The sequence below is a fragment of the Pseudorasbora parva genome, chromosome 16 (assembly GCF_024679245.1).
Source record: "Pseudorasbora parva isolate DD20220531a chromosome 16, ASM2467924v1, whole genome shotgun sequence".
NCBI lineage: Eukaryota > Metazoa > Chordata > Actinopteri > Cypriniformes > Gobionidae > Pseudorasbora > Pseudorasbora parva.
Genome location: NC_090187.1, coordinates 17,290,671 through 17,358,167, shown reverse-complemented (window position 1 = coordinate 17,358,167; position 67,497 = coordinate 17,290,671). Strand labels below are relative to the sequence as shown.

The window sequence follows — 67,497 nt, the reverse complement described above, 5'->3', positions numbered from 1 at the left end:
AGCTTTTTTTGTATTTTAATAACATAAATGCAGCCTTGGTGAGCAGAAGAGACTTCTTTAAACACATTTTAAAAACCACGCCATTCTCAAACTTTTGTTTGAGTAGTGCAGGGGCCGGGAACCTTTTTTGACTAAAGAGCCATTTTTTTATTTTTGGTTAATGCATTTTTTCAAAAGAGCCACAGTAAAAAAAAGTAATATAATATTATTATTAAAAAACTTGTTTTTTCCCCAATAAAATGTTCAACAGTAGGCTAGTAGCAAACAAATATGCAGCAAACAATAACTAAGTTGCAATATTAGAGAGAGAGAGAGAGAGAGAGAGAGAGAGAGAGAGAGAGAGAGAGAGAGAGAGAGAGAGAGAGAGAGAGAGAGAGAGAGAGAAAACACAGTGCTTACATCTACTGTGTTTATGTGAATACTCGACTTGGCATTTTGATATATTTCTGTGTTTATTTAGACGTGCAGCCGAAGACAGGCTACTGCTTATCCGTGTTGCATGTTGCGTTGGAGCGCGCGCACATCCTTTCAATAGAATTCAGTTATCTTTCGCAACCTATCGCACTTTTCATATAAATATTTAATATAATTCAATATAAAGCACATACTGCTCTTTTCTTTCTCATTCATCCATTCATGTTTCATTATTAATAACTTTATCTGCGCAGATTATCATAGGGCTGGCTGGCAAAAGCGAAAGTAAACTACCAGTGGCTGTTTGGAAATGTATTTTTGCAGAGCAAAGCACCAGTTTCAATAAAAGCAAGGATATTAAAGTTTAGATAGCCTACTTTTACATTTTCGCTGCTGTTCTAAAAATGTTTTTTCCATTACCTTAAACAGCTGCTTGAATCCCAGTGCAGGAGCTGTTACCACAGAAACGTGAGTGGTTGCTGTCACGTCTGTTGACACTTACTCGCGAACAGCGCATGAACACGCGCGTCCTGTACAATTTGAATATTATTATCATAAACATTTCATTTACTTCGGAAGGATGTACAACAAGGAATTTGTAATTGGTTGCCTTTCTGTAGAGAGCGGATCTCCGTTGATGTGTGTCTCTTTCTTTATCGATATTTTTTCGGTAAAGGGTGAGAGACCTTGCGAGCCATATGATTTTTGTCAAAGAGCCAGATCTGGCTTGCGAGCCATAGGTTCCCGACCCCTGGAGTAGTGTATATATAATTAAATGGCTGAAAACGATTTTGGATCACTATAGGTTGACCTGTATGTTTGGTCTAATAGGGGGCCCAACCTCATATTTTTTCAAAGGGCCCAAAATTGCTAGCGACACCCCTAGTTTTTGAAGCATCGAAAATACATTTTGGTCCAAAAATAACAAAAACTATGACTTTATTCAGCATTGACTTGTCTTCGTTGTTTGTGTTCAATCCTCAAATAAAGATTCAAACAGTTATGAAACAGTGAATCAATCAATGATTCGGATCGCCAGTGTCACATGATTTCAGCAGTCTTGGCGGAATGTCGTTGCCTATTATTGGGCTTCAAATATTTGCCCTATACTGCACTGGCTCTATGAAGATCATGGGGCTGAAGCCCTGTTATGGGTAGCCATTGAGTCTGCCTTATACTTGCCTTCCTCCCATGCCTGATGATTTTTATTTATGGAATCACTTCTAAATCATATAATTTTACAATCCGGTTTTATGGCTTTTATCATGTTCTTAGCCAAATGATTAGTTGATTTGAGATATCCTCATTTTCTTAAAGTTAGAAAAAACATCTCAGTTACGTATGTAACGCTGTCACTGCAGTTCCTGCAAGACCCACTCAGAGTGACTATTGGACAACGCTGGGAAAGCGTGCCGTCTCGGAAGATGGAAAGCTGCGGAGACACATCCTCCAATGGAAGGAGAGGTGGCAAAATACACATAAGAACTAACCTAGAAGGGTAGTGCAAAGTATGGCAGTCTCTGGGGTGGTTCCCCAGGAACAACTACATATGGATACCCAGCCTACACTCGTTCCACAAGCATATGGGTGCAGGCCTGGCATCAGACGTTTGACACCGAGGGGTAGCGGAGGAGCTCGACAGAGTTAGCCATTGTGTTCTGGGGAACAAAACTGAAGACAATAGATGCATGTATCTGGCCCAGAGGGTGGGAGGGGCGTTGCAAGCCGACACTAGAATGGGCACTTTGTGCTACTGGCCACTGGGGGTGAGTTCACAGGAAGATACCAGCTCTACACGGAGGCTATAGAATCTAGCAAACATGTTAGGTGTCGCCCAGCCTGCAGCTCTACATATATCTGTCAGCGAGGTGCATTGAGCCAGCGCCCAGGAGAAAGCCACACTCCTAGTCGAGTGTGCTCGCACCCCGAACGGGCAAGGCACATCTTGGGACTGGTACACCAAGACAATAGCATCCACTATCCAGTGGGCCAACCACTGTTTGGAGACAGTCTTTCTGCTGGCCTCCGTAGCAGATGAAGAGCTGTTCTGAGGCCCTAAAGCTTTGAGTTCGGTCCACGTAGGCGCGGAGGGCGCAGAACTGGACAGAGCAAAGCTAGGGCTGGGTCTGCCTCCTCCGAAGGGAGAACTTGCAGGTTCACGACCTGATCCCTGAAAGGAGTGGTGGGAACCTTGGTCACATATTGGCAGGGGTCTCAGGACGACATGGGAATAACCAGGCCTGAATTCTAAGTACTATTCGCTGACCAAAAGTGTGTGCAGGTCCCCTACCCTCTTAATGGAAGCCAATGCAACCAAAAGTACTTTCTTCATGGACAGGATCTTTAACTGAGACTGGCAAAAGCAGCTTCCAAATCCTCAGTGCTCATTCTGCTGGATCTGTCTGCTGCTTTTGACACAGTTAACCACCTGATCCTACAGTCAGTGTTCGTATCGCTGCCTGTCTGACAGACATTTCTGACTGGATGAAAGAGCATCATCTTAAACTCAATCTTGCAAAGACAGAATTACTTGTTTTCTCAACCAACCCAGCACTTCATCAAAATTTCTCCATTCAGCTTGGTTCATCGACCATAACTCCATCAAGGACAGCAAGAAACCTTGGAGTTGTGATTGATGACCAGTTAAACTTCACTGACCACATTACTGCAACAGCCCGGTCCTGCAGATTTGCTTTATACAACATTAGAAAGATTAGACCCTTCCTATCAGAACAGGCTGCACAACTCCTGGTTCAAGCTCTTGTTCTCTCCAGACTGGATTATTGTAATGCTCTTCTGGCTGGGCTTCCAGCATGCACTATCAAACCCTTGCAGCTGATCCAGAATGCAGCGGCGAGAGTGGTCTTTAATGAGCCGAAGAGAGCGCATGTTACGCCTCTCTTCATCAAACTGCACTGGTTGCCAATGGCTGCTCGCATCAAATTCAAGGCACTAGTTATCGCCTACAAAACAACCTCTGGCTCTGCACCAATATACCTAAATTCACTTGCTCAGACTTACACACCCTCCAGAAGCTTGCGTTCTGCGAGCGAGCGGCGCCTCGTGGTTCCATCCCAAAAGGCATGAAATCGCTCTCACGGACATTTTCCTGGACCGTTCCCACCTGGTGGAATGACCTGCCGATCTCAATTCGTGCTGCCGAGTCTGTAGCCATTCTTAAAAAACATCTTAAGACACATCTTTTCCATTTGCACTTGACCAATACAGAATAGCACTTGCTGATCACCACAGCAACGACCAAAAGCGCACACTCCTGGATCATATCTACGTCTCTCATCCGGATTTGTGCCTTCAGGCGGGTATGTTACATAGTTATCATAACTATCAGAATCCAGTGTTCTGTATATTGCGTACGTGAGTTTTTGTTGTAGATGGCTATTGCTGCGCGTTTAGCTAGAATACAAAACCAACCCATTGGGCCACTGAATCTGCATTAACGACAACAGCTGGGGCAACAGCCTTAGTCCTAATGGGTTGTTATCATAGCTATCAAAATCCAGTGTTCGGCACTTTGCGGACGTGAGTTTTTGTTGTAGATGTCTGTCTTTAAAAAAAAAAAAAAAAAAAAAAAAAAATTGTTGTGTATTGTGCTAATTAATTGAGATTTCTTACAGCTTTTACAGGTTTTTGGCCTTGTCTGTTCCGTTGCTTCTATTACTCTCCCCTTTTTTGTAAGTCGCTTTGGATAAAAGCATCTGCTAAATGATTAAATGTAAAATGTAAATGTAACTCAACTGACTGCAAAGGCTCAAAGGGAGGGATGTGGAGTGTTCTGAGCACCAGATCCAAATCCCAAAAGGGTACCTAGTTTGGACGAGGAGGCTTTAGCGTTTAGCTAAGGACTTAACATCAACTACATTGTGATACGGCGCTATCGCTGCAAGGTAAACTTTGAGGGTGGAATGAGACAGCTTTCGCTCCAACCCGTCTTGCAGAAAAGAGAGCACGACATTAACCAAACACCTTCAAGGGTGTTCGCAGCGAGAAGAACACCACTCAACGAACAGGTTCCACTTCAGCACATAGAGGCTGCTCGTAGATGGAGCTCTATCGGAAGTGATGGTGTCTACCACTGCCTGTGATAGCCCACCTAGAACCTCCACGTCCTGTCCAGGGACCATACATGGACTCTCCAGAATTCTCCTCCGGTTTTGCATTTTCGGATTGCATTTTCAATTCCACATTGAATTTTGCTACATTCATTGCGGGATATATAATCTTAAATGGGAGTTTAAATGCAATTTAGAAAAATAACATTTAAATGATCATTTTGCTACAATTTTTGCTTGAACATGTTAAACACATCTAATTATTTCTGTAATACATTTTAATTTTAATTTTGCAACTTATATAAAGTATTACAATATACAATTTATGTTTAAATTATATGTTAAAACTAGTGTAGGAAATTGCAAATGTAAATTATATTATTCAATTTGAATTATCATTTTGTTCCAAATGTTGCACACATGGTATAGAAAATGTAAATTTAAATACGGAAATGCATTGCCATTTTACATATTGCATTGCCATTTTGCATATTGCATTGCAAATTTTATATCGCTACACTTCAGCTTCCATGAATAGGGGTGAGCACGAATATATTCGATCTGTAATTAATGTTCGAAAAATAAAAATAATATTGAAATTTTACTATATTGCTTCGCTGGCCGTAAATGCAGTGAAGCCATTATAAATCCCTCTAAATCTCCCAGTTATAACTAAATCCACTGGGTGGTGCTGTGGAGTGGGTTAATAACTCAACTGTATTTGATCACTAATGTCGCCTGCCTCGTGATGTTTGGAATTACTTAGATGAAAATTATCTTACAAAATGGAGTTACTTTTAATAAATTAATTAATGAAAGTGAGTTTAAAATAAAATCACATCCAAACACCAGTCGAATGAGGACAGCTGTCCATCACCGCATTCACGAGTGCAGGTGAGCACAGATGTTCACTGAGTGAGAGCGCAATAACGTACGATAGCAAAATGCATTTCATGCAAATCATGATTGAGACAAGGCTTCCTTTAAGTTTTGTTGAGGGATTAAGAACAGAAAACACAAAGTGCTGTCAGAAACTTAACTTAACACCGTTATCTTTGTGTCTCTGCGTCTGTCATCGTTGCTTCTAGTTGCCAACTAATGGTACTTCATCGAGCATTTGATTCAATGAGCGAGGCCGTGGCGTGAATCACAGAATGTGACGTTGGAATCAAAATGTAAACGTTCTTGGGTGGAGGGAATATCTATATCTTACCCAGATACAGCAAATCTATTTTATGATTGGCTGTTCGTCTCTATTTTTATTAGATTAACTGGTGCGTGGCAGGGCCATCAGAACTCTATGGGGAACTCGCTTGATTCCTCTAATAGCGCGCAACTTAGTGTGTGTTACTCTGGCGATTTCTCTGCGTGAGAAATACAAGGTGTGGCATGTGAGCGTGTGAACGGGTTGAAATGCGTGTGTCTCACGCACAAAGCGTGAGACTTGAGAGCTCTGTAAAACTGCGATGGTCATGTTCCCGCAGTGGGAACATGAGTCATTCACGAAAGCTGCCTCAGCATGCGTAACGCCCAAACACGTGAGACAACGATCATGACCTAGCCTGACAAGCCAGACCCACATCAAGATGTTTGGTCTGGGAACTCACCATTAAAAGGGCTCAATACGAGAGGTGGCATAAACAGTTGTCTTTCAAACTCCCTCAGCATGCAATTGGAGAGCACTACAACCAACCAGAGCAATGTGAAGCGGAGCTAGTTGATAGATTAAACTTTCGCCGTATCTGGTCGGCAAAACTCCGAACACATCTTGCCTTCTTAAGAATGATTTCAGTCCAGTTCTTTGTTTGTTTTTTTCTCAAATAGTCTTCCAGAGTGGACTTCTTCCAAAAGCTGATTCAAAAGACCTCAGTTCGCCAGCTTCATTGCTTACAAGTAGCACTCAGAGAACGGTCGCAACTTGAGTCTGCCATCATTATGTTAAGCCCGTCCACCGACTCTATATATAATGTGATTGGCCTGACCACAGTTTTTTACGGCTAAAATAATCAATTTAATCCTAATTACAGCCTATAATCCACTCGCAGCCGCCGCTGTAATGTTCTGTAACACCTGCACACAGAAAAGTCCTCTTCAGCTCTTTAAAAAAAAAAAAGCACTCTTCGCAGAAACACTACTGACTGGAAGTAAATGTTTGGCTCCGAAGTAGAAAGCAAGGATGCGGTATTTCACTTCCGTATTTATGACTGCATTGCAGGCGGTTGATAGACTATCAATAGACTATCAATACAGAGTGTTTGCTGGACCAAAATATTAATTGAATGTAATGCAGCTACATCAAGCCAATTAGATTAATGGATCAAAATATGTATAATTAATTATAACAAGTTATGATTAATTATTCATATTTCCCTTTTGAGCTAATTTGTTACAAGGGTTAGGCATTTCATAGAACACTGAATCCTGTTTATATAGCATAACCTCAGTTTATATAGCATAACATCAATGTTGAATTTATGTCTAAGACATTATGTGTAGTTGTTAATGTTTATGTGTCAATATTTTTGTGAATTTAATAAATCAGTAACAGTTTGTATAGTTTGTCTTTAAATAAACAATCCAAGAAACAAAAAAACAAACAAACATTGCAATGCTAATAAAAAAATGTTAGTTTATTTCTCAGCAGGACTTGTTTGTTTTTTCCCCATCATATTTTGCTTTGTATTTTGTTCAGGCTTAAAAAGGATGACATAACATTTAGGTGCAAATATGCATAATAGTAAACTGAAGCTTGAGGCTAAAATGGCAAATATCTCCACAGCTACAGTGAATTTTCCAGGAGAACTTACATAAGCTGGAATAAATGTGATCCATACAGCACAGAAAATGAGCATACTGAATGTGATGAATTTGGCTTCATTGAAGTTATCTGGCAGTGTGCGAGCCAGAAAAGCTAGAATGAAGCACAACACAGCCAGTATGCCAATATAACCCAGCACAGCCCAGAATCCTGTAATAGAACCCAAGCTGCACTCAAGAATGATCTTTTCCTTATAATATTTCATATTTTTGTGAGGAAATGGAGGGGACATTGTTAGCCAAAGCACACATATTAGAATTTGTACAAGTGTAAAGGCAAGAACACTTAGTCGCTGTTGTGAAGGCCCAAACCATTTCATGACATTACTTCCTGGGAGTGTAGCCTTGAAGGCCATTAACACAACTAAAGTTTTCCCCAGAACACAGGAGATACAGAGGACAAAAATGATCCCAAATGCTGTGTGACGCAACATGCAGGACCACTCAGTGGGCTGACCAATGAAAGTAAGTGAACAGAGGAAACACAGAGACAATGAGAAGAGCAGCAAGAAGCTCAGCTCTGAGTTGTTGGCTTTTACTAAGGGGGTGTCCTTCTTGCTGTAAAAAAGGATGGCCACCATTGCAGTTAATCCTACTCCTAACAGTGAGAAAAAGACTAGCACTATACCCATAACTTCTGTGAAGGACAGGAACTCTACAGCCTTTAACACACATTTATTTTTCTCAGCATTAGACCAGTATTCCCCTGGACACTGCTTGCAGTTATTTGAATCTGGAAAAGGAAGGTGTACAGTAATTACTAGTCAGAAAAAAGGTCACTAGTCACTATTATGCATTAATTCATGATTAACTAATGCACAGATAATCATGAGTTAATGTATTACTAATGGTGAACTGACCTATTTATTAATGATTACCGCATCAGCATCTAATGGAGATTCTATATGATTAACAGATTAAGTAATAATTAAATTGTTATAAGTCAAATATGTCATAATGTAGTAATTCCTTAATAACCTATTATATTAACCAAAAACGTGTTAGATACCACAAGGGGTTGAAGCCATGCATTTCAACTTCCAGTTGTCTGCTTTAATTAATCACTAGCTAATGATTTATAAGGGTGTCATTATCTTATGACTTTACTTGTTGGGGCACATGACTATCAAATAATATGTAATTGTGGTTATGTGTTTTGATTTAATTTTGAATTAGTTAATAGTCATGTGCCCCAACAAGTAAAGTCATAACATCATGACACCTTTAGAAATCAGTAGCTAATGATTAATTAAAGCAGACAAATAGAAGTTGAAATGCATTTCTTTGACGCCTTGTGGTAATTAACACATTCATTTACATTTTTAGTTAATATAATATGTTATTAAGGAATTAATACATGATGACACATTTAACTAATAACAATTTGTAAATTATTCATTAGTTACTGATGCAGTAATCATTAATAAATAGGTTAGTTCACCATTAGTAATACATTAACTCATGATTATCTGTGCTTTAATTAAGCATGAATTAATGCATATTAGTGCACCCGTATTGTAAAGTGTTGCCATTTCATTTATGAGCCGTAAAAGAGCAACTAACCAATTTTCTTTGAAGCTGAAGTTGACTAAAGATTACCTGTCTCATTGCTGATTTCTCCTTCTGCACATGGAATACAGTCATAGCAGCAGACAGGTCTACTGTTCTGTGCAGCCTTCCTAGTGCCTGGAGGACAGCTCTCACTGCACACAGACCTTGGCTTCTGCATTAAAAAATTACCTTGATATATTTATACTGAATTTGAAAAAAATATAAATTTATTAGTAATAGTGATTACATAATTTAAATTATGCATTATGATGAGAGCTAATGTGTTGTGAATGATGTGGAAGTGCTATTTTAGAAGATAAACACAATTCAGCATAGGTGTTTGTCAACCTACACTGTAGAAGTTATTTAAACTGACTTTTTTACTCAAATTGTCATGACACATTTTGGATTTTTGAACTCAAGTTTATAAGTTTACTTGAAAAAGTAATCTATTTCCCTGGCTATTTGTGAGTTCAAAGTTATCTTAAATTTAAATTTGACTAATGTGTTTGGGGCTGCAAGTGAACTATAGTTTAAACCAATAGTTTAACTATTGGAAATGTTTTACAGGCCTGGTATCACAGACATGGCTTAGATTAATCCAGGATTAGGCCTTAATTCAATTAGGACATTCAAGTATCTTTTATAATTATTATTTTTGGGGGGGATTATTTTAAGATATGCAGAATGTTTAATCATTTCCATCAGGAATTAATACAATGTTAATTTTCATACCGGCGAAGGTGCATACCTAATGCATGAACTAATGTAAAGCTTATTGTAAAGCAACACTTTACAATAAGCTTTACATTAGTTGATGCATTAGGTATGTACCTTCATTAATACAGTTTTAGCATTTTAAGTTTAGTTCATGTGTATTATGAACAAAAATATATAAACAATAAATTATATTAAAATAATATTTATTTATTATTAGTTGTTTATTTTTCAAGATAGTCTTAACTAATGTTAATGAATTGAAAAATATTGTAAAGTGTTGACTCATAGATGTGACCCATAACATCAAGTTGATGGCATTTTAATGTCAAACCAAATTACAGAACATTTGAATAGATTTGGGTTTGTGGAACCATATTATCTGTCCTAAACTTTGAACAAATACAGAGCTTTGAGAATAGGGTTTTATAATAGATTTACCCATATAAGTATGCATCCTTCATGCCTTTTGTGCTATGGTACTCTAAATAATTTTAGGAGCTCTTCCTCTATTGGGCGGTGCCGGTTTCATATTACAAAATTAATTTTAACTTCTTTATAATCTCTTCTATTCTTGACAAAACATATCCTAAAAGTCTCAAGGTTCACAATTTTTGGACAGAAATGTACTAATTTGTTTTGGATTTGATCTGAATGAGCAATAGAACAATAGAACGGATCAGGTCTGTATAACAATATTAAGTACATTTAATTTACAGTAAATTTTAACTTCCATAACTGTTCCGTTCTTACACACACACACACACACACACACACACACACACACACACACACACACACACACACATATATATATATATATATATATATATATATATATATATATTTTTTTTTTTTTTTATTCAACTACACTCTGCTGAGTGTCTTCTTTTTTAAAAAAAACCCTGTAGGACAAACAGTTTACTTGCATTTACCTCTACCTGTCCTTCAGCCCAGATAATTTTTTCAGTGTTAAGCACAAAGCGCTGGTCAGGGGGCAGCAAGGCATCATAGTATCCCACTGATTTAAACTGTATTGATCCATCTGAGTCCTGCTGCCAATTGACAACTTCATATTGGGCTACTGCGCCACCAGTGCTGTCAAACCATACATTATCTCCTGTCCTTATGGTGAAATTCACCTTTTTCAGAGCCTCAACAAGCTAGCAGAAAAAGGCAATAATTTTATCACTGAGGCATTTTAATATATTGTTCCTTCATTTTCTCAATTTTTATTAAACTATCTTATACTATTTTACCTGATGTGGTTGTATTGTCAGGCCATTTTCACATCCTTCTTGTTCTTTGCATTTAAGTAGACTGTGTAGTGAATGAGCCACTGCATAAACTGCTTTGTAGACGTAGCTTACATATCTTTGTTCAGGTACATCTTCATTGTAATTTTTTAGCGAAAATAGATCTTCATATCTGTTGCAATCTAAGGTATATTGAGAATTATTCCCCTTACTCTGTGAACATGGAACAGCTGTTTTCCAAAATTCTTTTATGACATAATCTGCAAACCCTTTAACATCGATTTGTCTCACTGCAAACCCCAGTGACCCTCCAAGCACACGGAAACTGTTTGGAGTGATCAAACTCTTTACAGTTATCCATGACCTCACACCAATAATTTGGAGGCCTGTTATGTTCTGAATACTTAACTGATCAGCAAGTAAGCCCATCTCAGGAAATGAAGCAAATGCAACAATCACTTTTGCAGTGCTCTTTTTTATTGTGTCTACCACTTTCTGGAGTTTTTCTGTCTCTGTTCTGAAGAATTTTACAGAGTACTCAACACAAATCCCCTCCGCCTGGGCTATTTTCAGAAATATGGCCATTCCATAGTTTCCAAAGTCATTGTCACTGTTCACAGCTCCCACCCAGGACCAGCCTAAGTGCTTGACTATGTATACAAGTGCTGTGCTCTGGTAGAAATCACTAGCCATAGTCCTGAAAAATGAAGGGTAATCTTTCCTGTTACTGAGGCATTCACATGTAGCAGAGTGACTTATCTGAAAAAGAAAGCACAGGAAACAGTGATACAGTCATCTATGATTGAGTTAAACATCTAATGTTATTGTTATTTACCACTGGAATCTTAAAAGGTCCTGTAGTTCTAGAAAGAATTACTGTTGCAGAAGACTCTGATTCGCCTATGATAGCATGTAAAGGAGCCTGTCCATTGCATCTGTGTCCTGGTACAAACTCCTGACCATTCATCAGTCCCAAAATTGCACTCATGGTAGAGAGTCTTGAACCACAGGTATCATATATTCGATAACCAATAGAAACATTTGGGAGCAAATTTCCACTTCTGTTAATCTCCTCGATGGCAAATATCATAATTTGTGCCAGTCGAAAATCTCTCAGATACACACTGTGAAATTAAACATTAAATCATGGAAGAAAAAAGAAAAAAAAACATTATGCTTAAAATGCTATCAATAAGTTGCTTTAATAAAATTAATACAATACATAGATACAATACATTTTAAATGTGTTTTTGCTTTAAATACATTAGCTTATCTAATGTTTCCAATATAACAAACCTGGAGCATGATAGCAGTTGGGGTTTTTTCGTAAATTCAAATGAAGGTAATGTTTCTATGCTGTGGACTGGAAAAAGTGCACCAATGGTTATGTCTCCATCCTTGGAAAACAGTGGATACTGAGGATCTCCCATTAATCGACAAACAGTGTTTCCTGCCTTCGTATGAAGTTCATGCAAGAGCAGAAGTGTGTAAAGAAAGAGAAGCATCCCAAAAATGTAGCTCAACTGTAAATGACAAATACAAATGACCTGATACAGTAGATGCACGTTTATAGACATGAATAGTATGGATGAATGACTGAAAAAAAAATAGCCAATAATATCTCAAGTCGGGAAACAAATCATGTCAAGAAGGGGTGGAACAAAGTCAGGCTAATTAGTCTGATTTTCCCACATAGTCAGATGGTAATATATTATGAATATTAAGATGGTAGAGATTAGAAAATCCTTATATTTAACATCTGTTGCCAGTTAACAAAATAAATAAACTCAATCAATTATTTATATCTGCTCTGTTGTGATATTAAGTGATTTGAAATAAAAAGTTCAATGAATAACAGGTGATATTCACTCAATTTACATAAAACGTAATACTACTCAAGTTTACCACATGGGGTCACTATAACTGTATGAACTCAAAATGAAGATTTCACAAGAATATCTTTACAGAAAATACTAGACTCTTATCAAGTATCAATTTCTCTGAATTTCCAATTGTTACTAGAGTTAGGGCACACTTTCAAGTGAAAAACAATACACTTTAGAAATCACACAAACAAGGTAGTGGCACCCTACACAAAACCACTGTCTGCATTCTCATTATGTGAATTCAAATACTATTTCATGATAGTATGCACATCATTCACATACGTGATGAACATGCACATTACATTTAAAACATTACCAAACTCCTTCACAAACGGTAGTTGCACCCTACTCAATATCACAAAACCCTTATAAGAATTCTCATCATGTGAATGCAAACACTATTTTGCAAAAATTAAATATAACATAGACATATAACATGCACGTCATTTACATGGGACTTAACAGACTCTTTTTTAGAGAATCCTTAATATTTGTCACATGCAATGACAAAATCTCCCAAACCCTACCCATAAAATACACATTATACATACAAAGGATGAAACAAATACAGCCTATTATATGATATTAAATGATGATCATCACATTTAATCACATACAGTGCATCCAGAAAGGATTCACAGTGTGTCACTTTTTCCACAGTTTGTTGTTACAGACTTATTCCAAAAATATTTAATTCAATATATTTCTTTAATTCTACAAACAACACAAATTATGACAATGTGAGAGAAGTTTGCTTGAAATCTTAGCTAATTTATAAAAAATAAAAAATAAATCACATACATTAGTAGGCTACAACTTTTGCTCACTACTTTGTTGAAGCACATTCGGCACCGACTACAGCCTTAAGTATTTTTAAATGTGATGCTACATACTTGGCCTACCTATTTCGGGGCAGTTTATTCTATTCTTCTTTGCAGGACCACTCAAGCTGTCATTCGGTTGGATGGTGAGCGGCAGTACGAAGCCATTTTCAGATCTCTCCAACAATGTTCAATCGTGTTCAAGTCTGGGCTCTGGCTGGGCCATTTAATGACATTCACAGGAGTTGTCCTGTCAACACATTCTCACACCCAACTCGTCACATATGGACGCTTGACCAGGACCCCTTGTTGTCACTTTTCAACGAACTGGGCGTACCTTTATCGTCAAATTGCGACGCCCTGGGTGCTCCATTCATTTCAATGAGAAACCTTTGGCGTCATACACAGACGCAGTGGAAATGGGAATATTATCGTCATGGTGAAATGTATTAATCAGCAAGCATAATTTCATTTACATTTATTTTATTTACGCTATTTAGACACATTTTAACATGTAACCCAACCCCACCCCATCCCTAAACCTACCCATTTGTGTGAACATGATATAAAACATAGGATATAACATACGACTGCATCCACAAGTTATTCAAAAAAGTTAAATAATCCAAGTTTTCCAAGGCCAAACGATTGATTTGCATGAAGAAAATCCCCAAAAGCGATCAGCATCTACATCCGCCGAAGATCATGAACAAACACATCAAATTTCAAATAAAACCGCCCGTACTTCAGATTTCATAGTGAATTGCATTGGCTCTCATATGTCTTGTGACCAATTGCGTCATTACGTCAGCATTGATTGTAAAATGTCATTGGCTCTCGTGTGTCTTGTGACCGATTGCGTCATGTTTAAGAGTCTTTTGAATTTTTCTAATGAGATATGAATGAGTTCGTTCACGGGGCAGCGGGATCATCATTTCAGTGATTAAAACATCAAGATCAACTCTGTTCTTCACATGAAGACATTGTAAGACTTCAGAAGACTTGGAATGCAACATGAGCTAATACTTTTTTACTGTTTTGGTCAGATTTTGCAATAAATACCCGTGACTGTACATTTATTTTCCTGGTATGTGTTTTATACTGTTAAGATGTGGGTAGGTTTAGGGTAGGAGTTGGGTTAGTTGCTCCAAAATATAAAAGTAGCCTTTAAATATTAATAAAATCATGTCTGCTTTTACAAACGCAAATAATTAAATGCATCTGTGTATGACGCCAAAGATTTCTCATTGAAATGAATGGAGCACCCAGCGCGTCGAAAAATGACGATAAAGGTACGCCCAGTTCGTTGAAAAGTGACGACAAGGGGTCCTGGTCAAGCGTCCATATGTGACGAGTTGGGTGTTAGAATGTGTTGGTCCTGTAGCCATTCCTGTGTGCTTAGGGTCATTGTCCTGTTGGAACCTTCACCCCAGTCTGAGGTTCAGAGCACACTGGAGCAGGTTTTCATCAATGATGTCTCTGTACATTGCTGTATTCATCTTTTCCTTGATCCTGACTAGTCTTCCAGTTCCTGGCACGTAAAAAAACATCCCACTGTAGGAATGGTATTGGCCAGGTAATGTGCAGGGATTAGTAATGTGCAGTGCCTGGTGTCCTCCAGACATGATGTTTGCCGTTCAGGCCAAAGAGTTCAATATTGTTTCATCAGACCAGAGTACTTTGTTTCTCATGGTCTGAGTGTCCTTCAAGCGTCCTTTTGGCAAACTCCATGAAGGCTATAATGTGCCTTTTACTGAGGAGTGGCTTCCATATGGCCACTCTACTATACAGGCATGATTGGTGGAGTGCTGCAGAGATGGTTGTTCTTCTGGAAGGTTTGCCTTTCTCCACTGAGAAAGGCATTAGCTGTCAGAGTGACTATTAGGTTCTTGGTCACCTCCCTGACTAATATTAATAATACTACTAATAATAATAACTCCCCATTTGGTAACACTTTATAATTGTTACAAGCATGCCAGGCTCCACCCTCTCCTAGACACAACGCTCACAGTCACCAAAGTACTGATCACACACACATGCACTCCATCAGCATGCCAATCACCACCAGCACTTAAGCCCTGCTCACGCATTCAGTCACTGTCTGGTCTCGTTTGCACATGCTATGCTCACGGACTCACCTGAATACTTACCTGTCTCCTTGTCTCCTAAGTGTCTACACGTCTTGTCTCCTGGCTCCTCGTCTCCATTTCTCCAGCGGTCCAGTGTATGCCATCCCGCCATTCATCTGCAACAAAGACGTATCGTATTACCCAATACATTCTGCCCAGATTCATCTTGCCTGCACTCACCTCTGCTACTCTCATTCTGGTTCAGCTCAATAAACTCTGTGTTTCATTGTTCTCCGTTCTCAGAGTTCTCTCTGTTTTGTAACAGAAGACTGGACCAACACCGCACACCAGGATGAGGATCCCTTCCAAGAGCTCGTCGACGCTGTGAGGTTTCATCACACGCTGTGAGGTTTCATCACACATTTCAAGGAGGTCTTTGGGAAACCATTGTCAGATTCGTCGATCGGTGAGCAGCTTTATCACTTAAAACAAGGTTCTCTGTCTGTCAATGAGTATGCCCTACAGTTCCGTACCCTCGCTGCTGCCAGTGGCTGGAATGAATAATCCATGATAATTACCTACTGACAGGGTCTGGATCCTCGAGTGTGGCTGCATCTTGCTACATACGAGGATTCCATTGGGCTTGATAGGTTCATTAAACTCTCCATCCGTTTTGCCACTTAAATGCAGTCATGTCTCGAAGAACACCAGGGCCAGCCGTCATTCTCTCCCTACCTCCGCTGACCAGATGTTGTCAGCTCTCCAGAACCAACCAACGAGGCCATGCAGCTGGATACATCGAGACTGACAACGGCAGAGGCAGCTGACCCAGGGACTCTGTTTATATTGTGATCTCCCCGGGCATTACATCTCCGAATGCCTCGTCTGCCCTCCACGTCCTATGGGGAGTGCAATCATTCCTTCCCTTCAAAAATGAAACCACTCACTACCACTGTCAACCTTACTGCCGCTGGTGTTTCCCTTCCAGTTACCGCCCTCCTCGACTCTGGGTCAGCCGTCAACTTCATCTCGGGGACCCTCTGCCACCAGCTCAAGCTCCGCACGAGCACAACTCCGACTCTTTACTTGATCCAATCGATAACCGGAAAACCTCTCAGTCCAAGGGAGGTCAGTGTCACCGTCGGCCCCATTGAAGTTGGTATCCTTCACATGGGACAATTACATCTCCTAATTCTTGAGGAGTCCATGGCTGACATCATATTAGAGCCATCCTTATCTACTCCCGCAGCCTGGCCGAACATCGCCACCACGTTGAGGAGGTCCTCCAAAGCCTGAGGGATTTCCACCTGTACCTAAAAGCAGAGAAGTGTAAATTCCACCAGCCCTCAGTGCAGTTCCTTGGGTATAACATCGACCACAGTGGCATCCGGATGGACTAGGGGAAGGTGGAAGCCGTCCGGTCCCGGCCAACTCCATCCACCATGAAAGAAGATTCCTTGGTTTTGCTAACATCTATCGACGATTCATCTACCAGTACAGCACAATTTCCAGTCCACTCACCAGCCTCCTCCATGGTAAGCCCAAGTCTCTGTCCTGGACTCCATCTGTAAGCCAAGCCTTGAAGAACGCCTTCACGACCGCTCCCCTTCTCGTCCACCCCAACCCGGATCTCCCTTTCGTCGTGCCACCACCAGAGTTTGAGCAGTCCTGTCTCAGCAGCAGGGGAATCCCAGTCGCCTCCATCCATGTGCCTTCTTCTCCCGCAATCTCAACCCAGTGGAGACCAATTACGACATCGGCAACCGGGAACTCCTCGCTATCAAGCTGCCGCTGGAGGAGTGGAGGCACTGGCTAGAGGGCGCCAAACATCCATTTCTGGTACTTGCTCATAAGAATAATAAGAATCTGAGCTATCTCCGCGAAGCTAAACGCCTGAATCCCAGGCAAGCACGATGGGCGCTCTTCTTCACCCGGTTCCACTTCAACATCTCATACCGACCGGGCACCAAGAACATTAACGCCTAATGCCCTTTCACATATCCACAGCCCAGAGGAAAACACTGAAGAACCAGAGTCCATCCTTCCTGCACAGCTCTTCGTTGCTCCAATCACCTGGTCTGAAGAGACTCTACCCTCTGCCGGTGCCTCCACCCATGTCCCACCGGGTTGCCCACCTAACCTGCAGTTCATCGCCAGATCCCATTGCATTCCACTCATCCACTCATCACATACCTGTCTGGTAGGGTTGGGCATCGAGAACCGGTTCTAACTTGGAACCATTTTAAAAATAACGATGCCATTGGAATCGTTTAAAAAATTTGTTTTCGGTTCCAAGCGCAAGTTTTGGTTTCCATGGCCACCTGATTTCCGGTGTGTGCACGCCCGCTTGTTCTTTTAGCCATGGGGCACGGTAAGCTGCACTCTAAAGTGTGGATTTATTTCACTTTTAAAAAGCCTGGGTCGGAACAGTGCAACTAGTGTTGTCAAAAATATAGATACTGAAATATCCGAAAAGATATGATAGCCTACTCAGTTTCTACAGTATCGACCCCAGCTGCGCTCTCCTCTCCGACCGACCGACCGTCAGCGAGTTTAGACGCACCGCATATTCTCACTCAGCCTGGTTAACCCTCTGAACACGGCGAACGTGCGTTCTGCTGGACTTTTCCTCATGACAGCGTTTTAGTGTTAGTATTAGTGTGTGATCGGTCTGAATTTTGCACGGGATTGCACATAATTCTACTAATCCCTGCAGATGTCGCGCTCACATCTTAAGCAAACACACACACACCGTTATAAAGCCGCCTCTGACATAAAAGTGCAAACATTTGCTTCTTTTTCCAGCTTCACCACCAGCACTTAAGCCCTGCTCACGCATTCAGTCACTGTCCGGTCTCGTGTGCACATGCTACTGCCTAAGCTCACTATCACAGACTTACCTGAATACTTACCTGTGCCTCCTTGTCTCCCGAGTGTCTACACGTCTTGTCTCCTGGCTCCTCGTCTCCAGCGCTCCAGTCTATCAGTCTGCCATCCCGCCATTCATCTGCAACAAAGACGTATCGTATTACATTTAACATTTACATTTAATTATTTAGCAGACGTTTTTATCCAAAGCGACTTACAACAAGGCCAACAACCTGCAAGAGCTGTAAGAATACTCAGTTAATCAAGCACAGTACACAAACGGTAACACTTTATAATAACATTCAGTTGTAAGCCATTTATAAGTGGTTAGTTAATGATGAACTAATCATTTACAAAACATTCATAAATGATTATCAAGTGATATGCTAACATTTTCTGAATGTTTTGTAAATTCCGATACAAGTCATTTACCAGTGATTAGTAAATGATTAACTAATGATTTATGAAACATGATTAATGATAAATGAGTGATTTGTTAATTATTTTACATTTTACATTTACATTTAATCATTTAGCAGACGTTTTTATCCAAAGCGACTTACAAAAAAGGGTAGAGCAATAGAAGCAACAAAACAAACAAGGCCAACAAGCACAGCACACAATTTTTTTTTAAATTAATTTTTTTTTTTCTTTATAGCCATCTACAATAGCCACCTACAACAAAAACTCACGTACGCAAAATACAGAACACTGGATTTTGATAGCCATGATAACAACCCATTAGGACTAAGGCTGTTGTCCCAACTATTGTCGTTAAGCAGATTCAGTGGCCCAATGGGTTGGTTTTGTATGGCATTCTAGCTAAACGCGCAGCAATAGGCATCTACAACAAAAACTCACGTACGCAAAATACAGTACACCGGATTATGATAGCTATGATAACTATGTAACACACCCGCCTGAAGGCACAAATCCGGATGAGAGACGTAGATATGATCCAAGAGTTTGCGCTTTTTGTTCGTTGCTGTGGTGATCAGTAAGTGCTTTTCTGTATTGGTCAGGTGCAATTGGAAAAGATGTGTCTTAAGATGTTTTTTAAAAATGGCTACAGACTCGGCAGCACGAATTGAGATCGGCAGGTCATTCCACCAGGTGGGAACGGTCCAGGAAAATGTCCGTGAGAGCGATTTCATGCCTCTTTGGGATGGAACCACAAGGCGCCGCTCACTCGCAGAACGCAAGCTTCTGGAGAGTGTGTAAGTCTGAACAAGTGAGTTTAGGTATATTGGTGCAGAGCCAGTGGTTGTTTTGTAGGCGAGAACTAGTGCCTTGAATTTGATGCGAGCAGCCATTGGCAACCAGTGCAGTCTGATGAAGAGAGGCGTAACATGCGCTCTCTTCGGCTCATTAAAGACCACTCTCGTCGCTGCATTCTGGATCAGCTGCAAGGGTTTGATAGTGCATGCTGGAAGCCCAGCCAGAAGAGCATTAAAATAGTCGAGTCTGGAGAGAACAAGGGCTTGAACCAGGAGTTGTGCAGCCTGTTCTGATAGGAAGGGTCTAATCTTTCTAAAGTTGTATAAAGCAAATCTGCAGGACCGGGCTGTTGCAGTAATGTGGTCAGTGAAGTTTAACTGGTCATCAATCACAACTCCAAGGTTCCTGGCTGTCCTGGATGGAGTTATGGTCGATGAACCAAGCTGAATGGAGAAATTTTGATGAAGTGCTGGGTTGGTTGAGAAAACAAGTAATTTTGTCTTTGCAAGATTGAGTTGAAGGTGATGCTCCTTCATCCAGTCAGAAATGTCTGTCAGACAGGCAGCGATACGAACACTGACTGTAGGATCATCTGGTTGAAATGAGAAGTAGAGTTGAGTGTCATCAGCATAGCAGTGATAGGAGAAGCCGTGTTTCTGAATGACAGAACCTAATGATGACATGTAGATGGAGAAGAGAAGTGGTCCAAGCACTGAGCCCTGGGGAACCCCAGTAGCTAGATGATGTGACTTAGATACTTCACCTCTCAAAGACACCCTGTAGGACCTATCAGAGAGGTAAGACCTAAACCACTGGAGAGCAGTTCCTGAGATCCCCGTCTTCTTAAGTGTTGACAGGAGGATCTGGTGGTTAACTGTGTCAAAAGCAGCAGACATATCCAGCAGGATGAGCACTGAGGATTTGGAAGCTGCTTTTGCCAGTCTCAGCGCCTCAGTTACCGAGAGCAAGGCATTCTCAGTCGAATGGCCGCATTTGAAGCCAGATTGGGTGTTGTCTAGGAGGTTGTCTTGTTCAAGAAACATAGAGAGTTGATTGAACACAACTTGCTCAAGGGTCTTTGCAATGAAAGGCAGAAGGGATACCGGTCGGTAGTTTTCTAAAAGTGCTGGATTCAGAGAGGGAAGCAGTGGGGTTACCCGAGCCTGCTTAAATGCTGTGGGAAAGTTTCCCGTGTGAAGAGAAGTGTTGACAATGTGAGAGAGTGCAGGAGTGATTGAAGAAGAAATGGCCTGAAGGAGTTGAGTGGGTATAGGATCAAGTGGACAGGTAGTAGGGTGATTGGAAAAGATGAGTTTAGAGATATCTGCCTCGGAGAGCAGAGAATAGGATGCAAGCGTGTTCGTGTTAGTTGTTGAGATGTGCGTGTCAGTTTGTGGTGAGGAGAACTGGTTGCTGATGAGAGATGTTTTGTTTGTGAAAAATGATGCAAAGTCATCAGCTGTAAGAGTTGATGAAGGAGGGGGAGGAGGAGGACAAAGAAGAGATGAGAATGTTTTAAAGAGTGTGCGAGAATCAGAGCATTTGTTGATTTTGTTGTGGTAGTATGTTGTTTTAGCAGTGGAGGCATTTGTAGAAAAAGAAGAGAGAAGAGACTGATACAAGGTAAGGTCAATATAGTTTTTAGATTTCCGCCATTTCCTCTCAGCCGCCCTGAGTCCAGAGCGATGTTTACGGAGAACATCAGACAGCCAGAGGGCAGATGGGGTGGGGCGGGCTGGTCTGGATGAAAGGGGGCAAAAACTGTCTAAGGAGGATGTTAGAGTGGAGCAAAGAGTGTCAGTAGCACTGTTAGCATCCAGTGCTGAGAACTGAGCAGGTGGAGGGAGTGAAGATGAAACCATAGTGGATAGGCGAGAGGGAAAGAGTGAGCGTAGATTACGCCGAAAGGTAATCTGTGTAGGAGTACGTGTTGTATCAGGAGTCAGTATGAGGTTAAGCGTGATGAGAAAGTGGTCTGAGGTGTGTAATGGAGTAACTAAAGTGTTGTCCGTGGAGCAGTTGCGTGTGTAGACAAGGTCTAATTGGTTACCTGATCTGTGAGTAGCCGTAGTAGATACTAACTTAAGGTCGAATGAAGTCAGTAGAGTGCTGAAGTCTGTGGCTAGGTGTTAATCAAGATGGATGTTGAAGTCGCCAAGCAGAATCAGTGGAGTGCCATCCTCAGGGAAGCTAGAAAGTAACACATCCAACTCCTCCACAAAGTTACCGAGGTGACCTGGAGGAAGATAGACCACTACCACATGGATTTTAACAGGGTGAGTAATAGTGATTGAGTGCGATTCAAATGAACTGGCCAGTAGAGATGGTAAGGGATCGAATTTCCATCATTTGAGATAAGCAAACCAGTACCCCCACCCCTCCCAATAGGCCGAGGAGTGTGTGAAAAAGTTAAATTGGTTGAGAGGGCTGCAGGAGTGGAAGTGTCCTCTGGTTTGATCCAGGTCTCAGTTAGGGCCATGAGGCTTAGCTGAGAATGAGTCCCAATAGATGAAATAAAGTCTGCTTTGTTTACAGCAGACTGGCAATTCCAGAGACCAATTGGAACAGAGAGTAAAGTAGCAGAGGATGTTATGCTATAGCACAAATTATTAGGATTGCGGCGTCTCGTGCGTACAGAGCGTGATTTACGAGTGCTAGTAGTAATAGTTGAGATTTGAAAGCACATGGTGAATACAGATCAGAGATAATGCCAGATAGGAATTAGAAAAGAACCGAACACAAATAATAAAAAGGAAGATGATTGATACTCAAGTGCCTTGCCGGGGTTCTTGCTCGGGAGGAGTTGCACAGGGAAGAGTTTAAGTCTTTACACTCATCGGTCTTGCACAGGGAAGAGTTGAAGTCTTTACACTCGTCGGTCTTGCACAGGGAAGAGTTGAAGTCTTTACACTCGTCGGTCTTGCACAGGGAAGAGTTGAAGTCTTTACACTCGTCGGTCTTCACACAAGGAGGGCTTCACACTGCCGCGGACTATCACGCTATTTATACTCACCTGAGTATCGTTATTGAAAGCAGCTGGGAATGCCCCCAACAAACAATCACTCACAACGTGGCAATGACCAAACAAATGCTAACTCCCACACACACCGCGACAATACACCAAAACTAATAATACACACCACTGCACTACACAGACACACTTATCCAACAACAAATGAACAAACAATCAAATGAGAAAAGTTACAAACACTTACAGAGTAGTTGTCTATCAGTCAATCAATGCTTCACCTCTAGGCAAATGCTACATACACATGAGGCTTTTCAATACCTCGCTGGCCACTCCCCCAATAAACGCTCACTCACAACGTGGCAATGACCAAACAAATGCTAACTCCCACACACACCACGAGAATACACCAAAACTAATAATACACACCACTGCACTACACAGACACACTTATCCAACAACAAATGAACAAACAATCAAATGAGAAAAGTTACAAACACGTACAGAGTAGTTGTTGACTTTGGACTGAAACTTAGTGACTTAAAAATGAAAGGCCTATAAAAAATAGCTTATAAATCACTCATTATATCATATTTTCACCCAATCTTGGATTCAATCTTGTAGCGTCTGTGGTCTCTTACAATGAGGATCAAATATGAACCCAATGTTGATAGTAAAAAGGGGGGGATAGCTTTTAGCCGCATGTAAATTAAGAGCCACGCCACAGAGTCTGGGGAAAGTGACAACTCCGGCAGTTTTACGACCCAGTCCAAATAAAACAGGCCGTGATCGGGTCACACGACTCGAACCCTGTTCCCCCCCCCCCTTTTCATTCCCCAGACAGAAAGGCGCCAAGGCTCCTGTCAATACACACGGACTCACACACACACACACACATTCCTTATGAAGCTTTAATTAAGACTATTCTAGACTGTATACGAGGTAGCTTGGTGTGTATATGCATGCTCCTTGACTCAGGCCTACTCAGTCATGGCGTAGAAAGAATGTAAGTTCATTTTAAATGCTTGTATTTCTGTGTAAAATTGTATCTCTGTTTTAATATCTCCCAGCCATAAGGTGTTTGATATCTAAATATTCCTATTTCTTTGACTTACTCAACGATGCACAAAATGGGATTGTGAAATGTATCATTAATATGTTTAGCCGACTTGGGAGTAAAACCATACAAAATCAACACCCTTTTACGACACCTCAGAAACATGCAAAATAGGTCATAAACTAAGACAAAGAGAACTTTTCCCGCTCAGAATTCACCCTCTGGATTGGGTGAATTACCCAGAAGGGGGCGTGGATTAATTGTCTTAAAAGACCAGTGGAGACCACAATCGTCCTCTTCTGAAAAACTCCTCTTCAAAAAACTCCTTTTCTGGAAATCTCCTCTCTTCCGAAATCTTCTCTTCTACAATCCGGCCTTCAACAACCCCTTGCTCCTCGTTCCATCAACTTACTAGCCCCACGGGCATTCTTCAGGAGGAGGACACGAAGCGCCGCTAAAGAAAAAACTGCTTCCCCTCCCGACCTCGGAGAGAACCACCGGATACGCAGGAATACACGCACACAAGCGAGAAGCCAAAACGAAACCAAAAAGAATGCAAGTATTCTTATTCTTACAAATTCAAACTGCTGTAAAGAGGGTGTGTTATTTTCCCGTTGGGACAAGTTAACTCCGTGAAGGTTGTATTTGATGAACTGAAGGAAAGCTGCTTCTTACCTCTAATGCTTTGTACCATCTCTCTCTCTTTCTCTCTCTCTCTCTTTTATCTCCCTCTAATTTCAGTCTATTCATTATTCTCTTTTATGTATTCTTTCGTTAATATCTATATGTCTACTTTCTTGATGCATAGTTAGTGTGTACTTTCTATGTGAATCGTAGTGTTATTTTTAGTCTGTGTTTATTAAACCTCCAAAAGACATTTTATGAGTTGAGTCTGTTGTTCTCCCACATACACAAAGTCAATGAAACTTCCGATCTAACGTTACCTAACTGCTTATGCTACTATTTTAGTAAAGTAAACTATATGACCATTTGAAATATTGAACTTGTCCTGATCAGTAAAGTTAATGTTTCTTATGCGCTCGTAAAGCAGTAATCCATTATTGAGAATTGATTTGAAAGTCTATAACTAATTTGCAGGACAAACTTAGTAGGGTAATTTCAAGCAATTCCGTAAAGGGTTACTTGTATTTAATTAAACATTTTTCCCTATCGGAAAATCTTAATACGTAATGAACAACTGGCAAATTATATTCATAAATTCATGAATATTGAATATTAAATCCCTTTTGAGTTAATTATTCCCCGAGATATTAAACTCATAGTCATTGTTGTTACAATCTTTTTGTCAACATGTTCTCTTTCAATTAGGACTGGTTTTATATTTCTGTTTGCATCCGAATAATCATAGGCCTCATTTATTTGAGAGTAGGCATTTCATTTTTTGAGTAGTTTTTTTTTTTTTTTTAGTTTTTTTTTAGTTTTTTTTAAATTTTAGAAATATTAAATAAAATCTGAAGAAAATTGGTATTGTTGATCACACTAGTCTACTCTAATGTTTCACCAGGAATTTTGTTTTGAAACTTTTATTTTGTAAAAAATATGGCACATAGTCACACTTGTGGTGTTCCCGGTCAAAAATGACCGGCCTATAAAAAATAGCTTATAAATCACTCATTATACCATATTTTCACACAATCATGGATTCAATATTTTTGTCAACTTGTTCTCTTTCAATTAGGACTGGTTTTATATTTCTGTTTTCTAAACCTAATCATAGAAGCATGGAGCTTTGGAGCAACAAAAAGAAAACAAATATTTAATATAATTTACATATAGGCAATTATGATGGTATAATCGCTGTGCTATGTGAAAACTAGTTAAAATCCTGTCAGTTCCACTCTATCTCCCAACATGCCAAACATAGCCAACATGGCTGGTAGATTTTGAGAGAATAAATCCTTGTATTCCAAAGCGGCTTGCCACCAGTTGGCCGCGGTCCATTAGGCGGAGGCAACCACCAGAGAAAATAATCAGTCAGCCCGTCGTCTAGTCACCTGCGGCATCTCGCAAGAAATGGGAGTAAAGTATTCGGCTGCAAACGTTTCATCAACGCCATCGGGACGCACCTATAGCCGAAAACTTAGGGTCGGCGGCAAAAAGAAGCCCTGCAGATATTTTTTTGCTATCTGGGCAAGCATATTCAAGCAAAAGCCAGCATATATTAGTTCTAGGCTAATGTCCGTAATGTGTGTTGTGTGTATTAATTAATGATGTGCACTGAGTGCTCTCTTCTCACCATCATTAGTAGACGTGCCCCTTTCCTGCTTATTGGCTACAAGTTTGTTATTAGACTCGGTTCAATTGGACTGAGTCGGTTTTGTAAAACAGTTTTGAAATAACACTTACCCCACCTTTAAAGGGTTAGTTCACCCAAAAATTACAATTCTGTCATTAATTACTTACCCTCATGTTGTTCGACACCTGTAGGACCTTTGTTCGTTTATTAAGACGAATTATATTTTTGTTAAAATCGATGACTCAGAAAGACCTCCATTGGCAGCAATTACATTTCCTCTCTCAAGACACATAAAAGGTACTAAAGATGTTGTTATAAATCCATCTCACTACAATCTGGTTACAATCATTTTATAAATTGTAGGGAATCGTTTTTGTGCGCAAAAAAAATAAATAACGACTTTATTCAACTTTACTCGTCTTCCATGTGGGCCTCTAATGTGAACTTGCGAAGCACCACGATGCATGCGTGAGAATATTACGTAGAGCCGGTGGAAGCAAGGAACTTTGTATACAAGCAGAGGAAAATGCGCCCTATCGAAGCTGTTGAATTCGACATTGATAATGCTTTAGGTCTTGGCGTAGTGCTCAAAATTATGCATATCTTGGATGCCAGAACCCCAGCTCTACGTCATATTCTTGCGCATGGGTTGTGGTGCTTCTGTATTGTATCAGTTCATACGTTAATTTTTTTAAATTTAATAAACCAGTAAAAACCTTATATTTTGTCTTTGAATAAACAATTCAAAAATAAACACACACACACACACACAAATAAAACATTGCAATATTAATAAAGACATGTTAGTTTATTACTCATCATATTTTGCTTTGTATTTTGTTCAGGCTTAAACAGGATGACAAAACATTTAGGTGCAAATATGCAGAATAGTAAACCGAAGCTTGAGGCTAAAATAGCAAATATCTCCACAGCTACAGTGAATTTTCCAGGAGAACTTATATAAGCTGGAATAAATGTGATCCATACAGCACAGAAAATGAGCATACTGAATGTGATGAATTTGGCTTCATTGAAGTTATCAGGCAGCGTGCGAGCCAGAAAAGCTAGAATGAAGCACAACACAGCCAGTAGGCCAATATAACCCAGCACAGCCCAGAATCCTATAGTAGAACCCAGGCTGCACTCAAGAATGATATTTTCCTTATAATATTGCCTGTGAGGAAATGGAGGGGACATTGTTAGCCAAATAACACAGATAAGAACCTGTATAAGTGTAAAGGCAAGAACACTGAGTCGCTGTTGTGAAGGCCCAAACCATTTCATGACATTACTTCCTGGAAGTGTAGCCCTGAATGCCATTAACACCACTATTGTTTTCCCCAGAACACAAGAGATACAGAGGACAAAAGTGATCCCAAACGCTGTATGACGCAACATACAGGTCCACTCAGTGGGCCGTCCAATGAAAGTAAGTGAACAGAGGAAACACAGAGACAATGAGAAGAGCAGCAGGAAGCTCAGCTCTGAGTTGTTGGCTTTTACTATGGGGGTGTCCTTCTTGCTGTAAAACAGGATGGCCACCATCGCAGTTAGTCCTACTCCAAACATTGAGAAAAAGACTAGCACTATACTCATAACTTCTGTGAATGACAGAAATTCTACAGTATTTAACACACATTTATTTTTCTCAGCATTAGACCAGTATTCTATTGGACACCGCTTGCAGTTATTTGAATCTGGAAAAGGAAGTTGTAATTAAAGCTGCGAGCAGCGATGGCGGGCCCAAGCCGGTGGCACCGCCACCCCGGTGGCATCAGCTTAACTGTGCACAGCAGGCAATAGGCATTTAATATGGGAAAAAATAAATAATGGGACTATGTCAAAGTCATTTGAATTCACCTCATTAACTGCAGCAACTGGTGCTGCTATGACCAGGAACCACAACGCTCACATCTCTGAGATCAATTACATTTTATTCATTAATTTTATGTTAGATGATGTCAAATGTCAATTTCAAAATGAGTGCAGAATACCGTCCAAATGCTGAAGTTGTATTATCCTTACACTTCTCTTAAAAATAAATTAAGCCAAATCACAGAGACCGCAACAATGATTTTAATATCAGTGTCAGGTAAGAGTAATATGCGTGCATATCATTTATGGAAGTTTATTATAAACAGCCACTTTTATAAATTAATGTGAAATTAAATTTGTTTAATCCATTTGAATTTTATCAATAAATAATTAGTTTAAAGAGGTGTCATACGTGATCGTTGCAAACACAGCACATGACCTTCTTTAAAGCCCATGTTACAGAAAACAATTAAAAGAATTTTCAATTATGTGCAAATGTATTTTTTGCAGCTCAAAATTTTGTAAGTTCAGAAGACCAGTATTTAATTAAAGATATAATATATGTTTTAGTTTTTTACTTATTTTTCACAATAAAGTGATAGATATTTGTGATAGCCTATGATATGAAAGGGTTAAATTATGAAAAAACAAGAGACAAGATGACACACACAGAGTGAGAGAGACCCCCTCCACACACACACACACACACACACACACACACACACACACACACACACACACACACACACACACACACACACACACACACACACACACACACACACACACACACACAGAGTGATCCTGAGAGAGGGAGAGTGAGGGGGAGGGGGAATGACAGACACAAAATCTAAACAGTGAGAGAACATTGTTTTTATTTCACTGTCTGAAAACACTGTTTTAATATATCAACAATATAGTTTTATCTTCAAAACAGTGTTCCCTAGGACATATCCCACCTGGTTACTGAATAAGGCTACACTCCCACCTTCTGGTTATTCTATATTTAGTTATTCTATATTTATATTTAAACAAAAGGCATTAATCTTCTCATTTTTTAAGTTACACACACTACTTTTTTTCTTTTTTTTAAAGACAATTAAATGTGTTTTTTTTCTTTTGTTAGTAGTGTTTTTTTATATTTATATATTTTTTATTAATAATTATTTGTATTAACACAATTATTTAACTAATTATATAAAACAATATTGTCAATGCCCTACAAATAAACTGGTTTTATACATTATTTTTTTTTATTCAAACCCAGAATAAAATGTTTTATCCTTTAATGCAGGCCAAAGCACAGCATTGAGAGGTAATCTTTTTAGACAGAAGAGTGGCTCACACACACACACACACACACACACACACACACACACACACACACACACACACACACACACACACACACACACACACACACACTGTAGAAATCAGTGACATGTGTCCCCATGAGTCTGTGTGCATTCAGGTTGAAGTCCCCACCAGGCTAGAAAAAAGAACACACACACACACACACACACACACACACACACACACACACACACACACACACACACACACACACACACAGTAGTAATGCTGAAGTATGCTGCAGGCAACTCTTATCAATTAAGCCCATCCACCATCCCCCATCCACAACACACACACCCACCCACAAACACCCACACATACACACACACTCATGTCTGGTTCACTATCTTTCTGGGGACTCATAGACGTAATGGTTTTTATGCTGTACAAACCATATATTCTGTCATCCTACACTGCTCCTGCCCCTAAACCTACCCATCACACAAAACTTTCTTCAAAAGAACTCATTCTGTCTGATTTATAAGCTTTTGAACCCATTGGGAAGTCCCCATGAGTCTGTGTGCATTCAGGTTTAAGTCCCCACCAGGCTAGAAAACCATTCACACACACACACAGAGGCAAGGTTTTTTGCTTGAAAACTTATACAATATTGCCCTCTACTGGTCATTTAAGGGAGTGCATAAGTGTTGAAAAAACAGGGGGGAAAAAAACAGAAAAACAGCCAGTGTGATATATAGAATAACCAGCAGGTGGGAGTATAGCCTTATTTATGAACCAGGCACTTGTGTGCTTATTTTGTGTTTTTTAGGCTTTTGCTACGGGAACACCGTTTGAGATATCCAATAACCGTTCGCATTTTAGCATCTTCTGTATATTTACTTCATGTTGTCCGAGTTTGGAGGAGATTGAATGAATCGCTTTTGAGGAGAAGGTAAAAACTAAGAGCTCGCTTTCCACTTCTTGTTATCTTCCAACCAAATTATCTGACTTCCTGTTGGTCACAGCTAATGACTGTAAATGAGAAAGTTATCCGGCTCGAAATGTACAATATATATACCGAGTTTGGTGACTGCAGATAAAACTAAGCCTCCTCTTTGGACAAAAGTGACACTTCCTGCTGCCAGTTGGTGGCGCTATAACTTTGACTCACAAAAGTCATATCCATGTGATCGGCCTCTTACAACGAACACACAGCTGAAGTTTCATCAAACTGAATTAATGTATGCAAAAGTTATAACACACTTCCTGTTTCCCTTTTCTCGCCATAAATTTGTCTCTTCGCCACGGCCAAACCGTTTGAGATATCAAAAAGTTGCTTGCAATTTGGCATCCTCAGTGTCTTGACTTCATGCTGACCGAGTTTGGTGCTGATCGGGTGAATCGTCTAGGAGGAGTATCGCAAATTCCACAGCATGCGTTTTCCGAACAACCCATAATAGCTCACTTCCTGTTGGGCGAAGCTTATGACTATGAGTGCGGAAGTTGTTTGGCCCGATGAGATCTATATGTGTACCGAGTTTCATACATGTACGTGCAAGTGTGTTTAATATATAGACCCAGTTTTTCAAGGGGGCGCTGTTGAGCCCCCTGCCACGCCCGGGGCAAAGGCCTTTGCCAGACCCTGTTGGCCGCGCATTCCGATGCGTGTGCAAAGTTTCAAGAGTTTTCGAGCATGGGAAAGGCCCCAAAAATGCCCAAAAGGCGAAAAGATAATAATAATAATAATAATTAAAGCTGCGAGCAGCGATGACGGGCCCAAGCCGGTGGCACCGCCACCCCGGTGGCATCAGCTTAACTGTGCACAGCAGGCCAATAGGCATTTAATATGGGAAAAAATAAATAAAAGGACTATGTCAAAGTCATTTGAATTCACCTCATTAACTGCAGCAACTGGTGCTGCTATGACCAGGAACCACAACAGTCACATCTCTGAGATCAATTACATTTTATTCATTAATTTTATGTCAGGTGATGTCAAATGTCAATTTCAAAATGAGTGCAGAACACTGTCCAAATGCTGAAGTTGTATTATCCTTACACTTCTCTTAAAAATAAATTAAGCCAAATCACAGAGACCGCAACAATGATTTTAATATCAGTGTCAGGTAAGAGTAATATGCATGCATATAATTTATGGAAGTTTATTATAAACAGCCACTTTTATAAAATCATGTGAAATTAACTTTTTTTATCCATTTGAATTCTATCAATAAATAATTAGTTTAAAGAGGTGTCATACGTGATCTTTGTAAACACAGCACATGACCTTCTTTAAAGCCCATGTTATAGAAAACAATTAAAAGTATTAGGATATCACTTTCAATTATGTGCAAATGTATTTTTTGCAGCTCAAAATTTTGTAAGTTCAGAAGACCAGTATTTAATTAAAGATATAATATATGTTTTTGTTTTTTACTTATTTTTCACAATAAAGTGATAGATATTTGTGATAGCCTATGATATGAAAGGGTTAAATTATGAAAAAAAACAAGAGACAAGGTGACACACACACAGAGTGAGAGAGACCCCCTCCACACACACACACACACACACACACACACACACACACACACACACACACACACACACACACATAGTGATCCTAAGAGAGGGAGAGTGAGGGGGGAGGGGGAATGACAGACACAAAATCTAAACAGTGAGAGAACATTGTTTTTATTTCACTGTCTGAAAACGGTTTTGCAATAACAACAATAGTTTTATCTTCAAAACAGTGTTCCCTAGGACATATCCAACCTGGTTACTAAATAAGGCTACACTTCCAACTTCTGGTTATTCTATATACCGGTAGCTCATTGGTTATCATTTTTGTCCTTAAACATTAATCTTCTCATTTTTAAGTTACACACACCAATTACTTTTTGTTGAAAAAGACAATTAAATGTGTTTTTTCCTTTGTTAGTAATTTTTTTTATTTATATTTATATGTTTTATTAATAATTATTTGTATTAACACAATTATTTAACTAATTATATAAAACAATATTGTCAATGCCCTACAAATAAACTGGTTTTATACATTTATTTTTTTATTCAAACCCAGAATAATATGTTTAATCCTTTAATGCAGGCCAAAGCACAGCATTGAGAGGTAATCTTTTTAGACAGAAGATTGGCTCACACACACACACACACACACACACACACACACACACACACACACACACACTTACACACACACACACACACACACACACACACACACACACACACACACACACACACACACACACACACACACACACACACACACACACACACACACACTCATGTCTGGTTCACTATCTTTCTGGGGACTCATAGACGTAATGGTTTTTATGCTGTACAAACCATATATTCTGTCCTCCTGCCCCAACCCCTAAACCTACCCATTTCACAAAACTTTCTGCATTTTTACATTTTCAAAAGAACTCATTCTGTATGATTTATAAGCTTTTGTACCCATTGGGACCTCAATTTAGGCCCCTACAGTGACGTGTCCCCATGAGTCTGTGTGCATTCAGGTTGAAGTCCCCACCAGGCTAGAACAACACACACACACACACACAAACACACACACACACACACACACACACACACACACACACACACACACACACACACACACACACACACACACACACACACAGTAGTAATGCTGAAGTATGCTGCAGGCAACTCAAATCAGCTCAGCCCATCCCCCCATCCACAACACCCCCCTTCACCCCCCCACCCCTCACACACACACACACACACACACACACACACACATACACACACACTCATGTCTAGTTCACTATCTTTTTGGGGACTCACCATAGACGTAATGGTTTTTATGCTGTACAAACCATATATTCTGTCCTCCTACACTGCTCCTACCCCTAAACCTACCCATCACACAACTTTCTGCATTTTCACATTTTCAAAATAACTCATTCTGTCTGATTTATAAGCTTTTGTACCCATTGGGACGTCCCCATGAGTCTGTGTGCATTCAGGTTGAAGTCCCCACCAGGTTAGAAAACCATTCACACACACACACACAGAGGTAAGGTTTTTTGCTTGAAAACTTATACAATATTGCCCTCTTCTGGACATTTAAGGGAGAGCATGTGTTGAGAAAAAAAAAAAAAAAAAAAAAACACAGTGTGATATATAGAATAACCAGCAGGTGGGAGTATAGCCTTATTTATGAACCAGGCACTTGTGTTCTTATTTTGTGTTTTTTAGGCTTTTGCTACGGGACCACCGTTTGAGATATCCAATAACCGTTCGCATTTTAGCATCTTCTGTATATTTACTTCATGTTGTCCGAGTTTGGAGGAGATTGAATGAATCGCTTTTGAGGAGAGGGTAAAATATACCCTCTCCTCAATAGCGAAATATAGCGTTGGTGGCACTATAACTTTGACTCACAAAAGTCATATCCATGTGATCGGCCTCTTACAACGAACACACAGCTGAAGTTTCATCAAAATGAATTAATGTATGCAGAAGTTATAACACACTTCCTGTTTCCCTTTTCTCGCCATAAATTCGTCTCTTCGCCACGGCCAAACCGTTTGAGATATCAAAAAGTTGCTCGCAATTTAGCATCCTCAGTGTCTTGACTTCATACTGACCGAGTTTGGTGCTGATCGGGTCAATCGTCTAGGAGGAGTATCGCAAATTCCAGAGCATGCGTTTTCCGAACAACCCATAATAGCTCACTTCCTGTTGGGCTGACGCATAACTTAGAGCACGAAAGTTGTTCGGCCCGATGAGCTCTATATGTGTACCGAGTTTCATATATATACGTGGAAGTTGGTTTGATTTATAGACCCTGTTTTCAGACCCCACTTTAGGGGGCGCTGTCGAGTCCCCCTGCCACGCCCGGGTCCCAGCCTCAGCCCGGCCCTGATGGCCGCGCATTCTGATGCGTGTGCAAAGTTTCAAGAGTTTTCGAGCATGGGAAGAGCCCCAAAAATGCCCAAATAGTCGCGTAAAAAAATAATAAATAATAACAAAAAAAAAAAAAAAAAATAATCCTTAGAAGAACAATAGGGCTCTGCGCCCTTTCAGGGCTTGGGCCCTAATAATAATCCTTAGAAGAACAATAGGGCTCTGCGCCCTTTCAGGGCTTGGGCCCTAATTACTTGTCAGAAACAAAAGGAAAGCAATTTAATTTATGAGCAATAAAAGAGCAAATAACCACTTTTCTTTGAAGCCGATGTGGAATAAATATTACCTGTCTCATTGCTGATTTCTCCTTCTCCACATGGAATACAGTCATAGCAGCAGACAGGTCTACCATTCTGTGCAGCCTTCCTAGTGCCTGGAGGACAGCTCTCACTGCACACAGACCTTGGCTTCTGCATTTTTTTTAAAAAAAATACCTCAATATATTTACACTGAATCAGACATTTTTTTATGTATTGTAAATACTGTGGAAGTTCTGTTATAAAAGTTGAGCACAAACACACACGCACACACACACACACACACACACACACACACACACACTGTTGTGTTTGTGCCTACACTGTAAAACTTGATGGCTCCATTAAGTTGTTTAAACTTATGTAATCTCTTTAAAAGGTTAGCTCACCCAAAAATGAAAATTCTCTAATTAATTACTTACTTAATATCGTTCGACACCCATAAGACCTTGGTTCATCTTTAGAACGCAAATTAAGATTTTTTGTTGAAATCCGATGGCTCAGACAGGCCTTCATTCACACCAATGTCATTTCCTCTCTCAAGACCCATCTCACAGTTATTCTACAATAATTTTATGAAGTAATGAGAATAGTCTTTATGTGCAAAAAAAACTAAATATTGACATATATAGTGATGGGCCAATTTCAAAACAAAGTTTTGAACCTTATGATATTATCAGCGTATTGATTCATGTTTCGGACCGTGTGTCAAATTGCTTGAAATCAGGTGACAGTGGCGATCCGAGTCATGAATTGATCACTATATAAGTCGTTATTTATAATTTTTTTGTGCACAAAAACTATTCTCGTCGCTTTATAAAATTATTGTAGAATAACTGTAGTGAGATGGGCTTTGTAACAACGTCTTCAGTGCCTTTTATGGGTCTTGAAAAATATCTTAATTTGTGTTCCGAAGATGAACGGAGGTCTTACGGGTGTCGAACGACATTAGTGTAAGGGTAATTAATTAGAAGGGGAATTAATGAGAGAAATTTCATTTTTGGGTGAACTAATCCTTTAACTCCAGTTATCATGAGAACTTGTGGGTTTCCGCAAGTGAGCATGTCTCTAATTCTATTTACTTTTGTTTTATACAAACGGCTATATCAACTATCACAAACTATGCATAATTTGAAAGCTACAACACTCAACACTTTTGCAATAAATACACCAGAGAGGAAAGGGTTAAATAAAATGCTGAAGCACTAGCTATTTAAACATTAGCATAATAAACGTGGTACTCATCTTTCATATCCTATCGTGCAGATCAGATCAGAAAAATCCCCCCAAAAACATCACCATACATGTCAGAGTAAGCGTCTACTCTTCAAAATGCATTCCACTTTTGAATAAAAAAAACTAAAAGTACTCCATTGTTTGCATGAGTGTTGTGAGTTAGAGTAATCAACCATGACCATTTTCAATGAAATAGTGATTCTAATCATTATTCTGACAATCTCCCCTGTATTGTGGACTCTTCCTCTCAAAATAAACTGTCTCTCTCCTTCAGTCACAGGTTCCCTGTATCGAGGGAACTCACACTGTCATCGTAGATGACACTTTGGGGTACGGCCCCAGCATGCTGCTCCTGAAGCTTGAATGAAAAAAGCCCAATTCTGATTGGTGTTGCGTCAAGACGTAGTGAGTGACGGCATTCCCGGAAGGTACAAAGGGACGCCGCCACACAGCATAGTTAGCTTTTTGCTCTTCAGCGTTAGTCCTCTGTGTTTTATCATCTATTTCTTGTTGTTATATATATATATATATATATATATATATATATATATATATATATATATATATATATATATGGCCAACGAGCAATTCAGACAGTGTGTGCCTGTCTGCGATTCATTTCGGGCACGGACACACACCAGCTCTGTGTGCAGTGCCACGGTGTGTAGCACGCCTGGGCCGCTCTCGAGGGGGCGGCCTGCGTTATGTATGATAAGCTGCCACTGAGAGTGCTGTGCTCTTGTCTGGCCATGTTTTCGGCCCACGATTGCTGAGGCAGCGCGGCGCCGCAGATTGTGGGGCTTGCAGATGGATCTGTCTGCGCGACGGGGAACTGAGGCATCTTCCTCATCTGACGATTCAGAAATTCTCCTACCACGTGTGGAAGCCTGCGCGGGGGAGGATCTGGTGCTTAGGCTATAAAGGCATTGATTAGAATTGATTAGCTGTTTCAGGTGTGTTTGATTGGGGTTTGAGCTAAACTCTGCAGGACAGTGGCCCTCCAGGACCAAGACTGGGGACCCCTGCCTTAGCAGAATATCTCGGCGCCTGGGCAGGCCTTTCAAATATTTCTGCGTGGGTCCTGCGCACTGTAGAACGGGGCTACAGACTACAGTTCAGTTCCCCACCCCCAAAGTTCAATGGGGTGGTCTGGACGGTGGTCGGTCCCGAGAAGGTGGGGATAATTGGGCAGGAAGTACACTCTCTGCTGGTAAAGGAGGCGATAGAACATGTTCCTCCGCCAGACAGGGAGTCCAGGTTCTACAGCCGGTACTTCATAGTCGCCAAGAAGGATGGAGGATTGCGTCCTATAATAGATCTCAGGTATCTGAACCGGTCTCTGAAGAGATTCAGGTTCAAGATGCTCACAATTCCAGCCATCGTGAGTCAGATCCAGTTTTAGGACTGGTTCGTCATGATAGATCTAAAGGACACATTTCCATATCTCCATCCTTCCATGTCACAGGAAGTTCCTGAGGTTCACTTTCGGGGGCGAAGCGTAACAATATCGGGTTCTTCCCTTCGGTCTAGCTCACCTTCACGAAGTGCATGGATGCAGCTCTGGCTCCACTGAGACTCCAGGGCATCTGTGTGCTCAATTATATCGACGACTGGCTAATTCTGGCCAGGTCGTACAATATGGCGGTTCGGCTTCGAGATGTCGTTCTGGCCCAAATGAGGTACTTGGGGTTGAGACTCAACACAAAGAAAAGTGTGTTGTTGCCCTCCCAGCGGACAACATTCCTGGGAGTCTTATGGGACTTGACAACGATGCAGACACAGCTGTCCCCCCCGCGTATCGGATCCATACTGACGGAGGTCTCCAAAGTGAAGCTAGGCCGCAGCCTCACTGTCAAGCAGTTTCAGAAACTGCTGGGTCTGAGGTCGTGCCCTCTGTGCAGACTGGCGCATCAGGTCCTCCTGTGGTCCCAGGGGAAACTGTCATCCCTCAGAGCGATGTACATCACCGGGGACCTAAATCAGGGAGCAGCTGAGGCCCGGGAAGTGGCGTCTCCATCCTTAGGTGGGAGAGGCCATATACAAGAGGTTCGGCCCGGTGGAAGTGGATCTGTTTGCGTCTCGAGAGACGTCCCACTGTCCACTGTGGTTCTCCCTCATGCATCCGGTCCCATTGGGCCTGGATGCCATGACACAGACGTGGCCGAGGCTGCGTCTGTATACATTTCCCCCGATCGCTCTGCTCACGGTAGTTCTGGAGCGTGGTGGCCGTCCAGAGTGTGGTTCTCCGACATCATAGACCTGCTAGACGGCCTTTCCTGCTGACTTAAGCTGGGGGCACGATATTCCACCCCCGGCCAGAGTTGGGGAACCTATGGGTCGGGCCTCTGAGGGGGCAAAGCTCATAGAGGAAGGTGGTTATGGAGACCCTGCTCAGTTCCAGAGCTCCTTCCACCAGGAGACTGTACAACCTAAAGTGGAACGTATTCTCCACTTGGTGTAGAGGGCGTGAGGTGAACCCTGTTAACTGCCCAGTGGCTTCAGTGCTGGAGGTTCTCCAAGATCGCTTCTCCACTGACTGAATAAAGACGTATTTTTTGTTATTTTTGGACCAAAATGTATTGTCAATGCTTCTAAAGAGTGTAACTAACCAACTGATGTCACATATGGACTACTTTGAGGATTTTTTCATTACCTTCTGGACGTGGACAGCAAGTGTGCATACACTTACATTCAAAGGACAGAAAGTACTTGGGGAGGATGAACAGAGGTCTTATGGGTTTGGAACGACATTGGGGTCAGTCATTCAGGGTCATTCAGGGTCATTCAGAGTCATTCTTTGCAGTTCCTATAAGCTTTGACCTGGTAGACCTGCAGGAGCGCCATAGCATGAAAAGGTGACATGGCTTCTCCACAGGCTGTGTAAGCCTTGGTGGGCAGTGTAAGACTGATGGGCAGTGTGAACGAGAACTTACACACCAGGGAGGTGAGACGCGGATTGCCCCACCAGTCATTATCGGTCTTGGGACACAGTTGTATAGCCACAGACCGGTCCACTGGGAGGATCTCCACGTAACCCTAGCATTGTAAGGTGCTGTCCATGACTTTGTGAGCTCCTAAGGTACTTGCGGAAAGAAAGGCACCAGGTGGGGCATTGAGAACCAGCACGGGCCATCCTGAGAAACCAGTCATCCAACCACAAAGGTTCAGGACACGATGGAGGGTTGCACTCCAGCTCGACATTTGTGGCGGCCCGGGAAAGCATAGCCTTGAGCTCTGGATCAGGCTCAGGCAACGCTACCACCAGTGTAACAGTGCAAACAGCTGAACTCTGATTCCCCCCCCCCCAAAAAAAAAAAAAAAAAAAAAAAAAACACTCTTTGTAGGAACCAGGAACCAGCAGACTGAAGAATCTGCTCTGAAGCAGAAAACAAGGATGGGGTACTCCACTGCCTTATTTATACCTGCACTGCGGGGCAGAGCGTGGAATGCATGAACCTAATGCCAATGGTCATTGGCTTGTTTTTAAACTCAAGTAGATTGGGCTCTGAAAATGATCCCAAATTTGTTGGTGAGTTGATGTACGTCCAACATAACCAACTGAAAGGGAACCAAATTGCCATATTTCCAGTCCTAATTAAATGTCATGAAGTGACATAAATCTGATAGCTGATGAATGTTTAACCCTGCCTATCAGGAATTGATGTATTTTTTAATGTTCATATTGATTCAGCAACACTTTACAATAAGCTTTACATTAGTTGATGCCTTAGGGATATACCTTCATTATATATATTTTTTAATATAATTTAAAGTTTAAATAAATGTAGTTTATTGCGTTATGAGCAAACATAATTAAACAATACATGCTATTGAAATATACTTATTTATTTTTAATTATTTATTGTTCAAGATAGTCTTAATGTTAATGAATTGAAAAATATTGTAAAATGTTGACTCATAGAAGTGACTCATAACAGCAAGTTGATGGCAGTTAACTTCTTTCAAACCAAATTACATGCAACAATTTAAACAGACAAATTTGAGTAGTTTTGTGTGGTGGAACCATATTATCTGTCCTAAACTTTCAATAAGTACAGAGCTTTGACAATAGGGTTTTATATTTAGCCATATAATTATGTGTCATTCATGCCTTTCATAAAGGTCAGTACAAGTATATCCTTTTTTAGTTTTTCTTATTATATTTCCTTAGTTTGTATCACTTAACTGTCACTGTCCCAATAGTGGGACACTTGGTCCTCCTTGTATTTATCATAAATTAGGTATCCTTCGATAGCTTACAAACACAAAACATAATTATGTGACCACCGTTTAAAAAATAAGAATAAATGGATGTTGGGTTACCATGAAAGCAGTACTTTAAAATATTTTAGGTGTTCCTCTAATGGGTTTCATAAAACATTTTTTTTAACTTCTTTATAATCAAAACTTCTTTATAACCGTTTCTAATCTTGACAAAACATATTGTAAAAGTTGCAAGGTTTATTTATTTTTTTGATAGACATGATATTTGGACAGAAATGTATTAATTTATTGTAAAAATAAATAAATAAATAAATAAATAAATAAATAAATAAATGGAATGACACCCCATGGTTTTTTGGTACAGTGCCCAAAAAAATCTAATAATAACTAAACTATTTGTGATATCAATTTTAAATTTGGAACACAACTTGCTTAGTCAATTTGGATTTGATAGTAATGTTAAATAAAATGATTTAGTAAAAATATGTATTTTATATAAAATAAAATATTTAGTACATTTGATTCACAGTAAATGTAAACTGTATAACTTTTCCATTATTTCATTCAAAAAACAATTATTTCTCATCAACATATTCAAAGCAAACTTTAAAATAAACCCTGTTGGACAAACAGATTACTTGCATTTACCTCTACCTGTCCTCCAGCCCAGATTATGTTCTCAGTGTTAAGCATAAAGCGCTGGTCAGATGGCAGAGAGGCATCATAGTATCCCACTGATTTAAACTGTATTGATCCATCTGAGTCCTGCTGCCAATTGACAACTTCATATTGGGCTACTGCGCCACCAGTGCTGTCAAACCACACATGATCTCCCGTCCTTATGGTGAAATTCACCTTTTTAAGAGCCTCAACAAGCTAGAAGAAAAAGTCAATGATAATATCACTGAGACATTTTAATTTATTGTTCCCTCATTTTCTCCATTTTTATTCAACTGTCTTATAACATTTTACCTGCTGTGGTTGTATTGTCAGGCCTTTTTCACATCCATCTTGTTCTTTGCATTTAAGTAGACTGTGTAGCGAATGAGCCACAGCATAAACTGCTTTGAAGACATTGCTTACATATCTTTGTTCAGGCACATCTTCATTGTAATTTTTCAGCAAAAGTAGATCTTCATATCTGCTGCAATTTAAGTCATATTGAGAATAATTCCCCTTACTCTGTGAACATGGAACAACTGTTTTCCAAAATCCTTTTATGATATATTCTGCAAACCCTTCTACATTGATCGTTCTCTCAGCAAACCCCAGTGACCCACCAAGCACACGGAAGCTGTTGGGCTTGATCAAACTCTTTACAGTTATCCATGACCTCGAACCAATGATTTGGAGGCCTGTGATGTTCTGAATACTTAACTGATCAATAAGTAAGCCCATCTCAGGAAATGAAGCAAATGCAACAATCACTTTTGCAGTGCTCTTTTTTATTGTGTCTAGCACTTTCTGGAGTTTTTCTATCTCTGTTCGATAGAATTTTACAGAGTACTCAACACAAATCCCCTCCTCCTGGGCTATTTTCAGAAATATGGCCATTCCATAGTTTCCATAGTCATTGTCACTGTTCACAGCTCCCACCCAAGACCAGCCAAAGTGCTTGACTATGTATACAAGTGCTGTGCTTTGGTGGTAATCACTAGAAATAGTCCTGAAAAACGAGGGGTGATCTTTCCTATTACTCAGACATTCACATGAGGCTGTGTGACTTATCTGAGAAAAACAAAAAGGAAAACAAGAAACAATGAAACAATAATCTGTATGATAATTATGTCAAACATTTTGTGTTATTTATCCTTACCACTGGAATCTTAAAAGGTCCTGTAGTTCTAGACAAAATTACTGTTGCAGAAGACTCTGTTTCGCCTATGATAGCATGTAAAGGAGAATGTCCATTGCATCTGTGTCCAGGCACAATCTCCTGACCATTCATCAGCCCCATAATTGCACTCATGGTAGAGAGTCTTGAACCACAGGTATCATATATTCGATAACCAATAGAGACATTTGGGAGCAAATTTTCACTTTTGTTAATCTCCTCAATGGCAAAGATCATAATTTGTGCCATTCGAAAATCTCTCAGATACACACTGTAAAATTTAAAATGTAATAATTCTTGAAATGCCATTAATAAGTTAAGTTTTTTTTTTTTTTGCTTTAAATACATAATCTTCTCTAATGTTTCCAATATAACAAACCTGGAGCATGATAGTGGCTGAGGTTTTTTCATAAAATCAAATGAAGGTGATGTTTCTATGCTGTGGACTGGAAAAAGAGCTCCAATTGTTATGTCTCCATCCTTGGAAAACAGTGGATACTGAGGATCTCCCATTATTCTGCAAATTTTTCCTGCCTTCGTATGAAGTTGATGAAAGAGCAGGAGTGTGTAAAGAAAAAGAAGCATCCCAAAAATGTTACCCAGATTTGAATGCCAAATACAAAGGACCTGATACAGTATTTGCACTTTTATAGACATAATTAGTATGGATGACTAATTGAAAAAACAGCCAATAATATCACAAGTCAGGAAACAAATCATGTCAAAGAGGGGTGGAACAAACTCAGGCTAAATATAACTAATTATTAAAGTTCACACAAATTTTCTTTCTAAATAATGTAATACTGATTATGCGTCAGTGAATCAAGCCAGTGACTAAACAATCAGCTTCACATTGTTTCTCTTAGTAGCATGAAACAAATGTTATTTAAATGGTGATTAAACTACAGAGAGCGACCAAAGAACACTCTCTTTGTGAAGTTGTATTAACTAATTACGGGAGGAGCACATTCAGATAATTAAACCAATTAAACAATGGAGCAACGTCAGATGATCAAACCTAATTAACAAGGGGAGCATGTCAGATAACATAACCTATTTAAACAAGTCGAGCACGTTCAGATATTTAAGGCCTAGTCAACATGGACATGGGTATTCCTATAACCAGAGTTTTTCCTCCTGCGTTTAAAAAAAAAATCCCGTCCACATGCTCGGTTTTAAAGAAATCTCTGTCTACATGAGAAAGCAAAAACCCGCTATCAAGCGCTGTCAAGAGCATGCCACACCAGCAGGCGGCAATATCACCCTAATCGTAAAGACATGTTGGCCAATCAGAAGGCTAGAATTTCATTCTGACGCCTCTGTTCAGCAATGTAATAATGTACCTGAGCATGTATCTGTGTACATGATACAAGCAGCCCTGTTAGCACAGTTTATTATCAGCAATATGTGGGCTACATCCACCATTGCACAGAATCGTCAACCATAGGGTCGTCAACAAAGCAGTCAGCGGCGAACAATCTGACGTCAAGCACAGCGGATAACGGCGCATACTCTGACGTCGCAAGGCAAAAATGCCGGTTTTACTTTCCACACGACAACGCTGTAACCGGCGTTTCTCATAATCCTCACCCTGGCAGGGGTTTTCAAAAATGTTCAGTTTCAGTGACCTGATACTGCGTTTCTGTGTGGACGAACGGCCGAAACGTGTAAAAAAACTCACAGTTATAAAAAATACCCGTGTTCGTGTAGACAAGGCCTAAACCGTCTCAGTTACGTATGTAACCCTAGTTCCCTGAGGGAACGAGACGCTGCGCCGAAACACTGTGAGAACGCCTCTGCGTTAATGCGTCGTGAAGCGCGTGTAGAACCAATCCAGCGGGAGATCGATCGTCGCCGACGTGATGACGTCGCCGACGTGATGACGTCATCGACCGGAGACTATAAAAGGTCCGCGAACACAAACAGGAACTAGCTTCTGATAAAGCCTGAAGTAAGTGATCACGGGCACGCCGGGAGTATGGCAGGGCGACGCAGCGTCTCGTTCCCTCAGGGAACTAGGGTTACATGCGTAACCGAGACGTTCCCTTTCGGGGAACTCGAGCTGCGTCGAAACGCTGTGAGAACGCTTATACCCACATCGCCATGGGACCAAGTGCCTCGTATGTGTGAAGCCGAAGCGCACACGATTACGAGAGTACCTGCGCCCCAACAGTAGATGCCAAAAAAACTCGTAGAATCTGATGAAAGTTAGCGGCGAAGACCAGACTGCCGCATTACAGATATCTTGGAGGGAAGCCCCCGACAAAAGTGCTTTAGAAGCAGCCATACCCCTGTTAGAGTGCGCCCGGACAGCCAGTGGAGATGGCTGCCCGGCCGCCTCATAACCAAGTGAAATGGCCTCGACCACCCACTTGCTCATTCTCTGCTTAGACACTGGAGCCCCCCCTTAGGGGCTCCGAAACAGACGAACAATTGATCGGTCTTTCTCCACAAGACAGCTCTGTGGACATACGTGTCTAACGCCCTAACACAGCAGATTTAGTCTTTCCTGGTCTGACGTCGTGAAAGGAGGAGGACAGAAGGCTTGGAGAGTTATGGGGCCCCGTGGGCTCGTAGGAACCTTGGGGACATAACCCGGTCTGGGATGCAGAAAAGCCTTTACCATCCCAGGCGCAAACTCTAGGCATGAGGGCCCAACCGACAGGGACTGAATATCTCCTAATCTTTGTGAGATGATATGGCCAAAAGAAAGATAGTTTTGAGGGTGAGGAACTTATCCGAAACCTCCTCTAAGGGTTCAAACGGAGGCTCAGACAAGCCCCGCAAGACAATGGCCAAGTCCCATGCTGGGACCCTCGAGTGCATAGCCGGCCTCAACCTTAAGGTACCACGGAGGAAACGTGTAATAAGAGGGTGTCTTCCCAAAGACACTCCACCCAAAGGGACGTGGAAGGCACCCCAGGCCGCCACGTACACCTTTATTGTGGAGGGGGTCAACCCTGCCGAGAACCTTGCCTGCAGGAACTCCAGCACTGTACCAACTGGGCAGTTAACTGGGTCCCACTGGCGTTCTCTGCACCATGCTGAGAAAAGTTTCCATTTCAAAGTGTACAGCTTCCTCGTAGACGGAGCTCTGGAGTGAAGGATGGTCTCAACGACCTCGGCCGAGAGACCCTCCTCTATGAGCCTGGCCCCCTCAGAGGCCAAGCCCATAGTTTCCACATCTCTGGGCGTGGGTGCAGGAATCTCCCGCCCGCCTGAGAGAGTAGATCCCTCCTGGTCGGAATCTCCATCGGAGAGCCTTCCAAGAGAGATATCAGGTCCGAAAATCAGATTCTGGTCGGCCAGTACGGAGCCACTAGAAGTACCTGGGCCCTGTCCCGGCGTACCCTCTCCAGAACTCCTGGAAGCAAGACAATCGGGGGGAAGGCGTACAGGGGTAGCCTCGGCCACTCCTGTACCATGGCATCCAACCCCAGCGGGGCTGGATGGGACAGAGAAAACCACTGCGGGCAGTGAGAATTCTCCTCCGAAGCAAATAGATCTATCTCTGCCTTCCCATATACCTTCCATAGGAGCTCCACCACCTCTGGGTGGAGTCTCCATTCCCTGGGCCTCGGCCCCTGCCTCGACAGGCTGTCTGCTTCCTGATTCAGGACCCCCGGGATATATACTGCTCTGACTGACAGCAATTTCCCTTGGGCCCACAGGAGGATCCGACGTGCCAATTTGTCCAACGGACGGGACCTCAGACCCCCCTGATGATTTATATAGGCTACCACCGATGTGTTGTCTGTCCTGACTAACACATGGTGGCCCCTGAGGTCGGGCAGAAACTGTTTCAATGCAAGAAACACTGCGAGCATCTCTAGCCGATTTATGTGCCAGTGCCGCTGATGTTCCTGCCATAGACCCTGGGATGAGTGACCACTCATGGTCGCCCCCCAGCCCGTGAGAGAGGCATCTGTCGTTAGCGTTACGCGACGAACATGAGCCCCAAACACGGGACCCTGAGATAAAAACCCCGGGTTTTTCCCACATGACCAGAGCACGTAGGCATCGCCGCGTGACTTTGATCGTGCGGAGCGGATTTCCCCTCGGGGAGAACCCTTTTGTTTTGAGCCACCACTACAGTGGCCCTTATGTACAGTAGGCCAAGAGGTATTACGTTGGACACTGCTGCCATGAGACCTAACAGTTTCTGGAACTGCTTCACAGTGACGGCCCGGTCTAGCTTCTGCTCTTTGACTGCTGCCAGGATCGATGCTATGCGTGTTGGCGATAATTGCGCCCGCATAATTACCGAATCCCAGTCCACGCCTAAAAAAGTGGTTCTCTGAGCAGGAGAAAGCACACTCTTCTTGGCGTTCAGCCTCAACCCCAATTTCGACATGTGTGCGAGAACAGCATCTCGATGCTGAACCGCCATCTGTTCTGTATTCGCTAGAATCAGCCAGTCGTCAATATAATTCAGTATGCGGATGCCCTGCAGACGCAACGGCGCCAGCTGCATCCACACACTTGGTGAATGTGCGGGGTGACAGAGCTAGACCGAAAGGAAGTACACGATATTGGTATGCCTCTCGCCCGAAGGCAAACCTCCGGAACTTCCTGTGATGTGGAAGGATGGAGACAAAATACGCATCTTTGAGGTCTATGGTGACAAACCAATCCTCCGATTTGATCTGCGACACAATCTGTTATCTAATATCGGGCGTAAGCCCCCATCCTTCTTTGGCACGATGAAGTAACGGCTATAAAACCCAGACTCCCTGCCGGGAGGAGGAACCCTTTCTATAGCCCCCTTTCGCAGGAGTGTCTCTACTTCCTGTGCCCTCACCAGAGCCTGCTCCGGGCCCACCTCTGTAGGTAGGACAACGCTGAAAGGAGGTGGCCGCCTTTTAAATTGAATGGCATACCCCCTTTCGATTATCTGCAGGACCCAACGAGATATATTTGATAGACGTTTCCATTAGTCTAGAAAATCTACTAAGGGAACCAGCCTCTCGAGGCTGGCCTCTGGTGTACTTTGAACAGCAAGCACAGTGCCCTGAAGCGGCAGACCGGCAGGGAACGACTGACTTGACTGCTCGGGAGCCCCCCGAAGGGGGAGCGGACCACCCTCGAGTGGCCCGCGGGGACCGTCTGTGCCCCGGCATTGCGGCGGGGTTGGCAGCGCGGCCCCCAGAGGGCGCTGCAGGACAACGAGTACCGTAGGCAGAGGTAAACACCGTTTCCCTTCGGAGGGGACTACCCTCAGCGTCCTTTTGTTTCCCCTGCCCTCCGAGGAGGGGGCGGACCACCCTCAGGTGGCCCGCGGAGACCCTCTGCGCCCCGACATTGCGGCGGGGTTGGCAGCGCGGCCCCTTGAGGGTACCGAAGGAAGACGGGTACTGTATGCTGAGGTAAGCACCGTCTTCCCATGGAGGGAAAACTAAGGGAACCAGCCTCTCGAGGCTGGCCTCTGGTGTAATTTGAGCAGTGAGTGCAGTGCCCTGAAACGGCGAACCGGCAGGGAACACCTGACCTGAATGCTCGCATGCCCTCCGAGGAGGGGGCGGACCACCCTCAGGTGGCCCGCGGAGACCCTCTGCGCCCTGACATTGCGGCGGGGTTAGCAGCGCGGCCCCCTGTGGGCACCGAAGGAAGACAGGTACCATGTGCTGAGGTAAGCACCGATTTCCTTCGGAGGGGAGATGCCAGGGACGATGCAGCTGAAGGCGAGAGATAGCTCGCAAGCGTCTCTTCGATCTTCGGCATCGCCCCATAACCATAGTGTCTCAGCCCAAATATATTACTATATGCAGATGTATGTGGGCTGAACACTCTATATGATACCGGTTTCCTCCATGACCTAGACACCTCGGTGTGCAGGTCAGGGAAGAACGGCAGGACGTTGATCCTTTGCACGAGAGGGCAGGAATTGCTCATCTAATTTCGTTTTCTCTGATTTCGATGGGATTCAGATATTTCCGCCAGCCAGTCGTTTTTTATTTTTATATTTAACCTGGCCACAGTCCTCGTGAGAACCTCAACTCACTAGCGGGTGACTGAAGTGGCGAGTCTTCAGTCGCGGTGCTCTCAACGTCCACCTCCTCAGAGCTGGATAGTTGGAGCACCGGTGCCCCGCCCGGGGAGGAAGTACCGCAGAGCGGGCTTCCAAACCCCGAGACGAGACACTGGACGATACAGGTGAGGGCTGAGATAAGGCTGGGCCCGTCTCAAACCCCTCTGTAAAGTCCATGTGTGAACCCCACGACTGAAGCCACCGCTCTGCCTCGGCAGCAGCGGGACCGAGCCGCGGGGAACACGAGCCGAAGCACCCTCCTCGAAGAGTGGCCGGCGGGAGCGCAGCATTCTTAACGGAAGCCGCTCAAAAAATGCTCGCAAGCGGCCCCCCTCAAGGGCTGCCTGAGCGTGCTGCACTCCCAAACAGCCATACACAATGAGTGTGTTTCCCACACGCAATATATATATTTTGAGGGCAGGGATGAAAACGCTGAGAAATGCTGTTCACTCGCCATAATCTCCGCATTAACGCAGCGGCGTTCTCACAGCGTTTCGACGCAGCTCGAGATCCCCGAAAGGGAACTAATTAAACACAAGTGGAGCACAAGCTAATCAATCTAATCAACGATAAGAGGTGTACATATATAACAGATTTACCTTCTCTCATTGGCCATTTTTATTTTAGCATGGATGGCTTTTCCGGCAGGTTGCCCCGCCTGCACACTCACGCTAGCTCCAAATGCCGCTCAAGAAACAAATAATTTCCTTTCAAAAGTTCAAGCAATTTATAAACTCAATTCATACCGCTTCATCAGCATTCACGGTAAAATAATTCTGCTTTTCCCTACGATACACCATTGGCATTTTTGTCTTCAAACAATTCTAATCAATGAACAAACTTCAATAATCAATGTTCTAAAGGCATGTTAATAACATTGCGTTTTTGGAATCATGACAACAGAGTAAACTGCAAAAGCTGCACTTGCTCATTAACCCCATACCTGTCAAATATCGTAGACTCTGCTCATTCACTGCTTGTTAAAACATCACACTCTTACTTTATCTGGACAAACTCAGTATCATCAGACAGATTAAAGACTCCAGCTTCGATAGTTGAACACTGTTTATGATAACTGGGTTGCAGTGACATAAATTTCTTAATTTATGTCAGGAGTGCATTATAATCGATCCGTTATGAACAATAATTTGAATGGAATATCACACGCTCATTAATTCTCTCTCATCTGCACTGGCTCAGCTGTGCTCAGCTCACAAAGAACAGCTTTCCGTTTAGATCTTAGTTTAAAAATTGCTCATATTTGGAGAAATATTTATATATTATCACATGCTTGCAAAATAATTTGTCATACAGAATACCATTTCTATTCATTTCCAGTGATGCCACAGTTACTTTGAAAAAGTAATCTGATTACTGATTACTCCTTTAAAAAGTAACTTGGTTACTTTAGAGATTACTTGATTTTAAATGTAACTAAGTTAGATTAAAAGTTAATTTATTAATTACATTTAGCAGTTGCCGACAACACCCCTGCCGCCTCAACATAGAAATATTTTTTGTTTTGTTTTTGCCAACACTCACTTTATTGGAAGTGCATTTTTAACAGTAACGTGAACAATGTATCTCCTGACTAGAGCCCTGCATTTTTGCCCAAGCCCGACGGCCCTTACTTTTTACGCCCTTTTTTTAGGCTTCTCCTTCATTTTATATTTATTTTAATAATTAAAAGGAACAATGAGATGTGCTGTGCTGGTGGAAACAACATGCGACCATGATAGCTTACGCGAAAACACATGACATGTCAAGACATGGCTCGCACAGGGTTATAGAGTCAGTTTCTTTAGCGCAGCTGCTAGAGTTATTGGCTTTTTACAACTGGTTCCTTCATTCGTTTTCTCTAACCAGGTATCTATCTGATTGCAAAATGACAAGGAGTAGGCCTAAATGCCTTCCGAGAGTCTTTCGAGATGTATTTAATTCCGATCACTCAAACAAACCAATTCAGAAGGTGGTCTGAAAGCATTTCAGACGAAACCGGCCAACTGTAAATGTATCTGGTTGTTTAAACCACATGTGTAAATTTTACTCCTGCAGACCTGCAAACTTGTCGCTTTTCGGCATGTCACACTGTAAGATCTCATTTGGCATTAATGTCAGACTGCACGTTAGTGACGGCGTGCTAAAAACGGATGCGCACAAGAAAACACGTCCGGAGTTTTATATCATCAATGAATGACGCTTTCGGTGACGGTGAGCTGCATTACACGCGGGACTGAAATGCTGGCTACAAAGAAACCTCTAGCTCTCGTTTTGGTCATAGTTTGTCTTGAAAAACGGAGATATTTGACTGTCGTCGTAGGAGAAGTCACACTGCAGGATTGAGCGCCAAATCTTCTGACACTGCCAGAATTTCATCTGAGGTAAAATTTGATCGCAGTGCTCATTAATCGGCTGCCGGTGAACATGTCAAACTAACGACCAAAGACGTCAGATTTTAGCCTAGGATCAGAGGAATCTTTTAGGATTTGCTAAATTTGTCTCAGACAGCCAAATCGTGGCCAAAATCGCACAGTGCGCATCCGGCTTTACACAGATTTTTTTTACACCAATTATATCCCCGTTTCAAGGGCATGGAATTATATCTCTCCCGTGGAGGGGAGCTTCTGATTGGTTCACAAACGTGCAACGTAAGCAATTTTCCACACATGCTCAGATAGCAGGACATATCTCTAAACTAGGTAGACTGGTCGTCTCCCAGTAACTAGCTTTGCATCACTTGTGACAATCTGCCATCTCCAACATAAGGCATGCATAGATATGACACACACAATCATAAAACTTGTATAGATAAATGAGCAACAATGAGTCTCGGGGAATAATTAATTCAAATGGGACTCATATTCATGAGTCTATGAATATGATTTGCTGGTTGTACATTAAATATTAACTTTATAACAGGACTATCATGTAAAAAAGACCTTTATAAGAGTCATCCAAATTTTCCTCTCGTCTTGCGAGTGGAACAATAAGGATTCACTTCAATAAAATTATTGGGTTTTAATAAACAACTAGAGTATACAAAACTACGATTCACACAAGGGAAATATGCATATACATGTAGGTAATAAAATAAACAACATAGAGGGAAAAATAAAAAAAATCAAAGAATAATATAAAGTAGAGAGAGAGAGAGAGAGAGAGAGAGAGAGAGAGAGAGAGAGAGAGAGAGAGACTTGACTTTTAAACACACTTTATTAAAACAGTCTAAAAGAAGAACATTCATTATACCTCACACATAATCACATTGTAGGCTAAAATGTTCACAAGATAATAAAAAACTAACAAAACAAACAAAAACAGATAATTAAATCAAAGCGTACTCAGAATGACAACTTTACCTCACCAATTAAACATTACTTCTCCATCCTCACAAAGTGACAGTAAAGCTCCATTCCACACCATTTAAACTCCAAATCAAGCATGTTTTTTGTCATTTGTCCACTCTTAATTTGGACTCAATCAATCAATCAATCAATCAATCAACTTTATTTATATAGCGCTTTTACAATCACGATTGTGTCAAAGCAGCTTCACAGTGTCAAACAGGATAATATTGCGACAAAATTAGATTTGGCTGTACAGTCGTACTGGAGAAAACAGTGATGTTATCAGCTTATTTTAATTTATCATATAGCGACAATGTTGCCAGATCAGTATTATAGTTTATAGAATTAAATAAGACCTAATTCATACATTTTATTTGTATAATAAGTTGAATAACTTTAATCATATTTTTAGTGTCCCCAACTGAGCAAGCCAAGCCAAAGGCGACAGTGGCAAGGAACCAAAACTCCATCAGGGCGTGATGGAGAAAAATAAACCTTGGGAGAAACCAGACTCAGTCTCCTCTGGCCTATTAACACACCGTGTAAGATTATTATTCTGGCAACCTTACAGTTCGGACATCATATTAGATCGGATTATTCAAAATTTTCAGGGTATCACGGAAGAGACAGATTTATTTAGGATGGGGCGTCGATTACACAAGAGTATGAATACATGAAAGATCGGAATTATTGCGCCGAAGACGGGTTTTGAGCATGTCGTGCAAGTGAGGCAAATTCGGAGGAGACACCATTTGACACGGCTCAGCAGACACTCCAGGATGCGTTGGTCATGTCCAGGCAGGTCCACCATCCGATCCGGACAGGGCCCAGATCCGGGATAAACCTCGGGATAAACAGAGAGACTAACATTAGCGTAGATGTCACTCTTTTTATGATGTAACGAGTACATCAGGTGTTATGGGAAGTGTTCCCGGTTCCGGCTGACCTAGTTAATGCAGCCTAACAATCAGTCAATTGAATTGAATAATGAAAGTTAAAAATGTTCTATGTGTATGCCATAGTAAAGAGATGTGTTTTTAGTCTAGATTTAAACTGACAGAGTGTGTCTGCTTCCCGAACAATGCTAGGAAGACTATTCCACAATTTAGGAGCTAAATAGGAAAATGATCGACCACCTGCAGTTGATTTAGATATTCTAGGTATGATCAACTGGCCAGAGTTTTGAGACCGCAATCGACGTGATGGAGTATAATGTGTTAAGAGCTCGCTTAAGTACCGGGGAGCTAAACTATTTAGTGCTTTGTAAGTAATAAGCAAGATTTTAAAATGTATGCGATGTTTAATAGGGAGCCAGTGCAGTGTTGACAGAACTGGACTAATATGATCATACTTCCCTGAACTCGAGCTGCTGCATTTTGGACTAGCTGGAGTTTGTTTATTAAGCGAGCAGGGCAACCACCCAGTAGAGCATTACAATAATCTAGCCTTGAGCTCATGAACGCATGTACTAACTGTTCAGCATTTTGCATTGAAAGCATGTGCCGTAATTTAGATATATTTTTAAGATGATAGAATGCGGTTTTACAGATGCTAGAAACGTGGCTTTCAAATGTAAGATTGGTATCAAAGAGCACACCCAGGACTCAAGACTCCACCAAAGCAGTGAATAACTGTGAACCACGTTTACATTTCGCCCCTCAGCAGCCAATCTGCAAGACTTCCAAATGGCTAATTTGGCTTGTCCAATGACGAAATTTGCCACCGTACACTGCTGTCTGTGCGCTCTAGAATACTTGCAACCATAGATAAACAGTGTCTTATTAAAAACAAGACCCAAATTCCCAAGTATTCTTTCTAGACACATATATAATGGAACCAATCTGGAACACTCAGTAAACACATGAAAAACAGATCCTGGTAAAGAACAGAAAATACAAGATGATGAAACATTCAGGTTAAATTTAAAAAAACTTGAGAATTAGTGGGCAACACACAATGTAATAACCTCCACTGTAGGTCTCCAGACTGTTTAGGTAACAGACCCTACCTAGAAAGGGTAGAAGGAGAAAGTGCAACCGGGACGGTTAAAAAATCTCTCCATTTTGTGTCACCTCTGTCCTTAATTTGCTCAAAATTATCCACTTTGACACACAACTGGTATAGATCTTTTTTTTCCGACCACCTGAAAATCAAGCTCTTGCAATTTATTACATTTCAGCAGCTTCACTTCATGATCATTTTCAAAACCAACTTTGGGAGACACAAAAACATTAGGAAACAAAACTCTAGAAGGACCTCCAGACAGAAAACAATTAGCAAATAGGAGGAGTGTGGAGGGAAAAGCTGCTTTCAGCTCACCTATGAGCCGCTCTATCGTCCGGGGTTCTATCAGTCCTTACTGATCGAACCCCGGCCTGATTCCCAATGTCTATTATTGACTTCCATTTTCTAGATGCGGTATCAAACAAATCTAAAACTTTTGTCAATCCTTTTTTCAAAAGATTTTTAACAACTGTTTTGGATGTACCACTATCACCCAAAAAGTTATAAAACCGTGGTTCTTCGAGACCAAAATTATTATTTTCATGCCTAATCAGTTTAAAACCTGTCCAGGAGTTTAGCACAGAAGCATACAATTTTACATCAGATGAAAACGCTCCATCATAAGATGACATTAAAAACAAATGCCTGTCAAGACCGTATCCCCCAAAAGTTCTGAGCAATGCCAGACCAAACGACACCCATGGCTTAAAATCCTCAGCGTAGAGTAGGTTTTGAATCATTTTTAACCTCATTGCCTTAACTTTAGCTGCCAAATTAATCAACCCTTGGCCCCCTTCATTGACTGGCAAATAGAGAATTGCAGAGGGAAGCCAATGATAACCACCGCAGAAAAACTCAACGAAAGTCTTCTGCAAGCGTTGCAACAAATCTTTGGGTGGATCAAGCAAATTCAGACGATGCCACATCATGGAAGCTGCCAAGTTGTTAATGATGAGCACTCTTCCCCTATATGACAGTTGAGGCAATATCCATTGCCATCTTTGTAAGCGTCCAGAAACTTTTTCAAAAATACCATCCCAGTTTTTCTGAATAAACTGATCAGAGCCAAGGAAAACACCCAGCACTTTAAACCCCTCTCGACTCCAGGAACAGTTCTGAGGAAGTACTGGAGGGCCCACATTATCCCATTCACCCAGTAGAAAGGAAGCACACGTTTGCCAATTAATTCGAGATGAAGATGCTTTCTGATAAATGTTCAAAGATTCTGTCAAATTCAAAACATACTGAGCAGATCTAATAAAGACAGTGACATCATCAGCATAGGCACTAAGCCTAGCAGTTATCAGTTCTTTGGTCGACGGACACACTTTTGATATGCCACCCAGCTTGCTCCTCAGAGCAACTAGAAGTGGTTCAATTGCAATGGCATATAGGATTCCTGAGAGACCACACCCCTGCCATATGCCTCTGCTTACACTGAATGGTCTTGTAAGAGTACCATTAATTTTCAGCTTGTTGTATACGTCAGTATACAACAATTTAATATAAGCAATAATCGATGGACCAAAACCAAAAGCTTCAAGGCACTTAACCAGGAAACCATGATCAACCCGATCAAAGGCTTTCTCCTGATCCAAAGACACAAAACCAATGTTAAAATGATGTACCTTAGAAAAAGAAATTAAATCTTGAATCAAAGAAAGATGTCAAAAATAGTCCTTCCTGGAATGCAGTATGACTGATCTGGGTGAATCACTTGGGAAATGAAGAGTTTGATTCTGTTGGTTAAAGATTTTGAAAGTATCTTATAGTCAACTCCTAGTAAAGAGACTGGACGCCAACATCTAATGTCTTTAAGATCACCCTTTTTAGGTAATAGGGTGACCACAGCTCTTCTTAGACTCAGTGGAAGTGTACCTCTCTCAAAACTCTCACTGAGAACAGCAAACAAATCCTTTCCAATGACTGGCCATAGATGTTTATAAAATTCTGCATTAAGTCCATCCAACCCCGGAGTTTTGCCAGAAGACAATTCTTTAAAAGCAACCGATAGTACATCAAAAGTCAATAGTTCATCAAGCTTGGATTTCTCCCACTCCGAAAGCTGAGGTAAATCCTGAAAGAGAAGTTCAGCCATCTCCTCATCGCAAGTTTCAGCTCCTCATAAAAAGACAGTGCATAAGAAATAACCCCATGGCCATCCGTAACTTTCCTTCCCTCTGGAAGCCTCAAACAGCCTAAAATCTTCTTATCCACAGTCTTCTTCTCCAGGTTAAAAAAGAAAGTCGTAGGAGCATCCATGCTATTGAAAGAAGAAAATCTTGCACGGATCAGCGTCGCCTGGGCTCTTTCCTCCAGTAGATTCCGCAAAATAAATGTATTGCATTTCAGTGACTCAGTGGTATCAACAGAATACATAAGAGAAGAAAGGCGGCGGCTTTCTAGGTACCACTCATCCAGTCTGCTGCGCGTTGGCTCTTCGGGCTGGGACCACTCGAGTCCGAGGTCTTCCACGGCCTTAGAGAGCATGCGGATAAGCTCCGCATCAGCATTGGTTTTGGAGCTCGTGGCGGTCTGCGTCGAAGCGGGGGGCTCCGAGACAGAAACTGACCACTCGCTACCCGAAGCGGCTGTGGAGAGGCTGTCCTCGTCTTCCTCTGGTGACGGGCCACCGAAGGAGACCGAACAGGTCTCGAACTGTTCCTCCTGAGTGAAGGTGACCGGCGAAGGCGAGGCGCGCAGGGAATCATCCGGCGTGCAGTCACTCGAACGCTCTGGCAGCCACTGGTCGCGGCGTTTCTTACGGCGCGGCCCAGCGGCAGGAGGAGGGACCTGGTCGAAGGTGGCGAGGCGAGCCCGAAGGGTCTGCAGCGCCATCTCATCACACTTGGGGCAGCCGCCCCTGGAAAGCGCGAGCTGCGCGTGGTCCTGTCCGAGGCATGTCACACAGATGATGTGACGGTCGCCGCCGAGGAGAGGGGCTCTACACGAGCCACAGGAAATGCGAGGCATTTGAAACAACGCCTCGCGCTCTTTTAGAAGTGAGAGTAATAAAGGATACGTGCCGGATGGCATAGCTGGAATGGCAGAGATGAGGGCGGAGACCGGGGGAATCCGACGTCTTCACAGCTGCAGGTTCCGCTGGTGCTTGTTCGACGGCGGTTGCTTCTTCCGGAGGTCATCGCTGAAGGAGAAAAAAATCTGACACCTATGGCGAATCAGGGTGTTATATAGCCTCCTGTATGCAAATATAAGCACCTTTTACAGCGGGCTTTCTGGAACGCCCCCCATTGGTTCGTTCCTCTCAGCCGCCTCACCATAGGTTCCTGCAGTTGCCGCGGCCCGGCCAATCAGAGCGCTCCTCGCGCTAGGCTATGGCCGTACAGCGGCACTACGCTTTAAATGGATACCTTTATTAATAAAGTTTTGCTTCATATTCTCGAGAAAAGGAGTTTTTCCCCATACGTAATACGAGGAACCTCTCTCGAAAGGGAACAACTTTTTCAATGATTTTGCCTATGAAGGGGAGATTCGCTGACAGATTTAAAAGATCACTCTGCGAATTTAGAATCATAAAAACTTGATGGCGAAAAGACATTACATGTTTAATCTCAGGGTTTTTACAGCCTAGAGGAATCATTTTAATAGTGCTCACTATTTTCCCATACCTCTGGAGTATGTTTTCTAATTTATCATTTGTAACGAACGGCGGTACATTTGATAAAATAACCTTCTTGGTAGGGCTTGACAAAGGCAAAACAGGCACAAAAATATGTTTGATTACCAACCCAGTTTCAATCAATTCATCGACCATTTGCCGTTCACTGAGAAAGAACACAATGGCTTTGTTCATCCGGGAGGCAGATCTAATGTTCACACCCCCGATCGCCGCGCTCACAGCTATCAAACAATCTTCCACCGTCACAGCGGCCTCAGGCATACATTTGCACACATGTTTGAGTGTTAACTGTGAGAAATCTCCTGCTTCCGACCCCATTCTCCCCACTCACTGACCGAAGTCAGGGGAACTATCAATTCCACTGAACAAAATACTGTATAACTCAAAAAAATATATATATAATGAAAGGAAAACTAAAAAAAATTCACAGAGAAACACTCCCGCCAACCGGCTCCTTCCAGACTCACTCCCAGCATGCACTCAGAGAGAGAGAGAGAGAGAGAGAGAGAGAGAGAGAGAGAGAGAGAGAGAGAGAGAGAGAGAGAGAGAGAGAGAGAGAGAGAGAGAGAGAGAGAGAGAGAGAGAGAGAGAGAGAGAGCTTTTATCACACAGTCCTTTGCAAGAGAGAGAGGCAGCTTTTATCACGCAGTCCTTTGCAAGAGACCCCAATTAATTAATATTCCTGGATGGAATGACCGAGACAACCTTTTAAATGCAGTTTGATTGCTAAATAAAATACTTGCTTTAAGTTGGCTTAAGTGTGTGTCTTTGTAGTTTCTCAGAGTCTCTTCAGGGCAGTGAAGCTCGGATGGGGTTCTTGGAGGATGCCAGGTTTGGCGAAAATGTTTGTCTCTCTTGGCGGAAGGCTCGCGCCGAGTCAGTGTTTAGGCTCAGCCTTAAGAATAGGTCTGAGATGGGCTGAGATGATTCAATCAGTAAGGGGGGGTCCAAAGGCTCTCTTTGTCTATTGAACTCCGCTCTTCCGCTTGCCTTATAAAAATGGATGATGTATTTAAGCACATGCGTTTATTCACACAGAGCTGGTACTTCTATTCTAGACATCTTGTCGTAATTTGCACACGAGATTCGGTACCGTAGGATTTTTGTGATTGTAACAACACCATGCATGATATTATTGAGAGTTGAAAGTACAGAGATACAGGATTTATAATGTTACTAGCATACAGAATTTGACTTGCAGTAAACATCCTAGCTAATTCAATACATCATATAAAGACATTAAATCAACACAATATATATATTTAATACGTTGAAGAGATAATTTTCATTTAAATGTCCATATATAGCTGATGTGTATGTGTTTTACAAAAGTCTCTGTGTATTGCGACTGTATGTGTTGGTCAGAGGTCAGAAAAAAGGGGAGTGTGGGTGACGTGTTGGCTGGAGCATTATGCCTCAGGTGTCATCAACTTCAGTGACCACAATGCCTCTCTTTGGGGATGACAATGTCTCTTCATCTTGATAATGTCACATGGTTGCACATACAAGGGACCTTTGTATGGTCTGATTAGATAATCGCAGGATGCGTGATGTTCGAGCTCTTGTCATCCGGTCATGTGGTTAAAACTAATGAATTACCATCTGCCATTATCGCTACATAAGTTAACTAACTATAAACAAAACATAGTTCCACAACATGTTGATACTACATCTAATACAGAAATGAAGTCACTCTAATCAGCACCTGACACAGACATCCGAATGGCCCCTAGAGTGTGGAATTGAAAAAATACACAGCAAGCAAGCACACCAGAATCTCTCAAATCACTCGGTTAAATATAAAGAAATTGTAGTTCATCTGATTTTTTAAAGGTAGAAATGGTTATGACAGATTAGTTTTGATTCTGATTTTCATATTGATCAAAAAATTATTCTTAAAAGGATATCGCTCTTAAGAAGAGACAAGTGATGTCCAACTTGACACTTCAAATGTATGAGACGTAATCCTCATTATTCTTTTGTTAAGAATCTTTAGTTTTTTTAACAGCCATTATTCAAATCCATTATAACATGTATACCTGCCTAAATGTCCTATTAACTGTGCAGTATTTCATTTAGTAAGCCACAATTTTCTAAAGTCTTTCTAAAAGAAAAAAAAAACACTAAACTAAAAGCACATTATGTGAATTATTGTAACAAAATAGACAAACATCCTGGTCCAACAGGTGCATCAAAGCCTCAGTTAGCATCAAGCTAAATAACACAATTTAAAATATTAAAATGACACCTTCATTCTTTATGTCACTTTAGACCACCATCGAGTGTTTGTATTAGTATCTGGTGGCTGTCCTCCACTCTTTGCATTTTGAGGGATACTCTGGGTTCGGGCAAAAATTCAGAGCCTGGAGCCGTCCCCTGGACAGCACGCCAAATACAGATTACATTTACTCTATTTAATTTGATGTGAGTATGAACTCGTGAAGTGAAGTTTTATTAACTAATTTCAAGAGGAGCACATTCAGATAATTAAACAAACCTAATTATCAAGGATAGCACATAGGGGGGGGGGGGGGGGCGTTTTTAAATTATTAATTTAAAAATGTTATAGGAAAGGGGAGAAAGGGATACTAAAAAAGGGGAACCGGCCCTCTAGGACTGGGGCCTTGGGATCTGAGTCGCTTCTGACTCTCAACGGATCTTCCCAGCTCTCTCTCTTCCTCGTACGAGCCTAGGCTTACAGGTGAGTATACAGGCAGTACACTGGGCTCTTAGCTCTGGACGTACAGGTGAGTATACAGGCAGTACACTGGGCTCTTAGCTTTGGGCATACAGGTGAGTATACAAGCGGTACACTGGGCTCTTAGCTTTGGGCGTACAGGTGAGTATATAGACGGTACACTGGGCTCTTAGCTTTGGACTTACAGGTGAATATACAGGCGGTACACTGGGCTCTTAGCTTTACTCACAGCTCCGTAGGTAGACAGACGTCGGCTTTAGCGCTTCAAGTCTCCGGTGGCTGGAGAGGGCGTATTTACACACAGCGGACTTCCAGCCTTCCTCACTAGGACAGACTTCTAAGGAACACGTTAACTTTGAATTCCCACACGTAGTAGAACAGTCCCACGATGACGCAGAGCCCTTGGCTCAGTCCTGAAAGCACTTCACAGACATAGGATCATACAGAGACAGTACACTGGGCTCTTAGCTTTGGGCGTACAGGTGAGTATACAGGCGGCACACTGGGCTCTTAGCTTTGGACGTACAGGTGAGTATACAGGATGGTACACTGGGCTCTTAGCTTTGGGCGTACAGGTGAGTATACAGGACAGTACACTGGGCTCTTAGCTTTGAATGTACAGGTGAGTATACAGGCGTTACACTGGCTCTTAGCTTTAGACGTGCAGGCGAGTATACAGGCGGTACACTGGGCTCTTAGCTTTAGACGTACAGGTGAGTATACAGGCGGTACACTGGGCTCTTAGCTTTGGACGTACAGATGAGTATACAGGCAGTACACTGGCTCTTAGCTTTGCTCAAAGCTCCGTAGGTAGACAGACGTCGGCTTTAGCGCTTCAAGTCTCAGGTGGCCGGAAAGTGCGTATTTACACACAGCGGACTTCCAGCCTTCCTCACGAGGACAGACTTCTAAGGAACACGTTAACGTTGACCTCCCACACATAGTAGAACAGTCCCACAATGACGCAGAGCCCTTGGCTCGGTCCTGAAAGCACTTCACAGACATGGGATCATACAGAGACAGCACATAAGCTCCTTCTACACAGCAGCCAATTCAACTTCCCTTCCTGTTATACTCCACACATTATTCACCGCAAGCTCTTACTTCATACAGTTGTCACAGCACCACCAGGTGGGGTAAAGAGGTTGACGAGTCACAGTCGGGTGTTTATACATATGCAACGATCGCCCATCGTCACCAATTCACTTCCTCTAATGCAGGGCTTTCTCTTCGGCCTGGAGAGGGATCACTGAGAGCATTTGCACAGCACAACACTACAATTCTTCAGGTGTACACATATCAAAAAGACTCACCCACTGTACTCCACACACTCACGGTGAATTAGGGTCAGAATCACCACATTGGGCCGGAAAATAGGTCCTGGATAGTAGAAAGGGTCAGTGCAGAGGATGACCATATGAGAACGTCAAGACCACGACCTTTCAGCACACTCCTTCCTCTTTTCAATATGTTTCCAGGGACTTCTCAGTGTAAACAATCTCTTCAAGGCAGTAATACATATCAACACAATCACGCCAAAGGGAATTCTTCAAACACTTTACTCTGTTTCCTTCAGCCCAGTACGCTGTTTTGGCTTTGCCTAGTCTGTACCATCCGCCTCATTACGTCCCTCCAACACCGATCACTCCGTCTCACCCACAGCGTTTGCCGGAATCAACTTCACACACCCCTTTTGCTGTTCTCCGGATACCTTATTTATATGCCTCCTTTTTCTCTGAATTTCCCAACCACGAATCGCCACGTCCATTCGCACACCTGTTCTTAATAATCCCCCATTTCAGTTGCCCGGAGTTACCGGAACTGGTTGCGTGTCTCATGGACAACGGTCCGGGCGGAACCATTTCCGCCATTTTAGGTTCCTGCCGCATTAAGTCACTCCGTGACATACACACTATCTTTACTCTATTTAATTTGATGAAAGTGTGAACTCATCAAATAATGTTAGAAGCTTTCCTTCTCACGTCACAAGTAGAGTGCATCTGGAAAGTATTGACAGTGTTTCACTTTTTCCACATTTCATTATGTTACAGCCTTATTCCAAAATGGATTAAAATCATGATTATTTGTTCCCTCAATTCTACAAACAATACTCGAAAATTACAACATGAAAGAAGTTTGTTTGAAATCTTTGCAAATGTATTAAAAATAAAAAATGAACAAATACACATGTACATTCACAGCCTTTACTCTGTACTTTGTTGAAGCACCTTTGATTCCAATTACAGCCTCAAGTCTTTGAGTAGGATACTACAAGCTTGGCACACCTATTTTTAGGCAGTTGCTTCCATTCTTCTTTGCAGGTGTTGTACAGGACTTCTCCAGTAATGGCAAGGCAGGTCACAAGAAAAGGGAAAAAAAACTCTGAAGCCTTTTAAAGGATATTTAATTTTCTTGTCAGGGCATGCTCAAAACAGTAAACCAGCTTTGTTCTAATAATTAGCCTTTTTTATACTTAAGGTTTTCTCCCCTTAAATTCAAACACACCAATGACAGGACAATTTCAATTACACTTTGCATAGCATTTTCAACGTTTAAACTCCTCCTCCTTTGGGATGGTATAAGTCAAGCTTCCTGTTCGCAGGCCCCTCCTATTAGGGAGTTCCAGGAAGAAGGTAAGACAAAGAGAATCATCATTAACAAACAAATCATTATTTGTCTATGTTTCAATCACCTTTTCTGATTTACAGGCAAAACAAGGATAAGACACAATGGAATGTGCACCTTCCATTTGACACATGTGTAAGACAAAACATTAAATAAAATTATCTTGGTAACAAAGCCCATTGTTTGGTTCTTTGCGTTGCATACCTCACTTTATCACAGCAGGACCTCTCAAGTTCCACCAGGTTGGATGGGGAGCATCAGTGCACAGCCATTTTCAGATCTCTTTAGAGATTTTCAATCGGTTCAAGTTTGGACTCTGACTGGGCCTTCTCAAGGACATTCACAGAGTTGTCCCGTAACCACCCCTTTGTTATCTTGGCTGTGTGATTATGGGCATTGTCCTGTTGGACAATGAATTTTCACCCCAGTCTGAGGTAGAGGTCTTCACGGGGCACCCGAGACCCGTGGACCCGGGATCCGCCCCGGGACCCGTATAGGTTCGGGTCTATATTTTAATGGGTCAGCTGGGTCTGAGTCGGGTCCCAATCTCTTACTTCGGGTCCCAGATCTGTTTAACGTTGTAGCCGTAATCGATAGGACTCTGATAGCCATGATAGTCAGCGTGGCTTGTGTGTTTTATATAACTAGCAAATTGCTAAATTAGGATGAGTTAAGCTAAATTAGGATGACTAAGTCGGGAAATAAGGTTTAGAAATATAAAAAAAAAACACAAACTCTCTTTCTCGTTCGCTCGCGCTCTCTCAGCCGTTAAGAAAGTTTGCTGATTTAATGCATGCGGACAGTAAATGTACTCAACAATATATTTCAAATCAGCAACAAGACCTCAGGTGAATGATCACATAAATGTTTTCTGTGATGCTAAAAATGCATAAAAAAGCTCATATTTCAGGTTGCTCCAGCTGACACGCGAGTGCAGTTTCAAGCGCGTGTCATGTTACTATGGCAACCCGAGCTTCCGCAGGGACTGTAAAAAAATCCCTTGTCAAAAAATCCTATTGGAATTTCACTTTGTTCTATCGGATCTTATTGGATTCTTAGAATCCTATAGGACAATCTGATTTATTTTAATGGAATTTCACTTTGTCCTATAGGATCTTATTGGGTTCTTAGAATCCTATAGGACAATCTGATTTATTTCAATGGAATTTCACTTTGTCCTATAGGATCTTATTGGATTCTTAGAATCCTATAGGATGATCTGATTTATTTTAATGGAATTTCACTTTGTCCTGTAGGATCTTATTGGATTCTTAGAATCCTATAGGACATTCTGATTTATTTTAATGGAATTTCACTTTGTCCTGTAGGATCTTATTGGATTCTTAGAATCTATAGGACATTCTGATTTATTTTTTGAGGGAATTTCAGTTTGTCCTGTAGGATCTTATTGGATTCCTAGAATCCTGTTGGACATTGTTTTTATTTAATGGAATTTCACTTTGTCCTGTGATATTTTTATTATAACTTTTTACTCTAATAAATAAATTATTGATAAATTAATTACTTTTTAGAGTAACAACTTTTTTAGAGTAATGTGTGTGTGTGTGTGTGTGTGTGTGTGTGTGTGTGTGTGTGTGTGTGTGTGTGTGTGTGTGTGTGTGTGTGTGTGTGTGTTGCTGAATGCTGTAAACATGTAATGAGATTTGAACACAGTTTAAATTTTTTTTTTTTTTTTAAAGCTGGCATGTACTGTTCTGACAATAAAATGTTTGCACAAATTGTGCAGTTTTCTAGGTAATTTCAATAGATTGCTGTATCATACAGTAATATCATTTTAATAATTAAAATTTTGGAAACTACACATTTTATACTTTTACACATTCATATATAATATAAATACAACTACAACAATACAAATTTAGATGGAATTTAACAATTTAGATGGAATTTTGTATTTACACAATTAAAGGTTTGATTTACCGTCACTTGCAGTAACACCAAGAAGGTAAGATATCATAAAAATATCCAAATATCAGCTGAGCTCTTCCATCAGTCAAGCTCTATGCTGTTTGGTTGTAATGCAACATAGCATGTTTTTTTTAAGCTAATGTGCACAACCTTGCGGACAATTTCCAGAGGTTTTACAATCATGACTGTTGCAGTTGGAACCACTTCTTTAATATGGGAAGGAGATCCTTCATAAACAAAACCAGCAGGTGCAGTTTGTAAAAGCTGAACTTGGATCAGGGGATTGTTTTTGTGATTATGTATGATATTTACAATTGACTCTTCTTTCCAATGCAACCATTTCTTAGTTGAACACTAAAGCTGTTGTGTTTGTGCACCTTTCCATATGTCTCTGTAGTTAACAGTTGTCCATTTACAATGGCTCTGTCATACATCTCTGTGGTGTAATCATCATGTTCAGACAGATCACAGACTGGGAGCATTAAGAACTTCTCCTTGTGATTTAAGACTTTTTGTCGAGAACATCCCAACAAAACAAGACCTTCCAGCTTCTGTGCCTTAGCAACAAGAGGATAAACACCTAGCCAGTCATTGACAAGTTTGTCCACCCTATTTGAGACATCAGCGCTAGTCATCGTTTGTTTAAGTAGTTGAGGAATTGACTGAAGTTTGTTGAATTGCCGCGCAATTTGAGATGGAATGTAATTTGTTCCATGGGACACAACCTCTTCAGTTTTTGGTTGTGACCCTCAAATGAAAATGCAGATGTACACCAAAGAGGTCCAAACATCCTGACAGAGAAGGGCAAGTGTGTGAGTTGATGGACATTGAAGGACATATGGCTCAAGCCATATGTCGTAGGCATCTCCTGCACAAACTTTGTGATCTTGGATGTTGTTGCTGCCAAGTCACTTTCTGTGATATTGTCTTTAAGAAAGCAAATAATGGCAGTGACCTAAAGTAGCCAATGTTTCAAAAAACGCGTTGGAAGAATCTTGTACAGAAAAGGTCCGCTGTAGAACAATAGCCAGCTTCGGCATTCTTCAGCTTTCCATCTTTGTGCTATTTTCACAGTCTGTGGTACTCTTGGTATATCAGATGGAGGTTTGATGGTAAGCAGCCTTTGATCAACAAGCTTATGTGATGTCCCAATGTACCATGGGCTGTCATGGTACTTGCTATTGAACCACAAGTCCAAGAATTGCTTTGTCACTCCCAAGAGAACACAGTGCATGTAGTCAGTTGGAAAACTGTCCAAAATTTCAAACCCAGTAGAGGGATTCAGGAGTACTAATGGTGATACTGTCTTCACCCCAAACACATGGTCAACATCATTCTCAATGGCCCTCTGCCCACATTCAATGACATGGTCATGGGTTCTTTTCTGCGCCTCAGTTGGCGGATAGACTCTTGCATATCCTCTTCCCTTTGGCACTGTTTTTCCTTCATTTAAGCAATGGCCACATCCATATGCACCATTGAACTGACGTATACCTTGAAGCACACATCGGGCTACAGCGTCACAAGAGCATACGATAGAGAAAACTTTAGACACCACAGTTGTTTTCGTATGTGGGTGCTTCCATTCCAGACCTTGTGAATTGACTTTTTGAATGTCATCCACAAATTGCTTAAGATAGGTGGACATATCAGGTTTACCACATCCAAACCAGACACCTGCCAGTATCATGTTTTTGAAACGGACATTTGGTTGGAGTTCATTGATTACACATCTGATAGGCCACAATGAGAAAGGTGAAGACTTTAACATTGGAATACTGACACAGTTCCATATTAGTGATATGTCATTAGCTGTGAAATTAGGTAGTGTTTGATACATTTCACCCTATCTCGCATCATTTGTTCCATTTTCTTTTTACTGAAATACACACTCTTCTTTTTGTAGAATTTCTCTTAGCTGGTCCTCAATAGAGAGACTTATATAAAAATTGCCTTCTGCAATACTCTTTTGTGGGTCATTTATCTCATTGCACTCATTGCAATGCATAGAATTCTTTGAAAGATTTGCCCGGCAATTCTTGCAGAAAATGTGAACATTTAGAGACTCGGATGGATCGTGGAATAGTTTTCGGAAGAGGTGGAGAGACTGTGGCAATATGTTGCTACACTCAAAAAAATATTTTTACATGAGTGTAAAAATAATATTATTTTTACACTCATGTAAAAATAAATTATTACATTAAGAAAGCTATATCAAATCATGTCTGTCAGATATAATCAAACTCTATCCTATCCGAATAATCACAATTACATTGATGTAATGTAAATTTATCGAAAATTAAACTCAACTGTTTTACATTGACGTAATGTAAATTTATTGAAAATTAAACTCAACTGTTTTACATTGAGGTAATGTAATTTTATTGAAAATTAAACTAAACTTTTTTACGTTGACGTAATGTAATTCTTGAAAATTAAATTAAACTTTTTTTTACTAATGTCATTTTTCCAGAGCAAAATGTAATTTATGTATTACAGTGACCAATGTGATTGTCCATATAGGTCTAACAGAATGTCACAATCTAATGCATTTGTTTCTAGAGTAAAAGTATACAAAAATGACTATTGTGCTGATCTTAGAATTTTTTTTGCATGCATGTCTTTTACATTGTTGCATACATAAAAATACTATCAAATATATGCTATTACAGTATGCACACCAAAAAAAGCAAACAAATACAAATCAAATAGCCTTTGTTTATTCATTTCATAAATTAAAGAACTGCACAATGGCTAAAAACAATTGTACATGGCACTATTAAACATCTCATTAAATCTAATTAGCCATGCTATTGCAAAATAAAAATTGGTCTACACAGCAGAGTAAACATTGATCAATCTACGCTTTGGTAATCACTCAGGTTCACATTTACAAAGGGTTTTTTTGTTGTTGTTGGGCCATTTCCCCAAATTTTCTGTGGCTCTTTCCTCCCGAGCCAATAAATAATAATAGTCTTGAGGTGTGGTAGGCAGCTAAACAGATCACTGAGCCAACCAGGCCCCTACACTTACAACTTTTAAAACTAAATAAACATTACAATTAATTTAACTTAAAGTTATAAAGTTCAAAACATTAAAAGTTGTTTTTGCTTATCAGGTCATGGATCATATTTCCTTTTAGGTAAATAACAATTATAATCTGTAACAATATAATAGCTGATATGTTTAATGCAGATATATATGTCAGCCAAATGCTACAACAGAAACAGTTATAGCAGATATGCAGACAAAATACATGAAAAACAAAATAAATAATAAACAAAAAAATGTAATAAAAAAAATACATCTACTCAAAAATCTTCAGCTTCAGCTTTTGGACTCTGTCTGATAGCCTTTGTCCATCCAGATTCAGGAACATTTTTTGAAATACCTCGAAAGTATGCTGCAGGTTAGATGGATACCCCATATCCAGAGCATAAATCATGCCCGTGAGCAAAGTGATGGCACACAGCACAGTCAGAATTTTTAGAGTACCTCTACTCCCTCAATTTCAATTGCCACTTATTTTGGTGGTTTTTGTGCACCATCTGCATGGACCACATAGATCCCTGGGACCATCTCCTCTTTTGCTTTCTCAGTCTGCTCAATCCTTGAAGATCCAGAGCACAAGAAACACAA

At 41.3% G+C, this 67,497-nt stretch overlaps 2 protein-coding genes across 2 annotated transcripts; both read right to left on the bottom strand.

Annotated features, from left to right (window-relative positions):
- Positions 1-7,114: 7,114 nt before the first annotated feature.
- On the bottom strand, positions 7,115-12,264 carry LOC137043230 (extracellular calcium-sensing receptor-like). Its single transcript, XM_067419418.1, has 6 exons — positions 12,122-12,264; positions 11,661-11,949; positions 10,829-11,584; positions 10,511-10,732; positions 8,901-9,024; positions 7,115-8,034 (listed from the first exon to the last, which is right to left on the bottom strand). The coding sequence occupies exons 1-6, from the start codon at positions 12,253-12,255 to the stop codon at positions 7,115-7,117; spliced, it is 2,445 nt and encodes an 814-aa protein (XP_067275519.1). The 5' UTR covers positions 12,256-12,264.
- Positions 12,265-16,767: 4,503 nt separating this feature from the next.
- LOC137043229 (extracellular calcium-sensing receptor-like) lies at positions 16,768-42,100 on the bottom strand. Its single transcript, XM_067419417.1, has 9 exons — positions 41,967-42,100; positions 41,570-41,858; positions 40,726-41,481; positions 40,408-40,629; positions 34,323-34,446; positions 26,785-27,666; positions 18,514-18,608; positions 17,123-17,392; positions 16,768-16,914 (listed from the first exon to the last, which is right to left on the bottom strand). Exons 1-9 carry the CDS (start codon positions 42,098-42,100, stop codon positions 16,768-16,770), a joined length of 2,919 nt encoding a protein of 972 aa, XP_067275518.1.
- Positions 42,101-67,497: the final 25,397 nt, after the last annotated feature.

Coding starts and splice junctions, on each gene's coding strand:
- LOC137043230 (XM_067419418.1), bottom strand. CDS start 12,255: ATGGGAGATCCTCAGTATCCACTGTTTTCCAAGGATGGAGACATAACC. Junction 11,585..11,660: donor GACCTTTTAAGATTCCAGTG/GTAAATAACAAT, acceptor TTTCTTTTTCAG/ATAAGTCACTCTGCTACATG. Junction 8,035..8,900: donor AGAAATCAGCAATGAGACAG/GTAATCTTTAGT, acceptor TTCCTTTTCCAG/ATTCAAATAACTGCAAGCAG.
- LOC137043229 (XM_067419417.1), bottom strand. CDS start 42,100: ATGGGAGATCCTCAGTATCCACTGTTTTCCAAGGATGGAGACATAACA. Junction 41,859..41,966: donor CAGCCACTATCATGCTCCAG/GTTTGTTATATT, acceptor TAAATTTTACAG/TGTGTATCTGAGAGATTTTC. Junction 40,630..40,725: donor TGACAATACAACCACAGCAG/GTAAAATGTTAT, acceptor TTTTTCTTCTAG/CTTGTTGAGGCTCTTAAAAA.